At 37.5% G+C, this 72,089-nt stretch overlaps 3 protein-coding genes across 4 annotated transcripts; 2 read left to right on the forward strand and 1 right to left on the reverse strand.

The window, feature by feature from the left end:
• The first annotated feature begins 18,596 nt into the window (after positions 1–18,596).
• LOC110796208 (ribonuclease II, chloroplastic/mitochondrial) lies at positions 18,597–36,152 on the forward strand. Of its 2 annotated transcripts, XM_022001239.2 has the most exons (15): positions 18,597–19,124; positions 20,003–20,162; positions 20,323–20,436; positions 20,532–20,609; positions 20,685–20,816; positions 24,506–24,727; positions 25,421–25,603; positions 25,801–25,863; positions 28,730–28,836; positions 28,994–29,143; positions 31,062–31,221; positions 31,898–32,293; positions 34,983–35,207; positions 35,554–35,595; positions 35,667–36,152. In XM_022001239.2, the coding sequence occupies exons 1-15, from the start codon at positions 18,844–18,846 to the stop codon at positions 35,787–35,789; spliced, it is 2,436 nt and encodes an 811-aa protein (XP_021856931.1). In that variant the 5' UTR covers positions 18,597–18,843; the 3' UTR covers positions 35,790–36,152. The 2 variants fall into 2 exon arrangements, with proteins under 2 accessions (XP_021856931.1, XP_021856932.1); XM_022001240.2 differs by lacking the exon at positions 35,554–35,595 and having other exon boundaries at positions 18,602–19,124.
• A 4,671-nt stretch (positions 36,153–40,823) lies between these two features.
• On the forward strand, positions 40,824–43,784 carry LOC110796210 (expansin-A4). The gene is made up of 3 exons (XM_022001241.2): positions 40,824–41,085; positions 41,823–42,141; positions 43,243–43,784. The coding sequence occupies exons 1-3, from the start codon at positions 40,929–40,931 to the stop codon at positions 43,553–43,555; spliced, it is 789 nt and encodes a 262-aa protein (XP_021856933.1). The 5' UTR covers positions 40,824–40,928; the 3' UTR covers positions 43,556–43,784.
• A 7,436-nt stretch (positions 43,785–51,220) lies between these two features.
• LOC110796207 (mitochondrial import inner membrane translocase subunit Tim9) lies at positions 51,221–55,505 on the reverse strand. Its single transcript, XM_022001238.2, has 2 exons — positions 55,263–55,505; positions 51,221–51,732 (listed from the first exon to the last, which is right to left on the reverse strand). The coding sequence occupies exons 1-2, from the start codon at positions 55,355–55,357 to the stop codon at positions 51,546–51,548; spliced, it is 282 nt and encodes a 93-aa protein (XP_021856930.1). The 5' UTR covers positions 55,358–55,505; the 3' UTR covers positions 51,221–51,545.
• Between the last annotated feature and the right edge of the window lie 16,584 nt (positions 55,506–72,089).

Below are 72,089 nucleotides of genomic sequence, written 5' to 3' on the forward strand. Positions count from 1 at the left end.
TTGATAAATCTTGAATTTTTGATTGACCAACAGTATATGTTTAACAAGTTTGAATGCCTAGCCTTGTTAATTATACAACCTAATTTGTAATTTTGATTAATTTGTTGAAATTCGAATAATTTAGAATTGATTTGATTTTCATGATTAATTAATAATTTAATTAGGTATCCATGATTAAAATCCACCATAAAAATTGTTAATTTATGTTAAATTTTTAATTTTTATGACCTAGATTTGAATCCATGTTAATCGGAAATTAATTGATTAATAAATTTTCGATTTTTCGCCCTAAAATTATGAAATTAATATGTTTTATTAATTTGTCATTAATTTTGAATTAAAAATTAATTTTTTTTTTGAAAACGCTCATTAATGTTGCACGCACAAAGCAATGGAAGCTACGTGTTACCCTTAAGGGGTGTTGTATAGTGCGGGCACGCGACGACGAGCAAGGGAGCTCGTCGCCCGTGCGGTACGAATGCAGCGAGCAACGTAGCGCATGGCGCGCGCACGAGGCAAGGGAGCCTGTGCGTGTGTGCTGTGTGATATGGCGATGGGCGAAGGGCGAAGGCATGGAATGAGCAGGGGCGCGCGCGCGCGAGGGCGAGAGCTGGTCGCCCAGCGATCGCTGCTCCGCGCACCAACACGCGTGGCCTCGAGGGCTTGCTTGCGCGCGAGCGAGCGAGCACTCCCATCGTGGCTGCTGCGATGCATGCGAGCAGGCTGCGCACAAGCGTGGCTTGGCTTGCTGCGTTTGCGCGTGGCTGCTGCTGCGATGAGCCATGGGCCAGCGATAGGTCGTGCACTCGACGGGGCTTGGGCGCAAGCCCAAGTGCTCGTCATGTTACGATTATCGAGTTTTAAATTTAATTTGAGATTTTCAGTTCATATAATTTTAATTAATTTTAAAATTAATAATTTAAATTGTTTTCTTGGATTTTAATTTTGAATATTATAATTATTATAAATTTTAATTTATTCTAATTATTTTACTAAAATTAAAAACCTTGAATTAATTTAAATTCAACTGAAAAATAAATTAAATAAGTGGATTCAATTATAAATTTATATGAGCTTTAAATTTTAATTAAATTTGTATGTTTCCGGTTAGACTAGAAAGACATTTTTATGTTTAAAAATTAGTAAAGCATATGAATTTATTGGTTTAAGTGGGAGCAATTTTAGTCATAAACTCTTGATTAGGTCTACAAATCCTTTAAGGTTAAACAACTTGATTAGAATTAATAAGGACTGAATAATTGGTAGATTATTGGTGCCCTTATTTAATTGCTGCAAATATTTATGTGATGCATAACGTGTTTTACTAACCAGCTATGTGGGTCATTCATGATAATGAATGGGTGAATGGTATATATTGTATATGTACTGTTTTGCAGGTTATGAAGTGACTAGTATGGCCCAAATAGGATAGAAAATATGGTCTGCGTACCATTAATTTGAATGTAATTGGTCTAAAGTACCAAATTTGTTTTTCAATTCAAATATGGTTTGCGTACCATCAAATAGTTGTAATTATTTTAATTATAGCTTATCCTATTTGAAGAAAATGAAGCCTCCCACAGAGATTTTCAAGACGGACTTTGAAGTTGAAGCTTCAAGATGAAGTCGGGCCATACTAGATCACATCTATCTTATGCATGTTTTAAGTTATTTATTGCTTTTAAATATGTCTTAAATATGCATGAGATCAAAGCTTGATTATGTTGCATGATTAAGGATTTTAGTTCACTTAAAATCTAACCAACATAGTAAGAGCCTTAAGTTCCAAACTTAAAAATTGAGTTAAAAGGTGCCATGCCAAAATAACACTTACTTGGATACCCTTTTTTCATCGATCTTAGTAATAGTTTTCCGCCATAGCGAGGTGTTACTTATCGATACTAAAGGGGTAAGGTACACAAATAATTGTGAGTACATGTTAGTTTTGGTGAAAACTCAACGATATAAGTAAGGAGTCCTTTTATATCAACCAAGAGTAGTTTCTAGACTATTAGCAAAAGGCTTTTGCTTACCTAAAATATTTTAGAATTGAGTCAAAATACATAATGTGCTTAATTCTTCAATGGTTTTAGGGTCTTGGAATCATTTTATTCACACCTGCCGGAACAATAAATTCGAATAAAATGCCAATAACTTGTTTGAATTGCATGATTGCTTTAATTTTCAAGTTATTATTCATGATAAATGTTTAGACTTTGCATGCTTCAATGTATGTTTTAATTATTGTTTATAATTAAATATCTTGCACTGCAGTAAATCCTTTTAGAAAGGTAACAGTAAATTTCCTCGATTGGTAGTGAATCCAAGAACGATTCACGGAAATGAGAGAAAATGAGCAATTTAAAATGTACGTTTCTTTTAGCGACTTTTATGGTTGTTTTCGAATATCAAAGTCGAATGGCGAACCGATTGGTGCTTGTGAATTCAAAATACAATGTAGTTTTGAGATCATAAAGCATTGAGTTTAAACGCTCAGCTTTACCAATGGTTAACAACCTAAAATCTTTTTCCATTTAATTCTCGAATGAGTCTAGTCCCTAGACATTCGAATAGATCGATGCTTAGAGAACTTTAGAAGCTTCTGGTAAGATCATCTAGTTGAAACTTAATATTCAACATAAAATGGTAAGAACCTTGTTGGAGTGACATTGGACATGTTTAACAAAGTATAAAAGTCAACACTAGAGAATTCAATTCTTAAGGCTATTAGAAAGGGTACGAGAAATAGGAAAACAAAGGAACAAATGAAAGGAATTTACAATTCCGTTTCTACATATAAGTTTATGTTTAAAAGAGCAGTGACCTAGCAATCAAACTTCCTTGGTATCATATACCGCTTGAGGTTCTTACTTCGGTAATAACTCAAACAATGGAAGCTAGGATACACTAATGACCTACAAGTGGGAAATGAAGCATGGCAATGCTACATTAGTTGTAGGGTCAACTAAGTTTGTTTTAAGTCCTTTCAAAGGCTGGAACTTGATGGCTATTTTGTTCCATAATTAGCATACCTAAATTTCTGCTTCAAACACAGAAAGACTCATATTCAAGGAAAACAAAAACAATGTTTGTTTGTTTATTTGAAATGGTCATTTACGGGTTGAGTCAATATGCTTGATTAAAACAAACAACTCTTTAACAATAAAAACTTTACTAGGTTCAAATCAACCCCTTGATTTGAGTTCCACTAATCTTTGGCATTGTTCCTTAGACCATATCAACAAGTTAACGTTCTAAAGCTATATTTTGATGGACTTTTGAAAGTTGATTGATTTCTAGATTAATTTAAGACAAGCTAGTCTTACTTGTTGAAAGTAAGAAAAGATATGAACTATTGTTAGAACGCCTAGACAATAGAGTTCAAAGCTAAAGAAAGATTTTATGACTTTATTATTTCACATAGATTTGAGTGAATATAGGTTTATTTACTCAAAGTGATATAAGTTTGAATTTGTTTGGCTAGTTCAAGATTCAGAAGTATAAAATCCACTTGGAAAGGAATCATAAAGATCTAGGTTAGATCATGTTGATGATTACTTAAGTCAAGAATGATCATCAATGATTGTGTGTTGTAAATTCACGATCTAGCTCCATAAGATATGGCATATCTTAGTTGGAATAATCGAAGTCAATTAGTACTTGATTCGATTAATGATGAATCATAAAGACTTTTCCTATAATTTCTAAAACAAAATGCTCAACTACCACCAAACTAAACCAAATTCGTCAAAGCTATTGAAAAGTAATTTCAGAATATCTTTTCATAATATATCTAAAGAGTTGCTAAACTCAGTGGGAGCTTAGTGTTTGTTATTCAACAAACTAAGGCCCAAGTATAGATATATGTTTCATTGTGATTTATTCAAATGAGACACAAGGGTATTGTTTCTACCACGAATTTTTGAGAACATAATGTTTGTTTGCTCGAAATAATGTCCTTTTGGAGATTCGTTTCCAAAATGACAAGTAGGAGAAAATAGACCTCGAAAGTCTTCGAGGCGAACAACAAACATAAAACGGAGATTCCAGAGGCTCTTCGAAGTTCTTTAGAAAATCCGAACACTTATTCTTTGAGGACTTTAGAAGTGGCTTTAAAGAATAGACATCTCTTAGGAGACTTCACAAGTGCTTCAAGGAGAACAGAATATTCAAAGGACTTTCAAGTGGCTATTGATATTCTATTTGTTTGATGTTCTATACCCAAGTAGGCATAGAGTTCAAGTCACTGAAACTATGAGATTCTTCTATTAGATAGTGAAGAAACCTACAACTTGCAGTTAAACTATTATCATGTAGATTAATGAGTTTTTGACCTGTAAGAAAGCTATGACGAAACCCAGATTCCCTAAAATGGTTAGAGGCCATATATAGACTCAAATGTTTTAAATGGTTAGAGGCCATAAAACATACTCAATGTTTTGATGACAAAATTGAAATTTTGTTGATTTGCAAGAATAGTTTCACACCTATTGGTTGCAAGTTGGTTTTAAGGATAAAAACCATCAAACATTGAATTGTGTTAACACACAAAGCTAGATTAGTTGCTAAGGTTACAGCAAATTCATTGTGTTGAAACCTCATGCATAATCTTAATGCTCAAGTCTATAAATCAAGCAATGATTACATATTGGTACATATGAAAATTGGATGACAAAACGTATTCCTCAATCAAATGTTGGAAGAAAATATGTACATGGTATGTCATAGGATTTGTGGATCCAAAGAAATGATGGCTTATGAAATCTAAGTACAGATTTAAGCAAGCAATTGGGAATTGGAAATGTATCTTAGTGAAGCTAATAAGTATTTTAGTTTCATAAAATATACATAATTCTTATAGATATATAAGAAGTTTAGTGGGAGTACATAAAAACTTAATTGTTCCTATGTGTATCACACACATATCTCTCTATTGTGAAATAACATTCAAATGCTAATGACTTAGATTTGAAATTATTCATCAATGATGGACCAAGGCGAAACTTAGTACATACTGGGTATTAAGATCTATTTACAAAGATCTTATATTAATGTTTTGGATTAAGTAATGGCATTTACTAAATCAAACACGAAAGACTCCATTGGAGATATTCGACCCATGTGAATAAATCTAAGTAAAGAATGTTTGAACTATGTATAAGCATTTACTAAGTTAAACATCAAAGGATCTAAGTAGGATTCTTAACCTATATTATATGTCAAAGAATTTAGCTGGATTTAGTATCTACTGAAACTAGATGAGCTAAAGTTACATGAATAGAATTCAATTGGGAATTATTCTGCAAAAGAATTTATCATGTATGATATAATATGAGGATCGCCAAAAACGTATCGTATGACTTTAGGCATGACGAACATATACCAATCTCTATTGATCTAAGTGAAGATCAACTAGATTGAGATCAAGAATACTTATGGTACTTGAAAAGGTACATAGAAATAGTTCTTGGTTCAAGGAAATAAAGATATGCTAAATATTGATGCTACACGCATAAACACTGGCAAAGGATCAAGCAAGACCCTTTGGAGTTAACCATTGATAAGGACGAGCTATAGAGCATCGTGTTTTGAAATGGCAACATGGATTGGAAACCATGAGTTGTTGCGTGGAATATTAAAATATTAATTTCTATGTTCTAAGATACAGTTGGAAAGTATTCCACATATATGTGAACTGCTTGGATAAGTAATTCCAAACAAAGCATCACTAGCAACCTATAAATCATGAAGTAAAAGTACTTATTGCCTAAGAAGCAATAAAACAGGGTTGTTTGTGTTAAATAGTTCTTCACTGAACTTGGGTAGATCACATGTCTGCTGGCTTGATGGTTCTTCATTGAAAAATGCGTAGAACCACTCTTAGACTAGATCACAAAATAAACATACTCAAAAGATCTTATCATCTATCTCGAAGAACATTCGATGAAAAGGATATTAAGATTGGCAAAGCATGATAACTAAACCAATGCAACAAGTGAGAAACAACACTCACATTGTGGCACTGGAAATCAAGCATAGCTTTGAATTCCATGAACTGTTTTAAATATGGGTTAGAGGCCCATGGTTGTAAAACATTGGGGTTGAACATTTATCATATCTGAAATGTATTTTCATATTCCATTTAATCTTGGTTTAGTATTAAATGATGCGTCCCTTCAATTTGACAAAATATTCAAGATAGACTGTCAGGACCAATCCTGTGACTAAGAAATGTCTATCAAGTGAACTTGAATGTCAAAAGTTGAAAATGGTCCCTGGTCGGAGTTTTCTATAAAATTGGACGCATAGAAAACGTTAGACGACTAGAATGCAAGATGACTAGTAGTTCTGTTTCTTGAACTATGTGGGCATGGCAATGTCATAATCATTTGCATAGATACTTACTTTGGGAAGACTAGTATCGGACAGACCTATGAAACTTTACTGTAAGAGATGAAAATCTGTCATAAATAAATTTCATTAAAATTATTAGACACTAAATCCTCAATACCTGAGTGATTTGAGATTACTTGTTTGAGAACTGGTTGCTTTGACGTTGACCAACCGTCGCACCGTAAAAGGAGGCTATAAAGGCAACGCTCAGGTAATCACCTATCAAACGAAGTCTAATCTCAAGATCGCAAGATTGGGATTGTCCTCCCATAAATCGGGATAAGATGCTTAAAAGTTGTACAAGGCCACTCGGAGAGCTAGAAACTGTAAAATGCATGGCCGTGCTCGGATGAATCATAGGCTATGATTATCTTTTTATTTGATCAGTTGAACTCTGAAACCGAGAAACACCTCTGGACATAATAAGGATGACAACTCTTACCTTATGTTCAAGAGCAAGCATCGAGCGACAAATGAATTAGGTAATGCACACTTGTCCCTAAGGACAAGTGGGAGACTGAAGGAAATAGTACCCTTGGTCCAAGTATGCATATAATATTAAGTCTAATAAATGCGGTTCAGTATTAGTTAACAAGTTAATAATTCAGTGAGATCAAGTGAGCTGAATGCCTAGCTAGAGGCCGCTTCAGTTCAAGTGGAATTAATGATATTAATCCACAGCTTACTCTTGACTGAACCCGTAGGGTCACACAAATAGTACGTAAACGGATCAAGTATTTAATGGCATTAAATACTCCATCTATGGATATTCGGAATCGACGGATCATGGTTTCAGTGGGAGCTGAGATCGTCACAAGCAAGAAATGAATACTCCGGAAACGATGATATTACCGGAAACGGAAATATGGATCGTATCGGAAATATAAATATTATCCAAGTCATAAATGTTGCCGGAAACGGAAACATGGTACGTGTCGGAAAATATTATCGGAAATGGAAATATTACCGGAATCGGAAATATTGCTGGAAACGGAAATATTGTCAGAATCGGAAATATTATCGGAATCGGAAAATAATTCCGGAAACGGAAATATTAAATATTTGTTCGAAACGGAAATTAATTCCGGAATTTGAAATATTAAATATTGTTCGTATCGGAAATGAATTCCAGAATCGGGAATTTAATCGGAAGCGTATCGTACGAATTAGCATCGGACGAGGCTCGCTAGACGAAGGCCCAGCACGAAGCCAGGCCATCGCCCTGCAAGCCACACGCATCACCATCACACGCCAAGCCTCGACCAGGCCCAGCGCAAGGCCAGGCCCAGCCAGGGCCTTGGGCGCGCGCGCGGACACAGGCAACAAGCATGGGCCGAGCGTTGTGCGCTCAACGTGGGCCGCAAGGCCTGCGCGAGTGTGCGGTGCTCGTGCGATGCTCGTGTGCGTGCTATACGAATCCTAAAGCTATCAGGATTCGATATATGATTAAATCCTAATCCTAATAGATTAAGTTTATTATTTAGAGTTCAAGTTGGATTCTAATTAATAAATCCAAATCCTAGTAGGATTATAATTCCTTTTCCATACCTCTATAAATAGGAGCCTAAGGTCATAATTTATAGAAACAATTGAAGTATTCTAAAGGTAAGATTTTGAAGAAAAATCAGCCATACACTTGCACCTAAATAGCCGAAATTCCTAAGCAACCTTAAGGGCGATTCTAGTTGGTCAAGCTTAAGGCGGATTCGGACGTGCTGTGGACTATCTACGGAGGGACGACACTTGGAGTCCTAAAGACTTGTTCTTGTTCGGTTCGGGCGCAGCTAGGGAGGGCACGCAACAAAGTGTATGCATCTAAACTATGCTAAATGATTATGTGTAAATAATATGCTTTCCTGGCTTTATGGTTTTTCCGCATGATTTATGTTTTGTCATATGAATCATAACCTAACAGAAAATCCCAATAAAACTAATTTATTATCATAAAAATCAATTCTTTATTCAATAAAAAAATCTGAAAATTCATCCTTTAATAATTAAAACAAGCCTAATGAATCACAACACGCAAATCCTCAAACCACGGTATTCATAACCGGTTCCCAGCATTTTAATTACTCAAAATAATATTAATATTATAATTTAAAATACGGAATTTAAATAGAATAAGTAAGGAAGAAGAGAATTATACCAATCCGGCCTATAGCACGGAACGACCACGAATTAGAGTGATTGGGCGAAAAGATTGAACAAGAACGAACACACACACACAATGCACAACTCGTGTGCGTGTGTGCGCAACGACGAAAGGGGGACGCAGTAGGGCCGCGCGCGGGCTGGACGCAGCGTGTGCGCGCGAGAGAGAGCGAGGGATCGAGAGGGGTGCTGGGCGCTGGTGCGCGAGGGAGAGCGAGGGCACAGCGCGCGCTGGCGCGAGAGAGCGAGCGAGGGAAGGCGAGCGGGTGAGTGAGGGCGAGGGCGTGGGCGTGCGAGGGCAGCAGCACACCACACAACACACTCGATGCAACAAGGGAGCAAGGGGCGAGGGCTGTGCCGTGCGAGAGGCACGAGCAGCAGCGAGCAAAGGGGACGGCGAGCACGAGTGCTGTGCGAGCCGGCCGAGAGGAAGAGGGCAAGAGGAGTGGGGTGCAAGCAAGCCAAAAAGGGTTTTATGAATTTAAGGCTTCATTTAATGATGGGGGAGTCCTATTTATAGGCTCCCCATTTTCAATGGGCTAGGCTTAGGAAATTAGAATTGGGCTTAGGAAATAAATGATTGGGCTAGCTTAGGACTTGAATTAAACTCTTTTGATTGGGCTCGTTTAATAAAACGAATTGGACTTTTTATTTAAAACCCGAAGCCTTTAAAAATCATTTGCAACCCATTTAATTTTCCGACTCAAGAATTAAATTCGTTTCGTAATTAATTAAAATAATAAATATTCTAATTAATTAAAATTCATTTAAATAAAATACATTTAAATTAATCGTAAAATGCTTTATAAATATAATAAAATATACTTATAAATATTATAAAAATACGAGGTATTACAGCACCAACTATGGTCTAGGATAACTCCAGAATTAGGTTTTAACTTTTAAGGAAATTGTATCATTATTAACAAAAACCCATATAAGTGTGTTCTGATTAGTTACCAAGATACCTCAACATAATATAACAATATGATTCTGTGATGAACAACCCCGGGTTTTGAATTATTCAATTTGCTTATTTGACTACAGAGATTACAGTGTAAAGCATGAAAGATTTTGACTTATTGCGATTGGCAAGCCTACATCAGAAACCGTAATAAAATGTAAAGCATGAAAGGTTTGAGTAAGAACATCAAACCACAAAAAAACGCAAAACGTGAAGGTTTGAAAGTTTGTATGAAGATTTCAGAGTCACACGAACTTAAACTATAGAAAAATAGTTACAATTTTTCATATGATTTGTAAGAGCACGGGTTTATCTAAAACTTGAGTTTTTGGTTAGCATTCACTTGATTAGTTAGTTAGAAGTCATTATACCTAATGTTTTCTTGGAGCAACTCAGATAATTCATTCCTACCATCATCCATCGTTTCATCTACACTCAATGAAGCTCAATGTTTACTTATGTTAACATACTTGATATAATTTGATAATAATTCCACCAGGAGTGTATAAGTAGTTAGCACATGGTAACATCTCACCAATAGATGGCACCAAATAGGAAGTGAGGCTTGTTCCCTTTCCTTCAAACAATGGCCTCAAACACAGGAAGCTGGACAAAACACCAAGCGTATTTCACATTTCAAATCTCATACAGACATACAAACACTCAGACAACGAACTTAATAAGGGATGCAACACAGAATTTCTAGCATATTGGAATTTATGAAAAGCTAAGGGAATTAAGAAGGGGAGAGACTACTGCATTTAGAGTGTTTAGTTCTGAACAAAGAAATTTGGCATTTTGCACAAAAAATATTGGATTTTTAGTTTTAACCCAAACACATCATCATCAGTTCATCACAAATGCAGTGCTCAAAGAATCCATATTTCCCTATAAGAAATGCTTTGTTGGCCATATTTATGGAAGCAACAAAATCTACCTACATCTAATTTCCAAAGTTTATCAAAATACGAGAATACCTTTTAAGTATATGAAATTATAGATTAAGGTGTGCAAGATTACAATAGAGGATGTACATTCTCCACGTACAATTAAATTTCTATGCCCCTCTTCTCTCCATTATTTGTTCTAGCTCTCCCTCCACATAACACCCTCATGTAGTCATGTCCCTCCTCACTCTCTTAATCCTGTTAGGTTATGATTAGGGGTGTCAATTCTCAATCCGACTCAGTGAACCCGATGGGTTTGTCCGACCGTTTAGAATCCGAACCGTTTAGAACCCGCGAGTTAAAATCCGAAATCCGATCCGATCCGATTATATTCAACCCGAATCCGACCCAACCCGTTAGTATTGATCCGATTAAGATCCGAATCCGTTAACAGACCGATCCGTGACAATCCGGATCCATTTAATCCGATCCGAAGCGATCCGAAACCCGTTTATGATCCGATCCGTTTAAATCCGAATCCGTTCCAACCCGAGGAATATCCGTTTAATCCGATCCGTTTTTAATCTGTGACCCGTTTAATCCGACCCGTTTCAACCCATGACCCGTTTAATCCGATCCGTTTTTAATCCGTGACCTGTTTAATCCGAACTAATTCCAACTCATCGATATAATAATATATTCAATAACTTATATTACTAATCTTAAATTCTTATTACTTTTAAAAGTTAGTTATTATTTTCGTCCCCTAATTAAGTCATCGATATGAATATATAATTTGGAACCGAATTGACCCAAATTCCAACCCGCTACCAAATAACCCGATCCGATAATTACCCGAACCAATATAAAACTGAATCCAATGTAACCAGGCTAAATTAGTTTCAATCCAACCCGTTTTAGTCTATTACCGATTAATCCGATCCGATATGAATCCGATCCGAAATGAATCCGATCCCCGATATGAATCCGACCCGAAATGAATCCGATCCGATATGAATCCGACCGACATGAACCCGAACCCGTTATAGTCCGACTAAACCCGTTAACAATCCGTCGTATTCCAATCCGATCCGATCCGACCCAAATCGACTACAATCCGACCCGTTTACAACCCGATCCGATATGAATCCGTGAATAAAAAATTCGACCCGATCCGGTCCGTTAAGTTTTCAATCCGATCCGATCCGACCCGTTAGCCAAATTAATCCGTTCCAATCCGATCCGTTTCAACCCGAATCCGATGAGTCCGACCCAAACCCGATCCGTTGATCCGATTTGACACCCCTAGTTATGATACATATGAAAAACATAAATCATGCGAAAAAACCTTAATGCCAGGAAACATATTATTTACACATAATCATTTAGCATAATTTAGGTGCATACACTTTGTAGCGTGCCCTCCCTAGCTGCGCCCGAACCGAACAAGAACAATTCTTTAGGACTCCAAGTGTCGTCCCTCCGTAGATAGTCCACAGCACGTCCAGATCCACCTTAAGCTTGACCAACTAGAATCGCCATTAAGGTACTATAAATTTCGGCTAACAGGGCAAGAGTGTATGGCTGATTTTTGCGAAAATCTTACCTATGAATACTTGAATCTTACGTGTATAAATTTGTGACCCTAGGAACATATTTATAGAGTTATGGAAAAGAACTTAGAATCCTATTAGAATACCAATTTAGTTTAATTAGAATCCTATTAGGACTCTTATTAAATAAAATCTATCTACTAGGATTAGGATTTAATCATAGAATAAATTCTAATAGCTTTAGGATTTGTATTGCACACAACCGTACACGAGCACGAGCACGAGCACCACCCGCGCAAGCCTTGCGGCCAACGCGAGTCTGCACTCGCTCGCAGCCCAATGTCGCAGCCCACTTGAATGCTCCGCGCGCGCCAAGGCCTTGCTGGGCCTGGCGAGGCTTGGCTGTGTGTGATGCGTGTGGCTTTGCTGGGCGATGGCTCGACTTCGTGCTGGGCCTTCGTCTGGCAGGCCTCGTCCGATGCTAATTCGTACGATACGCTTCCGATTAACTTCTCGATTCCGGAATTCATTTCCGATACGAACAATATTTAATATTTCCGATTCCGGAATTAATTTCCGTTTCGAACAAATATTTAATATTTCCGTTTCCGGAATTATTTTCCGATTTCGATAAAATTTCCGATTCTGACAATATTTCCGTTTCCGGCAATATTTCCGATTCCGGCAATATTTCCATTTCCGATAATATTTTCCGATACGTACCATGTTTCCGTTTCCGGCAACATCTACGACTTGGATAATATTTATATTTCCGATACGATCCATATTTTCGTTTCCGGCAATATCATCATTTCCGGAGTATTCATTTACTTGCCTTTGACGATCTCAGCTCCCACTGAAACCAAGATCCGTCGATTCCGAATATCCATAGATGGAGTATTTAATGCCATTAAATACTTGATCCGTTTACGTACTATTTGTGTGACCCTACGGGTTCAGTCAAGAGTAAGCTGTGGATTAATATCATTAATTCCACTTGAACTGAGGCGGCCTCTAGCTAGGCATTCAGCTCACTTGATCTCACAGAATTATTAACTTGTTAATTAATACTGAACCGCATTTATTAGACTTATCATTAAATGCATACTTGGACCAAGGGCATTATTTCCTTCAAATCCCCCACCCCCACACGCACAAAATGGAAGCACCTCGGCAAGATTAAAATGACTCACACATACCAGATATAAGCAAGAGAAGCAGAAAGGACACGTGTAATAAGTAGAAGGCATCGTGTCAGCACATTATGATTTGAACCCTTCCTAAACGAATGACAGAGCGTCAAGCAGCTTAGATACCCTGCTTTTTTGTAGCAATCTTTTTATATATATCCTTGAGTAATTGACATTGCTTTAATTACTGTATTTAGCAATAAAAAAAGACCGGAAAATTGAAGTTATTGCTAGAATATATCATCAAATAGAAGAATAGAAGAAAAAGGTGTTGGTGTAAGAAGATCTAGTAATAATAATAAATGTTGAAGTGAATTAAGGGAAGAAAGATGGGAATGATGGGAAGGAACATCGCAGGACCATTGCTCCTTTTTGAACTTGATTATGTATATTGTTGTTATTATTTCCTAACCCCCCTCCCACAAAAGAAAATTCCAAATCTGTAGTTCCAACTTTCCCACACCAAATTAACATCTTTCACTACGACTTTCCCCATCCAAAAAACTCATTGCTCGTTTCTACATTTCACAAAGATTTCAACATTTTTTTTACTATGACAGAACACACATTTGACCAGCACTTCAATCATTATACAACATATACATTCTCCACTTCATTACCTACAGATTGCTCATCTTGATTCACCTAAAAAATTCAATCATTGATTCCCTTTTCAAAATTCGTGTTCTTACATTTTTCCAGACAATTCATAAACATGCATCAGCTATCTCTAAAAATACCATTATTATAAGGAAATCAAGCATACCCAATTACCCATCATTCAATTCAGCTGTATAACAATAACAATTATCAAACCAAAAACACTCGAATTATCAAACTTCAAACAATAATAAGGACCAACACCAATCAAACAGAAACCCAATTCCAAAACTCAAAATAGTTGGAAGTTAAACCAACATCCAGCTGTATGAAAATTCCGAATTAAAATTGGAAATTAAACAACTTGTTGCCAATATTTTGTAATCCCCCGTAAATTTATAAATTTTATTAATATATTTAAACGTATATTATTTATATTTAAATAGAATTTATGAACTTTAAGTAATAAATATATAATTAACGTATATTTATTTTATTTTAAGTACGTTTTAAATATTTAACGATTTATGAACTTTATTATATTTATATATTTAATGTATATTTAATTCATTTAAATATATTCTAAATATTTTAACGGTTTGTGCAATCAAGAATAATTTTAGAATTTTATGTTGAAAAGAATTTGAATTAGGAAAACTCGTTGAATTCGGAAAAACAATCCTAACTATTTTTGGATTCGATCAAACTCAAATCCTAATCCTAGCCCACATGGGAAAAGCCCAAAATAAAAACCCAAAACCCCTTCCATCCTCTTCCACTTCACGTAACAGAAAAAGAGAAAAGAAACTGCTCCTCCTTGCGCATCCACCGCCTCACCACTGTCGGACTCCTCCTCCGTCGCCCGGTATTTCTTCTCCTTCTCCTCTCATTCGTTTCCTTTTCGTTCATTGCTCAATCTCTGAACTTGGTTGTTTTGTTTTTGCTTGGCCGTCGAACCAGAACCACCTCATTGCTTCCTGCCCAGCCGTCGACCCTCGCGTCGCCGCCGCAACACCGCCTCCGTCGCTGGCAATCTCCTCTTCCCTTCTCGGTCGTTCCCTTTTCCTTTCGTCCCCAATGTCGTTCGCCCTCACTCACTCCCCTCCTTTTGTTTGGTTTTCGCACAGCAACACCACGACACAACCACCACCCAGCAAGCCACCAACCTTGTCGACCGACCGTCGACCACCCACACCTGCTGCCACGCCGCCATTGCCGCCGGCCAATAGCCCTTATCTCCTCCTTGATTTTGGTTATTTCATCCCCTTCAATCTATTTAAATTATTATTATTCATGTTTTAATAAATTAATTAATGTTTTCATGATTTAAATTATTAGTTTTAATGATGTATTTTTAGAATTCAGATTATATGTTGATTGAAATTAATTTAATTATTTTCAGATTTGTTAATTACGTTTAAGTTAGGGTTTTAATGAAGTTTTATTAATTTAATTTGTGTTTCTTGAATATAAATTATAAGTTTTTATGGTTAAGTTAGATTTTCAGATTATACATTATGCTTAATTAATAATTTAATTTTCAGATTACATAGTTGAATTGAAATAAGGAATTTAATTATTAAAGCATGGATTTTTAAGGTTTTAATATTCTAAAATCATGGTAGAATGATTATAAGTTATTAAAGTTATTATTTTTATGATTTTAAGAACGTTGATTATGTTTTATGGACGTTTGAAATTATTTTATATTGCTGGAAATTTTAAAAGGAATGTTTTATTGGAGTTTAGAACGTTTTGGGATCATTAGTTTAATAGTTATTATGCTTGGAGGTTATTTAGTTAAGTTTCGATGTTGGGGATGGTTCAAAATATGTTTAGGGTGTATTTAGAGTACTTTAGTATTGCTGTAAATTGTTGGATATTGATTGGGGAATTTTATTGGTTGTTTTTAGGCGGAGAATTCTTTGTAGGCGACTTTTGAATTCGTTAAAGTGGCCTATCAGTTTGTTTACACAAGGTACGTACATACCTGTGTGCTTGGAATGTGTGTTATCTGTTGAATCATGTTGAAAGTTGTTGATGAACTTGGTTACGTTGAAATTTACATGTTTAATGTTGTTGGATGAACGTGTTGAACATGGATTGTAGTATGAGAATTATAACATGTTAGTATGGATTATTGATGCAAGCATGTCAGTTGGGAACTTAATTTATTTTATATATATAATGATTCAGATCGATTGATCGTTGTTCCCTTTTAGCTTTTCACTACTTTATGAGGGCCGAAGACCTTGTTTAGTAAGTTGAAACCTTATACCCATATAGAGGGGTTGATCAGCATTAAAGGAAAGGTTGGATTTAATTGGAATGGGTCTTGATTGATACCTTTGTGATCACTTGCTTAATTCCAAGATAAAAATAGTTGTGCATAAATGTTGATTGTATGACTTATGTGATTGTTAAGTCATAACAGAGTTTAATTTGTAAATCATGTAAAGTGAAACTGAGTAGCAATAGCTTTAGACTGTGCACGTCTAAAGTGACGGACAATCAGGAGTTGGGGTCATGGGTAGCCTATGGCTTTTTATGGGGCCGGATTGATCACCGGTTCTATTTTATTCAAAAGTCCCTCGATATCGCAGGTCATTGGGGTTTACGGAGTCGCGCCCGTACCTCGTCTTCCTTAGTGAAGAAGAAGAAGTTTCTAGTAGCAACTCGGTCCATTGACTATTTCAATTAAAATAATGTTAATGATACAAAAGTCTAGTTCAGTCTAATATAGTCTTCAAGTCAATATGTTGTGGTTATCCTTGCTTATGTTTTATTAGTATCATGTTAGGATTGTTCGTTTAATAGAATCATGTTAGGATTATTATTGATTTAGTATGTAGTACTCAGCTTTGCTGATTACGTGCTTTTGCTTGTGCATGTTGATCATGGCTATGCCTTATTGATTCTGTGATGACCCAATCTTTGGTGAGCAGTCTCTAAGGATCAATAAGCATTGTCCATCTGCAAGTTTGAAGATGTTGCATCATTGGGATCGGGAATAGAGAGCTTGTATTTAGTTTTGATTTGCTAAGTTGACTTGGGTTTGTTTAATTGGACTTTAAACTTGTTAGTTGATCTTATTTTCGTTGATTGGTTTTGGGATTAACTATGTAATCGATTATTTATAAACCTGAAGTTAGTTTTATGTTTTCCGCTGCAAAATTCTGAATAAGCCGTTACGTTTTCACACGGGCGATAATGCCTTGATAATTCTCTACGTTTTATATTAAAAGGTTATTTTAGAAAAGAGAGAATTGTCGGGGTGTTACATATTTTGAACTCAAAATTGGAAATAAAACTCACTAATTCAAAGAACGGAAACATACCTCTATGTAGCTGTTGGTCGTATCTTTACTCATGGAAAACCTAACAGTGTTAAAATAGAGTTATGATTGGATTAAGAGATGACAAATGGAATGTCAATGACTGTTTGTGCAAACAACCCGTAACCGACATGATTTAAGAAATTTCTAATGCTTTGGGGAAATTAATTTGTAATTAAAGTTAGGGAGAAGATGGTGGGATCGAATTGAAGGTGATTTTGGAGTTTGATTTTGATTCGAGGTCGAATTGAAGCTTTGAAGATGGAATTCAAGCCGATAGATATTCAATGCTCGTAAATTGCAAGGTAGACCTCATCAATTTGGAATTGATGATGAATAATGGCAAGGAAGATGAAGCGGAGATTACAGTAATGGAGATTGAGGGAGATGGAATGGAAGGGCACGGTAAACGTAGCTCTAGGCTGGGTTTTGGCTGGGTTGTTTTTTATTATTTCCCTCCTACGTGTTTGGATGGATATGGTGAGCCACGTGGAGTAATTTTTCGTTTTTAGAAGGTGGCCACGTGGCTTTGCAAGGATATTGGTTGTGTTTTTTAAATACTAGGTATTGATTATGCATAATAATATTTTACTTTAAAATGTGTTATTTTAATGAACGAAATTGATAGTAGATCGTGAAATAAGATTATTTTTCATAGGATTAACTTCGCATAAAAGAAAAAACTTTACAAACTAAACAAAGCAAGGAGATCTTTATAGACCATCATAGAAATTACGGAGTATATAATAAACCAAATACATATGCTTAAACGCTAAAAGGGTAGTCGATTCTTTCATGGCACCCCTTGATTGTTGAGACCTTGTTTACACCACCAACAAGATGTTATCGTTCCAAAGTCACTCGTGGCTGTGATTTTTTTGTAGGAGATTGTCCAGTAGCTGAATTGGTTAACACAAAGAGGCTCCCTTAATAACATGTTGAACTTGGGACACAAAGAAAGAAGCGGAAGAGAAACAAAGCGATAGGTAATTTGGTCAAATCTTGTGAATAACACAGATAGGGGTGTCCATCGGTTCAAACCCGGACCGACCCGGACCGGACCGAAGACCGAAGTTTTGAAAATTCAAGACCCGAAGACCGGACCGATTATGCTTGGACGAAACCTGGACCGTACCGAAAAAATCGGTCTAAAATCCGGACCGGACCCGGTTTGGACCAGTTGTAGACCTATTTATATATATTTTTTCTAAAATTTAACAACTTACTCCCTTCCGGAAATATCGCATCATGATTGACTTTTACTCCTCTAACCACTACTTTGACTCTTAATATCTCAAATCGTGTGCAAGTAAAAATTATAAAAAATTAATATTTAGACAATATATATCGATACGAATCTAACATGATATGACTAAAATTTTCTTACGTACGAATCACAACAAATGGCCGAAGTCGTAGTGTGAATAATAAAAAAAAAAATAGTGCAATATTTCTGAAACGGTGGAAGGATTAGAATATCCCAAATTAGAATGCACACCCGGTCGGATACACCGTAAACAGGTCCCAAACAACTCATTTGCCTCCTGAGTTGCGCATCATTCCTCATTTCAGACTTGGTTTTATCTTACCCGCGTTTATCAACATCTGCAAACTCTGGCCCATAAACTACACTCCCCGTCACTCTACAACTTCCAAAACCTCCATTTTTTCCCAGCTTGTTCCCTTCTCCCTGTTGCAGTAGCTCCTGTCTTCTTCCTTACAATCCACATGAATTATTCAACTCTTTAAAATTGTTGCAGGAAGACGATGATGGCGGTTCGTGCTGTCAATGGCTGCAGCATTATTCGTCCATCCACATGTTCTTCCCCTTCTCTCTCCTCTTTGTTGTGTTGTTTCCATCAATTTCGACCTCTTTATTCAACAACTCGCTCTAAATCGGGGTGCCTTACCTCAAATTGCCGATTCCAGCTTCATTTCAATGGTTATAGCGGAAAATTCGGAGTTTTTGCGTTTCACAGTTTAGTCGACAGCGTCTTGGAGGAGCTTCAGGAGAGGCGTAGGACAAGGCGAGTTTGCGCTTCCAACAGGTAATCTATTCGCATTTCTCATCATCCGTTGTTGTAATTGTTGTTGTTGCTGTTGAATTTGGGTGTTGTTGTTAGAGTTTATCTTGTTTATAGTTTTAATGGATATTAGGAGATTGGACAGCAAATAGTAGTCTCGTGGTTAATTGAATTATCGACTGCTCAACTTGAATTAGGTTTATTACTGATGATGTTTGACTGGTTTAGTTAGTTTCTTTATTGATGAAGTCTTTTTATGGAACGAAAGGAGCATGACTTTGAATCGGTACGGGACAAGGAAAAGAGTCAAAAGATGCAGAAGTCATGAAGAACTAAGACTCTGCGATTGGTGGCTTTGTTTTAGTTCTAATTTGAGTGGTTGACAGCAACAGGATATAAAATTGTAAATGGTGAAACTTAGGGAATGATGGCTGAGTTCTATGTAGTTGCTCGGTTCAATTTGGTTTACTTGTGCTATGGTTGTAGTGGTGGTGTATAAGAAGTTCCAATGTAGCATAATTTTTTAGATAGGGGAAATGATGACCTACCGTACTGTCAATGCATACCATTATAAGTAGCGGATTTAGTGAATCTTGGGAGAGAGGTTTTTTTTTTTGGGTTTGGTTGAGAGTTGAGATGAAGTTTATTAGCATATGACCAATGGTTTATGTCCATTACCATCTGTAGATTGATTGGACCAGGGATGGCGTATACGCATATATTGGCGACCTTTATATTCAGTTGTGATGAAGTTAATAACCCTGCATATTCTGCAAGCAAGGAATATTGTCACACATGTATTTTTCATTTTGAATGATCACCTGGACATAATTTTTTTACTTGTTTAGCAATTATCAAATGAAGGGTCTTATTCCCAACTGAGTAGGTGTTTCATTTTACAGGTTGGTATTAACAAGCAGTGGAGAGCTTCTTAAAGACAAACTTGAAAAGCAAGGACTTCGAGTCGGCTTGCTGTTGGAGTTTAAAAAGGACTCCGAAAGGGTTTTGCTAGCAGTGTCTCAGAAACGTGATGGGAAGAAGAACTGGATGGTTTCTGATCAGGTTCATATTGAAATAGTGAAGCATAAGTGGAATTTTTGAACATGTATCTTTTTTGCTTCTAAAGCATGAAATATTTATTACATACTCGTTTTTCAGGGTGAATTTGTTTTGTCCTTCCTTTATTATTGACTCTTCGCCTTTTCCCCCTAATTTCAAGCAGAACGGTACAACATGCTCGATAAAACCACAGCAGATAACTTATGTTGTTCCTGGTGTTGAGGATTTCAATCATACCCAAATTCCAGAGTTTTTGCAGAAAGCTCAGGAAAACTTGGTTAGTCTGGTTCTGTAGCGACCCATGATGAGGACAGTGTCCCCTTTCTTGCGTTTTTGGACTTGAAAACTAACCAACTAAATAAAATTATGCAGGATTCATCTCTGCTTGAGCTTGCCTGGGCCGAGCTGCTTGAGAAGAATAAATCAGTGACTCCAGACGAGTTGGCAGAGGTACTACATTTTTCTGCTTCATAGTTCTGACTTATAGTGTCTCTTGAGTCTTGACTATGTGATCTTATTATACAGATGATATATGGTATTGCTGAACCTCTTGAGAGCTATTGTGCACATCACTTGCTGTCAAGGGATGAAATCTACTTCTCTGTGCTGGAGAGTAAAGGTTATTGTTCTGTTTACACTCCTCGATCTACTGATCAGGTACAACTATTTGATTCAGCCTTTTTAATCTTAAATTTTCTGTCCTTAGGTCCCTCTCCCTCCTGTTTTCTTCGCCCATTAGTCTGGCTTGGCACTATAATTTAGAATTTTTTATAATATTTTTAACATATAGACTGTGATGCTGCGACTGACGATCATAGCATCGAGTTATATATGAGCACTAGATGTTCTTACCATACACTCTTTGAAATGTAATTTACATCCTTGATGTGTTTGTTGCTCGTAGAATGTTATGGTGTGGGGAGTAGCTAGGGGCTTATACCTTTTTAAGTATTACTAGTAACATGTACGTGTGTTGCACGTGGCTAAGCATAATAGTATTATTGCACTCTATGAACTAATTTTTATGTACACCCAAAAAAGAAATCTTGTAATGTTGTTAAATTGCTGGCTATGTTTAGCTTGATCCCTCTATACTCCGGAGTAATAGGTATGAAGATCGGATGGAAGTATACAAAAATACACCATGAAAATAGGTACACTAGGCTTTAGATTCAACCATACATAGATTGAGAAATTTGATCTCCCTTTGTACGAGAGTAATAGATACTAAAAGTGGTCGTCTTGGACTTCTCAAGATTTTTGGTTTCCAGCAAAAAAAATAATGCCTGCAAAATTATAACAAATGCAAAATAAATTCAATATACGTCAACAAAGAGAAAAATAAATATGATAATTAGGACTATGGCGCTTGCTCATCTCTTCTTTTAGAGAAGCTCAACAAAAATAAATTCATTCTTTTAGAGAAGCTCTGCATAAATAAATTCAGTTTGGTCGTATTTACCAAAATTAAGTCAAGTATAGACAACCGGTATGTAAGTGTTACTCCGTGTCTCTGTATGAATATCGACCACTTGAAATAACATGAACCACTAGATTGTTTGTCCAAAGCTTGTCGACGAGTGTTGTTGTAGGTAAATCAACTAAGAAATTCCTTTAATTGTAATGCCACATACGTCATTCACAATGCTTTATCCTTGCAAAACAATGACATTAGAGTATTAGACCTAACATGCAAAATAATCCCAAATCAAATTTCACCTTAAAAACACCCCAAAAAGAAAAAAAAATCCAAATTATGTTGCATTCACAAGGGGGAAAAAATATCTTCCATCAACTTAAACTCATTATTGATAATCTACTAACAGTCCTTACTATCATCATATCATGACCAAGTGAAATCAATGATAATAGTGTAAGGCAAGCACAACCCCAACAGCTTGGCGAAAGCATTCTACTAAGAACAGTTTCATCATATCATGACCAAGTGAAATCAATTTCATCATATCATGGCCTAAATCCTGTAAACTTGTAAAGCAAATAGAACATATACTCCCTCTCTTTCAAAATGTAATAGCATCTATTTTATTATGCTTACAGTGTACTTCATATTATTTTAATCAACATTACGAACACTATTATCATTGATTTCACTATCGCTATAATATAGTTAGAGGAAACAAATCACCCCCCTCCATACTTGAAGGCCCTTCCATGGTACCAAGCGCAATCCCAACAGCTTGGCAAAAGCATTCTACTAAGAACATAAACCACAAGAGTCAGCAGGAATGAAGATTTCGAGACACCTTGACTTAGGCCCTGCAATGACCAAAACTAATTGATGCGGAGATGGGCGTTCTGTTGTTGGGGAAGAGTTTAGAGTAGTGGCTTGGGAGGTTGTCATGGAGAAGGTAGAAGGGAAGGTGTGGGCTGCGAAAGGGGATGAATTGTGATGGGGGGGAAGGCAGAAGCACATGCATACTTTGGTGGTGGAGGGAAGGCTAGAAGGTCGGAAATCTTGGGAGGAGTGATGGGTTTAGTGGCTTCATGATTAGAGAATCAAAGTTGCAATCCTTAGTTAGTGCCACGTAGAAAGATATTTGTCTTTCAAATCACAAATGAGTTGATTGTTGTTCGTAATTAGTTTCCAAGAGTTGGGGCAGTTTTGGAATCAAAAGTTACGCAAAAAAGGAGGTTTGTTCGGCTTTTTTAGATAGGAAGGATTGTTGTCGAATTTTGCACGTTCTGTGGTGTTCGACCGTAGTATCATTCAAACTTCAAGTTTCACAGGCCATGCGTTGCAGGTACTCTTAGAATGTGACTATGTGAAGGAACAGGAATCCTTGAAACGTTGAATGGTTACTCACCCTATTAAGTGCTCCGCGTCTAACAATACTAGCTAGTAGCTACTAGTTAAACCTTTTGCCTGTGTTTATCTTATCATTTTAGAAGATAATCTTTTACTTCATGTGCTTCCATTGTTCGGAGTTAAAGTAGGTTGTTGATTTAATTACTACGACAGAAAATAGCTTCTCTTCCTTAAGGCTAGGTTCATTTATCTCTCTCTACTATTGCACAGGCAGAAGTCATTAGTAGAACTAGCATAATGGTATTAAACAATTTCCACTTTATTTTATTTTGTTTGGAGGCAGCTAAGAAAAGGGCACTCTTTAGAAAATGGCCATCCAGGTGAATATGGGATGAAAAGTTGATTTATGAAGGGAAATCTCGACTTCATGGTTTAAGTATGGAAATCTATTAAGCAGGATTTAGGTTGTTAGTATGGAAATCTATGAAAATACAACTTTTTATGGTGTTAGTATGGAAATCTAGAATGGAAAACAACACTTTTCATGGTGATAGGTCTCTGGTTTTATTTAGGGTGTATAGTGGCTCTAGAGTTTTCTTGCTTGATGTGGGAAATTGGGATTGTCGTCTAAACTGCAATGTGTCCCTTTTCAACGGTGGATTTATTTTAAGCTATTGGTGTAGGTATTGTTCTTGTAGTTGCTACCAAATTCACCGAGAGTCCGAGACTTGTCCTTTTTTAAAGATTTCTCTAAGGATTGGAAAGAGGGAACAGTTTTAATTCGCTGAACATGATTGTATGGTTGTGTTCAGGAAATCCATTGCATACTTGAAGGGTTGGGGACTCTCTACTTGCTTCTTGAGGCTATTTGTGAAGTCTGAGGCTGGGCTTAAATCTGTTTGTTTCTCGGCACCTCTTATGTTTTTGAGGGTTTTATAAAATTTATTTAGAGGTAGGGGGGTGTGGTGTGTGGGGATGGGGGTGTTAGGTGGAATTTTGGAATGTGGATGCATTGCTAAGTGGCCCCGGGGTACAACAAGGTCGTGAAAACTTGGCATGGGCATTGGCTTAGCACCTTGACTACTATCTGCAAATATCAGCTAGCCTGTAGCCAAATGTTATTGTGAGTCTTAGTGGTCTGATTCTTGAGCCTAACAATACAATCTTAATGCATTAATTTCTTAGACATTATGAAATATGTCTTAATCAAGTTCAGACATTTGATGGTCTATTGTGCATTATATTATATATCTTGTGAAGAGTGATATGATATACATGGTTATGTAGAGGGATGGAGTAAGTTAAAGTCTGCTTGCTTCCAGCAGCAATATATACGAAGATGGAGCAAGATATGGATTGATTTTTTGGCTCTTTCCCTATTATATTATCATATATACTGGAGTGGATAGTATCTTTATCTTGGTGCCTAACAGTTTTGTTGTTCAAATGCCTTTGTAAAGACTCTGTATTTGCAGAAGTTTATTTCTTCATTATGATTTTCTTAATTTGCTTCTTTGTGTATCTGCCTGCCTGTCGGTCTAATTGGCTGTTACTAAATGGAATATTGTCGCGTATTAAGGTTGAGGAACTTCTAGGGAGGAAACTTGCCAAGGAGACTGCTGAAAAGGAACTTCAGGAGTTCATACAGTTATTATATTCTGCTAAGGCAAGACCTTTGGATGCAAAGCTTCCTAGATCCTCATGGATTTCGGAGGACCGGATTCGTGATCGTATTGATGCCCTGGCTGCTTATGCGGTTGATACTTTCTGCAGTGAAAGTCAAAAGAGAACAGCTCAGACGGTAATTTGTTTTACTTGAGCCGAGTTAAATTCCTCTATCCCTGGTACATGTTGCGTTCTCTCTGGCCTAACAAATTAGTCTCTTTCTCTATATTAGGTTGTCCTAATATACATGTGTCTTGCATAAAAGGAATAAATAAATCAACCGATCTGAAATATACAATTGCAGTAGATGTATTATAGAAGTGAAGTTCAAGTGTTTACTGAGAGTAATTATTTGTGACCTGGGACCAAGCTTTCATCTGGTACATCATCAATTGGTTGAAACTTTGTTTTCTCCCCTTTCACATATTCATGTGTTCTCGTCACTTTCTACCGCTTCTTTTTTTAGTAATACTTTTGACCAGGGTAGTTGTGTTGTCAACATGACCAGTTAGCTTTTTCATAGTATAAATATAACAAGCTTTTTGACTATGAAAATGGTTAGATATATTTATAACTCATAATTTACTAACATTAATTTGTCTCCTTCTTAAAGAGTTAAAGCTATTCTAGAGGACTGATGTTATCAACACAATCAGTAGTTAAATTTCCTTTTTAATATAGTGTTAGTCTAGTCAATGTTGGACAAGCTAGAATTGAAGGGACATCTTTGTTACAGCGGAGGGTTCACTCTTTTGGCATATATATGTACTGCGTACTCCATTAAAATAAAATGTTTACTCTCGTAATGCTTTCAGGCATTTCTTTTCAGATTCTTACAGCTGCGGGGATGGCAAAAACAGCATCATCAGCGTTAAATCTTCTAATAGATATTGGTTATTTTCCGGTACATGTTAATCTTGATCTGTTGAAGCTGAATATTCGTACCGATCACTCAGAGGATATTGTGTTGGCTGCTGAAGATTTGCTGTCAGAGTCTTATGATATAGATGAGGTAACGTCTAATGATTTTATCTCAAAGAGTTGAAATGATGTGTTTAGTTAATAATTCTATGTGAATATGTAAGGGTTTTTGTTTGGGAGTTGTTTCACATAACTTATTGCTTGCTTATTTGTGAAGGGTGTGATACTTTTTCATACGTTTCCAGAGTTCTCCAGCCTCCATGACTTATTCGAACATATTTCTTTCAGATTCGGAGGAATGACCTTACTCATTTGAAGGTCTACGCTATTGATGTTGATGAGGCTGATGAGGTAATTATAGTTAGTGTGATTTCAATGTTATGGAATCCTTTCCATCAATCCAATATTCTAATGTACTCTTATTACCACACACACACACATGTGTGTGTGTGTGTGTGTGTTTTGTGTGTATGTGTTCTCCGTGTGTGCGTGCTTGTGCGCGAGTGCCTGTATGTGAGAGTGTCTGGTTGTGTGTGCGCATGCATGTTGTGTTTCCATGTGTTTGTTGGTGTGCTTGAGTGTGCGTTTGTGGCATGCCTGTGTTTTATTGCGTGGTTCCTTTTCCCACCGTTGGAATGCATGGTTATCATGCTCCCCGTTTGGTTGTCATTAGTGGTACTTAATTAAATAACTGCAACTTCTTCATTTCAGCTCTTTCCCATAAAAAAAAGATCTTTGTAGTATTGTTTTAAATATTCCGTCTTCCCCAAATGCACCATTCTCTTTTCTCTCTTTCTCCTTTTTCACGGTCTCACCATGAACATAAAACTGAGAGGGGGGAGAGAGAGAGAGAGACTCCGCCTATGGCCCTATCTTATCTTGCAGCCTCATGATATAGTAAAGACCCTTGTCGACATAGTAGAGTTCACCTGGGACATTTTCTGATTTCCCATTCTAGCAACAACCATAAGCCTCCCTATTTTTTTTACTAACAAAACAATTTAACGGTAAAACAGAAAAGGAGAGTAAGAGAGAAACTAAGACAGATAAAGAGAAAAGGTAGATATAGAAAGGGAGAGATTGATGACCAAGGAGCCTAGTCCAGGCTCTCTATAAAGCCAGAGAAGAAAAAAGCAAAAAAAAACAAAAACAAAGGTCTTCGATTAACATTGTATCACGATAATAATAAAATTAGAACAAACTTATCTCGTTGATGGATGAACAGATTGAACAAATTGCTGCGTCGTGGAATACCACTGTCCTAAAAGACGATTCCGTGCTACCTCCCCGGTGCAGTAGAACAGAAGCAGCCGCCCTCCAGGATTAGCACGGCTCCAAATTTTGTGCACTCACAAACCCGAATGGAGTCAGAATATTTGCCAAACCCGAGGATTATTTTTGATTTTCTGGAACTATTGTGTGCGCGCGTGTATGTGTCCATCAAGTCCACTCTCCCACTTTCTCAAACAAGTAGTACACCAACCCCCCATTTTATAAACAATGAAAAAGGATGGTTGTCTACCAATGTGGGACAATTCCCACTATACACCTTTTCACTCTTTTTTTTGGCTTTTCTCAACTAGAATTTCCAACACATTGGACTGGAGTGTGTACAGGGAAGAGTTACAGGTACTAAGCGCAAGCTCTGAAATTCCTGCCTTTTGATGGTCAGAACTTGTTGTCGGCACCTCTGAACTCTGATAAAGATACAACTGGTTTTTTAAGGTTTTTAATTTACGAAATGATTTCCTTTTGGGGGCTGAAACATGCAAGTGAACGCCACTATATCAAAACATGTCATAAATCGCAGATATGTACATTTCAATATACGTATTGCCTTTTTATAGCGTCTCGACTCACAAACCTTGATATATAAAGTCAGCTATGTTTTTGTGCTTCATAGGTGAGAACAAAAAGGATCCTCAACAACCCTACCTTCAGCACACCCAAATTCTTATGGAAATGGGAATGTGGTCAAACTCACTGTGATTTTGATATTCAGCAGCATGTGACCATATTAATTTATGCCTTGTCCATTCCTTAAATCCCAATCAATTCTGCCATAATATCCCTATCTTGTTAGCTAGTCCTGGAGAAGGATCAATGCATAGATTTGATTTCTGAAAACACCATTACCATTTCAAAAGTTTTCGGGCTCTGGACTACCTCTTTAACAGGTACGGGGGTTCTGAAGCTTTTGTCAGCCACCCTTAGGACAATATTTTTTATCCCCACTTAGTAAGAAGCCATGGATTTTGAATAGAAGTGCAAAGTGCAAACTGTAGGCCTACTAAACTTTGAAGATCATATAAACCATTAACAATTGTGAAAGATGAATTATTTTGTGCTGGTATTATGAACACGAATCGAATATTCCGGTCAATCAATCATTTTGCAAATAACTGGTTACAAAACCAAGCCAGCAAGCCCTATCGTAATGCATTTCTTTCTTTTTGTAAGAATTCATGTTTGGAAAATTAATGCTAGTTTTAGCAGCCCTAAGGTAGCTATACCTTTTCTTCTCAAGTACCTCTACGATTCGTCGATTCCTTATGTTTACGAAGTTTATTGGAGTGCCGAGTGCTTAAGATTCCAAGAAAGAATGACCACCAGGTAAACAACGGATTTTTTTTTATCCATCACCTGCCTAGGGGATTGTGCACAACAGTATAGTCATGTTAAATAAGCTTCCCTTAGTTTTTGTTCCACAAGTAATATGGCTCCATCCTTCTTCCCAGTTACTTTTTTTTCCTTTTTTCCCCCTTTACAATTACTTTATTGGCTTGCCTTGGAGGACCTTTATCTTAGGTTGTGAGCCTATACCATAGTTTGATCAACCACAACAGAACAGTTATGACCAAGCATACCAACTTCCAAACAAGTATTGCAGCATGTAGGCTCTGAGAGGGATCCTCATTTTGAAGTGATTGAAGTTCCTTAGAGACTAATGACATTACACTATGAGCAAATGAAATTCTAAATTTTCATGGTAGCTAATTCATCTATGGACTCCAGATTGTTTGCATTTTAACTGAGAAATTTATCGCCTCAACAATACATAGGAAGGTTGCGAAATCACTTCAAAGACGAATATGGTAGTGGCTGAGTTGAATAATGGAGGCATTAGCCAATTCCTAAAGGCAAAACTCTCATGTGGTACCTTTGGGTGATCTATACAATTCCTTTTACCTTATTAATACTTCATTGGTATTTGCAGCTTGATGACGCACTTAGTGCGGCAAGGTTACAAGATGGCCGGATCAAGATCTGGATACATGTGGCAGATCCAACCTGCTTAGTTCGACCTGGAAGCAATCTGGACAAGTAAATTCATGCATCCATGTAACATGCCCATTGATACTGTTGTGCTGTCTTCCACTTTCTCTTGTCCTCCTTTATCTGTTAACTTTTTATCTATTTCTTGTCATTGTTGTTTATCTTGTCATTGTTGTGCTTTATTTAAGTTCATGTTGACCTGCAGAGAGGCCATGAGCAGAGGAACTACTATCTTTCTGCCTACAGCTACTTATCCTATGTTCCCAGAGAAGCTTGCAATGGAAGGAATGAGCTTAAAACAAGGGACAAACTGCAATGCTGTGACAGTATCTGTTGTGCTTCATTTTGATGGCAGGTAACCAATTGGTTGATGCATAGTTTTGTCTTTCTGGGTGCCAAGCTTTCTATCATGATTAGAAATATGTAAAAATGGTGGGGTTAATTAATTGAATCTTAACTGCAACCTGCTTTCATGTGATACTTCTTGAATAGCAACTGCTACCCTGCTTTCACTTCATTCCTATATTTCGGATGTTATTGGAGCATGTAGTATTTTTCTCTTTATTTATTTTGATGAGAAGAGGGTGGGGTTAATCAATTGCGGAACACGAATGTCTTTTGATTCTATGTCTATCAGAACATCAGAAATTTAAGGCATCCATCCACCCACCAGAGCACTAACATGTAATTTCACAGGGAGGTATATGAGCTATGAAGCGAGCAACTCTTATTTTATTCCTACAAACATGGTCCCAAAAACAAAAATAATTATGCTTCCCAGATTAATAGTTTCACTAACTACATTACCTTGATAAGAAATAGTAGAAAAACAAAACTCAACTCAAATAATTAGCTAAATCCAGACAATCACTTTCCAGGACAATATTCTCAACGCCACTTTGAAGAACCTTTTATCAACCAAAAAATACAGCCTTCGCTTCTGCCACTACTGGTTCCTAACCATCAATGACATATTTACAAGCTTCTATATCCACCTCACCAGAATCAGTTTGGATAATCAGCACCAACTCCCAAGCCACTGATCCTCGCCAACAGCTTCTGTGTCAATATTTAGTACCTGGTTGTGAGTGGAGGGGAGAGCTTCCACGAGTTAGAAGCAGCGTTGCAAGCTGCTTTCCGATCCCACAAAAGATCCTTCAACACGGAAAAGAAGCTGTTAGCTTCAAATGATTATCTCTTTTGTTGATTTATGCAAGCCACTATGTGCCTCTTTGGAGCAAATCAATTGTAATATGCCACTATTGTAACACGGTGTAGCACAGCTTCGTCTTGAGTCTTTGCACAAAGGACAAACTAGTACTACTTCTGTTTCATAATGATCTTTACGCTTTCCATTTTAGTCCGTTTCATAATGTTCTATACATTATGTTTTACAATATTTTTGAATATTATCCTATTTCACAAAATTTACATCTTTCTACTCACTTTCTCGTACTGCATTCATTTTTTCTCACACTCTCCCAGCTTTTACACTCTTTTACTTTATCCATATTTTATTATACTCACCCAACTTTTTCACACGCCCTCTCCTGTCTTAATTTTTGTGCAAATAGGAACCATAAAGATCATTATGAAACGGAGGTAGTAAATAGCAAAGTGCAAGCCACTTATTTCCTGGACCTTACTCAAAATCCTTTCTTCCTAACTTGTGAGGTAAAGGGGAAATCTCTAACTTCATAAAATCAGACTCAAAAGCACAGTGAAACCTGCCACAGCTAGTGTCAACACTGGAAATACGCTTTTTTATGTTACCTCTGGCGAAAAGCGCTCCTTTGCATAATTGGAAAACATTCACCTTCTATGGTATATTTTCTTTTTTATCAGCTGACATAATGTTATCAGGTTTTGACCGAACCGAGTAATGTACATCCTTCATAAAATGGCATGCCTAGCAATCATCAACAAAAAGTGAGCAACTCATACAACCTCTACGTAATTACTTTAGTACACTTGCAACTTATTTAACTGGGTACAAATGTGGTTTAGTTTGCCTGTTCAGAAAACCGCTTTTTTTTTGTTGGTTAATTGATATGGTTGGTAGGGGGCACATGGCTACTTACACAATGGTCGAAACAGAAGAATAATGCAGGGTTTTCTGCTTATGTTTACAGGATGAACTATAAGTTTCATTTAAAGTGGTGATAATCTTACCTTATGCATGCATGAGAATACTACCCTTTTTCCCCTATCTTATGATGAGCATATTACGATAGTTGGCTTTTTCTCTCTCAATTTCTCTCTTTCTGCTGCAGCATCAGTGAGTATTCTGTAGAGAATTCCATTATAAGACCAACATACATGCTCACCTATGAAAGTGCATCAGAGCTCCTTCATTTGAGTCTTGAAGAGGAAGCGGAGTTAAAGATTCTGTCTGAGGCTGCATCTCTACGTTTGCAATGGCGTAGACAGCAGGTTAGAATTAGCTTCCACAATCAGATAGGCATATCTTTTAGCAGTCCTAATGGCTGCTAGCAGTTGATTTCATCTGACCTTGTTGTATTCCACAAAATAAGTAGCTCTTTTTAGTTTCTGTGTTATCGAACAATTGTCCAATTTCCTTTTACAGTAATATTCCGTACCAGGATTTCTAGTCTCGTGTTAATAAGTACTTCTCTACTAGTCTCTCTTTAAAACGAACTTTTTCACTAGTTGACAAATATATACTTCGTATATATTATTGGTTTTAAGACTACAATTATGGGCCTGTAAAATTAGAGTGTAAGTGATAGTTCCTCCCCGTTTCGCTTGACCTGTAGTCCCTTGGCACACAGTTTAACGAAGAAATTAAAGAAGGTAATAGCCAATTTAACAAAAAAAACTTAAAATACCAATAAGAGGAGTGAATTGGGATATTATGGTATTAGTTTATATTTATTTAGTGTCCAATTACCTTCTCAAATATCTTCCTCCAACTGTGGCTTGACGTTTGGCGAACATTGTAATGTACTAATTTGTAATCTCAATTCTCTTTGGTTCAGATTTTAATTCTATTTGGCACACAAGCACCATCTCATTTTATTTGTATCATTTTCTGTTGCTTGTTTCCTTTCTAGCTCTCATAACGCTGGAGGATTACTTTCTTTTTCAGGGTGCCGTTGACACGTCAATGATAGAAACACGTGTCAAAGTGGCAAATCCTGATGAACCAGAACCACATATCAATCTATATGTAGAGAATCAAGCTGACCCTGCGATGCGCCTGGTTTCTGAGATGATGATTCTTTGTGGAGAGGTCGTTGCTACATTTGGATCTTTCAACAAAATTCCTTTACCTTATAGAGGACAGCCTCAATCAAATATAGATGTATCTGCATTTTCTCATCTTCCTGAAGGCCCAGTACGGAGTGTTGCTGTAGTTAAAACAATGCGTGCTGCCGAATATGATTTTAGGAAGCCAATACGACACGGAGTTCTAGGAGTTCCTGGCTATGTTCAGTTTACTTCTCCTATACGTAGATATATGGATCTTCTTGCCCATTATCAGGTCAGTTCTTCTGTGGATTTAGATCATACTGAAGAAGCTGATTTAACGGTCATACAGGTTCCTTTATGTTGTTTATTATTCATGTTAGCTAGTCTTAAGGATCAGTTGCTGGTTATTTTTCCCCACTTTAGTAATGAGTTATTCCTGTTGAATGAAAGGTCTCTCCAATTTTTTTTATTGTTGAAACTTGAAACTAGTCAGTGGTAATCTTATTATCAGCTGGTGGACTACCAGTATACTTTATGTCATTATGATAATTATATAAAAATTCTTAAAATAATTTCTCATTACGTGTGGCCTTTTTTTAGTTTTCCTATGACGTAGTGAGTCTTGTATGACAGATTGCCAGTAGAGTGTAGTTTTCTTCTTTGGCGATAGATAACCAAGAATCGATCCAAAGACACTGTAAAAGCATCAAATTATCTTACATAACCAGGGAATCTGATTGAATGAGCGTATTACTGTAAAGATATAGTGCATTTAAAGGGAAATGTAGAAAATCAAGAAACAAGCATGTATCCCTAACATCTTCTTCTTTGAAGCTAAAGATGTTGTGGTAAAGAGCTCTTGCAACAGGAGTCTCTAGTCTTTGGTCTCTAAGATTCGAGCTTTGTAGTCTGACTAATTTTCCTTGAGCGTTTATTTATCCATAAGTTGCATATGCTGTTTCGTAATAACATGTGCAAAAAACACCTAATGCTAATATTTTGTAACTCCCATGTTTCATTTGTAAGTCTAAGGCTTCAAAAAGATCAATGTCTAGTCTTAAAGTCATACTTCGTCTGTTTAGTTTTACTGTTACGCTATTCACATGCTAATTTTGACCACATATTTTTACAAATATAATTAAAAAAAATGTTATTATAATAAAATGTTGTTGGAATAGTCCATATGTATAATTTCAATAATATCAATTTTGTATAATTTTAACTAATAGAAATTAAAGATATTTATGGTTGAATTGTGCTTTGGCAAACATGATAGTCATACTATTGCAGTTTTAAGGACACGAAGAAAGTATTTGATGAACCCAACATTGATGACATATTGCAAACTCAATTTTCTAACCGAATAGAACTTTTTTTCCCAATGTGTGTGAGGTGTTATGATGCAATCCCAATGTTCTAGAGGGAAGGGTTAGGAGATCCATGGAGATGTTGTATTTTCTTGCTTGTCTCACGCTTAATTTTCGCTGACAGTGAATTGTGTTCCCAGAAAGTGGCTTTATTCATCATGGGGGTTATGGCAGGGGGATCCTATGTCCTCTTATTTTCTTCATAGTTGTTGATTTGCTTGGTAGCGTTATTGTGAGAGATGTGTGATGGTTTTATTGTGGATTCTTAGGTAAGGACAGAGGTCAATGTACCCCATATACAGTACGTAGATGCTGCTGCTTGTTTAAGTTGCAGAACCTGATAATTTCAAGAGGCTGCTTAAAGTTTTGCATATATTTTAGTTGATTTTAGAATTTAAGATTTAACCTTTCCCAATGTAGCCTTGTAGGGATTCATCTGTTTGGGATTCATCCTAACAGGATGCTTTTGGGTAGTCTGCTGCTACACTGGGGGTGTAGAAGAGTTGGCTTCTTAGTTACTCAGGGTGTCCCTTGTTAAGGCAATTGCTTAGATAATCATGTGAGTTCGAGAACTTCAAGGGGATTAGATTGAAGAAAGGTGTATCTCTGTGTTATTATCTTGCTGCAATCTCTGTGTTACTATCTCACTTTCTAGATTCCACTGTCAATGACAAATAAGATCAAGAAATATTTCATGAACTTTTTTGGTCTGGGGTTGGTGCAGTGGAAGTGAGACTGGTGTGTCGACCAAACCCGAAGAGATTTGGGGTTCAGGAGATAGATCTCTAAAAATATTGCATCGGTGGGAAAGCGATTGTAGCATTTTCTCTTGAACGTAGTCACTGTGGCACCGTGGTATCAACACAATATGTATTATTCCACAATGGTTGTGTTACAAGAGTGGCATATGCTTGCCATTGGAATATTTTGTCTGATTTGTATTCTGTCATATCCTCAATAGTCAAGTTTTAGATTGGGAATGGTCATTGCAGGGAGTTTTACCTGTTTTCCTAATCCCCTCGCGTATTACGATGCCACCCAAATATGCTTTACCCTTTACATTATTGAGACCTAGGAAACCTGATGTGGTCAGATGGGTCCTTTTGACTTTAGTGGGTTTCAAAGCACATGAAGCATTGTGTAAAGAAGGCATTCAGAGTTGCTCTATAGGACAGGCCTAGTACATGCTTGTATACATGAACGTATGGTTGTATGAGGGAGGCATTTGAAGTGGCTCTTTGTGTGAGAGATGAGAAACTAGTAGCATCTGTTAGATTTGATCTGAATCCTAACACTAGTGGGGTCCAAAACATAAGTTTACCGCTGCCTTTTCTTTACTGTAACTAGATAATGGGATCAGATTTTTTCCAATGGCCAAACTTATCACATGCTTGGAAAACGTGCTCTGTTCGTATATTTGATTTATATGTGTTTATTGTCGTGATGCCTAAGTTGAACTTTTTGATTGCTGCATATGAGGTCTCTCACTATTGAAGCTTCTTTACTGTCACATTTGAAATCAAATTACCCTTATGTTCCCTGAAGTTCTGAGAGGACTAAGATTCATGAAATGTCATTGTTTGCTAACATCATTACTGGGCTGAGTGCTTGCAGGTAAAATCTTTTATTCGGGGTGATGCCCCTCCATTTTCAGCAGGTCAGCTAGAAGGCATAGCAGCGATAGTTAATATGCAGCATAGAGTTGCAAGAAAGTTGTTCAGTAGTAGTCTTCGGTATTGGGTATTGGAGTATTTAAGAAGGCAGCCAAAGGAAAGAAAATACCGTGCTCTGATTCTCAGGTTCATTAAGGACCGCATTGCAGCCTTGATTTTGGTTGAGGTATGCATTTGTTCGTGGAACGACACTTTCACTCTTATATCTATATACAAGTTAAAAATATCTTATAATCTATTTCTTAGTCGAAGTATAATTTTAGTTGATATATGTCTTGTTAATTGGTTATGAACCAAGTTATTCTTTATTTTCTCTTTTCGTTTTTGATGGAGGCAGGGTGTGTAAGGTTGGGAAGAGCCCTGCCAACAGAACCTTAATCCTTCCATAGAGGTGGGGGGAATGAAAAGAAACTCTTACAAAATTATTCATGTGTGTGTGTGTGTGTTTCGGTGCTTGTTGATGGCATAATTGATGTTCTTGTTGAGTGACTGGGTTGCTTATGTGTCCATAGATCAAAAGTCATCACTCCGTACATTACTTTCCTAAAAAGGAGGTAAAGAAGAAAAACTATGCTAAAATTTAGAAGGGGATAATAATAATGGCACTAATAGGTTTGGTTTACAGGTTGGGCTGCAAGCTTCTGCATGGGTCTTAGTGGGATCCCAGGTTGGGGATGAAATTGAAGTTCAGGTAGAAGAAGCTCAACCAAGAGATGATATTTTGTCCCTCAAGCAGGTTGCTGAATAGTATGATGTCTTAGAAAGGTGATAATTATTAACATCCATAAATCCATACATAAGCATGTGAAAGAGAAGACACACCGACTTGTCAAATTGTGATGAGGTTACTCGAGTTGATCGTCATGAAACCTAGCTACACCAGGAGTCTCTGCTAGCTGATGATGGTATGTGGTTCAGTGCTCAAAATGACTCAGCTACATCATTGCCAAAGTAAAATTGACTCTCTGTATTAACCAATTTTGTTACCAAAAGGTGAGCACTGGTAAAGGAATTGGGTGATTAACTACACAGCCACAGTTCCAAATAATATCTCATGATATCTGAGTTCTAGCAGCTGGAATTGATTATTTAGTCATTTTTCTGCTCTCTGCATATGTATTTGTTATCCTTATAATGGCCCCTGTTTTGCGTAGTTTACTTGGCTCGGAATAGATCATTCACATCAACACTGATTTCCAAAACCCCTCCTCCCCGGATGGGAGGGAAATGGGATGTAAAATAGTCGAAAGCAGTATGTTAGCCTCTCTATGCTTTCAGTTTTGGAACGAGCATTTTCAAAACTCAGAGAACCAGATCGGGCCACCTTATAGGTAGTCATATTTATTTGGGAGGCATAAGGGGCCATGAAAAAGACAGAGATATATCTCTTATACATTTTTCTGTAGGGATGATTGGTGAGAAAGAAATTGATTGATGCTCTTAGATTCGGGAGAAGAAGACAGGACTGAAGAAAACAAGATACATATACACGAAAATTATGGCCCTCTATTAGATGTAATAGATTGTATTAGCAGTCTTGAATAGCTTAGGGTGCGTTTGGTTTGGTAAAGGGAATGGAATTAAGAAAGGGATTAGGTGTTTGTACCAGGGGATTCGATTAATGACTTGTTTCAAAATGGTTTTGTAAAATTAGATGATAACAACAATAATATTGCTACTTGGCTTACTGAGTAAAAAATACGTAAGCTTTTAATTTTGTACTTCGTACAATTTGGGGGTAAACTTGTATTTTACTCTATTCCGCACACTCTTTTGTATTTTGAAACAGCAAAGGTAGTAATCAATCAAGTTCGTCATTTATAAAAGTTATAAAATTTTATTTTGGTCAAAGGTTTGTGTTAATTCAACCCATGTTCTCTTTTATGTGCCTCCCGCGAAAAGCTCAAACGAATAACTAATACTCCGTACAACATTAGTGTTTCTCTCTTGAAATACTTAATTAATAGCTTAGTCCTTGCAAGTCAACTAGCTTAATTATGTTAAAAGTAAGGCACTTACCGTAATATTATGTATAAGTACGGTGGAATATAACTGTACGTTTATTTTTCAAGTGGATCATAATAAACTGTTGCGTTTTCTTTCTATATCGAATTAATTGTCAAGAAAATTTATCAATTGCTACCAATAATAGTTGGTACTTTGTCATTTACTAGTTGTTATTGTGGTGAAAAAAAGTTGATAATTACTACTTGAAATATTTTCCCATTGTTGTTTTTGCTGCCAAATTTATCGGAATATGACGAATAAAATTATTTCAGTTGCTTCTACATTATTAAAAATAATAATAACTCATGGATTTATAACTTATGTGGTTGATAATTCTCTTAAATCAACAAATTTAGAGCAAATTATCACTAATTTATGCGATTATATCCCCGTATTCCGGGCAATTTCACCGAAATGTTGACTTAGGTGGCAATAATAATCATAGTAAAGTTTTCTAGGTTGTAATTTGACAACATATTATTTCCTAGTAGATTGTGATGACAACGTGACTTATAAAGTAGGTAGTGTTTGCATTTTTTTTCTAATGGTCACATTTAGGTTGGATAGGTAATATGATCTCATCTTTAATAACCCTTTATTGATAGAGGTTTAAACCTCAAACCTCTACAATATAAGGTAAGAATCTTCCTAAGTGAGTTGATTGAATTTCATCACTTAATTTGTTAGCAATCTATTAGGACATTCAATCAGCAATCATGACTAATTTGAAATGTGACAACATTTTTCATATACTTTCTTTTTCCGCTGTCTGAATATAGTAGCCGATAGAGCGATAGAAAAGTTTATTCGTTTTTTTTCTTCTGGGCAACAACTTTATTCTTTTATACTCCGTATTGTTTAGAGTATCTAGATAAAGTTAACCTTTTGAAAAACGAATGATAATGAATTAATGATTAGTTTAACTACAATTTTTTTTGGCGGTTTTACGTATAAGATTAACCTTTATCAAATAGTTGTAGATTTTAATCAAATAGTTACATATTGTGATGAAATAGTTATATTCCGCGGATTATAATTAATAACATAGTTAACTTTCTAATTATATAATTAAACTTTGTCATCATATAGTTATATTTTTTTAATGTAGTTATGTTCAATTAGCGTTATAATTAATAACATAGTTAACTTTCTAATTATATAATTACACTTTGTCATCATATAGTTATATTTTTTTATGTAGTTATGTTCAATAGACGTTATAATTAATAACATAGTTAACTTTCCAATCAAATAGTTAAACTTTGTCATCATAGAGTTATATTTTTTTTTTATTGCTGATATTAGCGGTCTTATGTGTATGACAGTCTTATAGTAAACTTACCCTTAACATATACGGAGTAAGATGGGGGTTATTGCACCTATCACCAATTGATTTTAGGATGAACTCCGATTATATGGTCAGACTCTTCCCGACATTGGCTCAACTTGGCCTAGTGATATTTATCATCATGAATTATATTTGTGACCCGTCTCCGGTGCACTTGGTTGATGCAATCGATCAATATATGATGATAACTAATCTGAAACCCTAATAAATATTTACGCGGTGAACTCAACATTTGACTTAATTAAGCCACATTGATTAAATGATTAAACCTAAATTAATTAATTTATAAAGGCAAAAAGTATGGGAATTAAATTCTGTAGTTAATAAATAGAACCATTTGGGTTGTCTGCATGTGTACACGTTCACTAAGCTTGAAAATAGCTGATGATAATCTAATTACTCAATTAATTAGACCCCATGTGAGAGGCACATGCCAGGTTGCCTTGTTCTTAATTACTTGGGAGGTAATCATAAACTTAGCCCATGTTTTCCCATTTATTATAACAGATTCAGTTTTATACATATTCGTCATATTCCTCATATCAATCATACAAATATACAATTGCTGGTTCGACTTATCATAAGTTATATTATATCCACTAAAATTCTGATATTAACAAATACGTAGTACTCTTTTGGTCTTTCCATTGAACAAAAATGGTTAAATTAATAAGGCGAGCACGTACCACGGATTATTCTTGCGTGGACCTGGTCCACAGTAATATTAATGTGGACCTAAAATCAATAGTTTTTTCTAGCACCATTTTTACACTCATAGTGATCTTTATTGTTCATATAGTAACTATAATAAATTAAACACCAAAATTCTTAAACATAGTAACTATTTTTTGAAACATAGTAACCCTATGTTTTTAAAAGTGAATTGTGACTTAAAATCACATTATTCAAGCAGAAGATGTATCAACGACACTAATTTGATATATTTTTTATAATAATGCTAATAAAATGCCAAAATAAAATTTGAAACAAATTGGTGACTTTATTTTAAGGCATGGTCCACAATAAGTTTAGTGTGGACCAAGTCCATTTAAGAATTGGTAACGTACCACAGGGTTTAAACCGGAAATTCATATTACAAATATATAATGCAATAAAATAGTAAATAACAAGGACAGAGAAAGTAAGCATAGTATGTATGTGGTATATATCAGCGTATCACAAATTCACAATGAGCCCTCTGATCTTCTAATTAAATTTTGCTTATGGCTAAGTTTATAATTGTAGATTTGTAGTCATGTCAAAAGTACAAGGTGAATTGGAATATTGTTGTTCGGCTAAACAAAGAAAAGACAAGCTATATTTTTAGTATACATAAATAAGAAATTAAGAGGGTTGTTAAACAAGAAAATATGGAATACGTAGTATAATTTTATGAATTTTTATATACGGATATGCTAAGGTGTAGTAAAATTTGAGGAAATTGGTCCAAACATTGACCAAAATGCATGGATACAAGTAGAGGAAAAATACTTATAATTAGACCAAGTTGGATCAAATTGCATCGTTAAATTAAGTTGTAGGAGGGAACCGGGTTGGGTGAAGAGGGTTACGATAATACGCGGCGAACCAACTTACGTTAATCCAAGAGATGAATTTCTAAATTTGACCTATTAACCCTATCTTTCATTCCTTATTCCTTTGTCATTCACCGTCTAAACATCCACGCATCTCCATCTTAGTGCTTGTTTAATTTGTTGACACTTGACAGAGTGACCCAAACAAGTCAACCTCGGTTCATATGTTCCCTTATGGAGTGGGCAACTTTTTGGCAAGACCGCCTTACCGGATCGGAAAGACCACTTTGTTTGGTTAACTAATTGGTTCCACTGCTTAACCAATTTGTTCCATCGCTTAACTAACTATTCTAGTGTTTAACTAATTAGTTAAATTGCTTAACTAATCAGTTTCAGTGATTAACTTATATGACACCAATGTGGTCTTTTGTGTAAGACCGCCTTATATAAAAATTTGTATTATGGAGTAGAGATTTTCATGTACTTGGTATCAAAAAAATAATTACTTTTCTCCTTAAAAAAGATTCACTTTTCACTAACTCTTATATTTCCTTGAATCTGTTGCTAGCCAACAAGAGCGACTGTGAGAAAATCTTTTAGGAACAGAGATAATATATATATAACTCCATATTAGTATCTTACAAATAAAAGTAATTAGGAAGCTAGCTAGATATAGGGTTCCATCCTTGAGAATTAAGGTACTAAACCCATTTATGCAATTAAAATAATAACCCATTTGCCAATCCAACATCACCCCTCTCCTCATCTTTCTCCCAAAAAAAAAGAAGAAATAAAATAATAATAATAATAATATAAATTAATGCAAGTACGTAAGTTCCTATGAGTTGTGAGCATTCCTCATAATATATAGACACCATAAATAGGCACATATTGATCACTTGATTTCATTACTTCTCCCCATTCCTTGTTGTTACATCTCTTTTTTCTCTCTCTCTCTCTCTCTCTCTGTCTCTGTCTCGAGAGGCTAGTAGTATTAATGAGCAATATGGGTGTTGTGCTAAATGTGTTGTGGTTGGGTGTTATTGGCTTACTATCAATTGTGAATGCAAGAATTCCAGGTACTTACCAAGGTGGGCCATGGACTACTGCTCATGCTACTTTCTACGGCGGCGACGATGCTTCCGGGACCATGGGTATGTACTCTACTACTTCTTATACGCATTTAATTATCATTGTTTTATTCTTAATTCCTTTAATTTTATTAGTTTTTATTAATTTATAGTGGTGTTTTGTTTATTTTACAAAAAAAATAACAATCCTTAAATGTCCGATACTACTACGGAGTACTAGCTAGGACAAGGTATCATTTATTCGATTTCAGAGTATGTACTCCATATATAGTATTGTCGTACGTTTAGATGTATTATTAAAGGAAATGTATGGAGTGTTCATAGGAAAGAAAAGATTTCCTAAAAACAATAAATCAATTGACCTATAAGGAGGATACATATAGGGATTAGGGAATGGAGATTTAAACTAGTGAGTTACCAATCTACCATACACGAACCTTAAAATTTTACAATTAAGGTTTTGTTCTCTTCACCTGGTTTTGTCGGATTTTTCTAGTTTCTGGTTTTGTCTATTCTAAACGTTTTTTGCGAGTGTTTCTTTTTCTTTTCTGGTCAGGTATGACTTTGTTGGTGTGATATAATAAGCATTAAGAATAAAATGGAGATTAGAACATAGCCTAAGTCAATTAGACTTTATTAGCACTTGTCGGTTTATATATGTCTAAGATCTTACATTGACCAATTAATTGATTTGGTGGTTAGTAACATATATAAGGGAAAGATAAGCTTATAATTCTATATATAGAAATAAAAATGTTGATTGATAAATGGCCGGTATGTTTCCCAAAAAAAAAATGCAGGAGGAGCATGTGGGTATGGAAATTTATACAGCGCAGGGTACGGAACAAGTACCGCAGCATTAAGCACAGCATTATTCAACAAAGGTTCAACATGTGGTGCATGCTTTGAGCTTAAGTGTGTTAATGACCCACAATGGTGTAATCCTGGCAACCCTTCTATTCTTATTACCGCCACCAATTTCTGCCCTCCTAATTACGCTCAATCTAGCGATGATGGTGGCTGGTGCAACCCTCCTCGCGAACATTTTGACCTTGCCATGCCTATTTTTAACAAGCTCGCCCAATTCAAGGCCGGAATCATCCCCGTTAATTACCGCCGGTTAGTTAATTAGTTCACTCTCTCTCTCTCTCTACTTCATCATCTTGTTTACTACACGTATATACTAGACCTAATAAAGTTGATAAATGATTTTTACGTACTTATAGATAGTATCAGTAACGAAACCCACACATTGAATCATGGATTGTTCACCGACATATTCACTAATATAAATAAAAACTTGTTGTTCAACAATACCACGTACGTACCGGCATAACCGTGTATCAAACATGTCATGCATTAACTATATATATAAGTATTAAGATCTACTAGTAGTTTGTTAATATTTAGGGAAAATGGGAGTGGACCTTCTCTTGTTAAATTCTGACCTCGTTATTATATTAATTTGGATAAAATATTAAATTAAAATAACTTGATAACAACAAACTTGATCACATTCGATTGCATGCGTTGGTAAATGGTCCAACCTCAATGTAAATCTCAACTCGATCAATTCCCTTGTCTTTTACTCGAATTACTTAAATTTAATCATAGACCTTCAATTCGGTGGATAAATGATCAATATTTTACATAAAATTTTACTAGATATTGTATATATTTTAATACGTAAGTGTGATTTAAAAATTGGGACTCTATTGTAGTCGGTACACAAATAAATTATTTCAAGAAAAGAAAATAAGAAACAAAAAAGAGTGCATGAAAGGCGGAAGACGCACGAGGAAAGACGCAAGTGCAAAATGAAGTGAGCACTGAGCATGTAATGTAATTGCGAAGAATCCGAGTGAGCCACATGCACCAAATGCTATCACGGATTTTTCCTCCTATATGGGGATTTCATGCTCTACTTTTATTATGCATATTTTATATTTATATTTTCTAAATATATTACTTCATCAGTTCTTGAATGTTAGTTCATTTTGAAATTTAATACAATTTAATAAAATAACAATTGTTACATGAATTTCAATGGAATGTCACATATGTGGCTGGGTAGAAAAGAAAAATAATAGATACGAATTATCAAATTTTGTGGTAAACATTAGTGGTCAAATTTTTATGAATTATGAAAAACGGGTGTTGGTTTCTAACAATTGTTTAAATTAACAATAATATTATATATGTTTGTGTATGTGTGATTAGGGTGCCATGCAAGAAGTCGGGTGGAATAAGATTCACAATGAATGGTTCACAATACTTTAATTTGGTATTGATCACAAATGTAGCCGGAGCTGGTGATGCAATTCGTGTAAGAGTGAAAGGTACAAAAACAGATTGGTTAAGCATGAGTCGTAATTGGGGTCAAAACTGGCAATCCAATGTCGTTTTGGTTGGTCAAGCCATCTCCTTCCGAGTCACAACTAGTGACCATCGTACATCTACAACATTGAACGTGGCACCTGCCAGCTGGCAGTTTGGTCAAACTTATGTTGGCAAGAACTTCAAAGTACGCTAATTATTACTATAATTAGTGTTCCTTGATTATTATTCAATATGCATACAATTATATTATAATTGTTAGTTTTATTTCTCACCATCTCCAATTTGATCTCTCTTATTTTCATGAGAAAATTAGAATGGTGGAGCTAAATAGGTCATTTATACATAGCATATATTCACTCATCTTGAGTGAGGAAGGGTTACTATTATTATTATTATTATTATTATTATTATTATTATTATTATTATTATTATGTGTCGAAATAGTAACTTGAAATGCTTGTCTTGTAGTAATAGCTGAAGTGGTTGCAAATGACAAATTCGAGATGCAACCCGCAGTTAACTATTTTTATTATTTTAATTTTACTTCCATATATAATTACATATAAATGTATTTGTGTTGAATTGTATGTGTGTCAATGTTACTAGTGATTGATTTTAATATCAATGAAGATCTTGTCATCTTTTATTATAGCGTCTCTGGAATCATTACATATGTTTAAAAAAAAAAGGTCTTATGGCACTTATAGACCCATTATATATTATGCAGTGGAAGTAGGAATTGATTTCATTCAAAATGGAATTAGTTTTGAAGTTGTATGAAAATTAAACCAAAAAGAAGTAAATTTCTTAAAAATAATATATCGATAGGACTAGTTTCCTTACGCTAATCAAATTCCCTTAAAGGATCACCCCTACAAAACAAACGGACGCAGTAGCATACCATTAACATCCTAGTTCTGATACTAACAAACAGATGAATAAATGGAGGGATAATATTCCTCAAATATTAGTGTTATATTCTGGTTTTTGGCTCTTTGAGCTAGACTGATAAGGGTTCAAACAAAGAAAACCCCACAAATTACTGTTAACATTATGAAGGAATTCTATTTATAACAGAAACAAGCAACTCAGCATAATTAGTTTAAGGCATTGCAAACACACTGCTTGTATGCATTTTCAGCATACAGTCAGCACCTTGTGTGCACTTTCTGTTACAAGCTTGCTGACATCATGATCAGTTAGTTATAACAACCTATAGAAGAATCTAAAATTCTAGCTTGTATATATATGCTCACTACAGCAGAATTGTAATTCATTTAATAATAATCATAGAATTCCCAAACTCTATTCTGTTGCTTTGCTCTAGACCTGATCAAGATGAGCCCGCCCCGCCCGAAGCTTGGAATACTCCTCACAAAAACTGAAAGAAGATCAACTGCTAGAGACAGTAAAGTAGCAGCAGTTTCTTTTGGTGATCAGTCTAATGATAATGTGTCAGTATTGCCACAAACTGAAGCAAGTCCAGCTATCATTGTGGAACAATATCAGCAGCTTATGGATATGTTGTCCAAGCAACAGCAGCAGAATGCTAATACCAATTCCAATCTAGCTATGATGGCATGTAATATCTTCTTACTATCACATACTAAGTCTAAATGGCTTCTAGATAGTGGAGCTTCAGACCACTATTGTCATGACCTATCCCAATTTTCCAGCTATAAACCTGTTGATAACCAAAATACCTATATTACTATTCCTGATGGGAGTAACATTGCAGTAAGACACATAGGTTCAGTAACACTGAATGATGATATAACCTTGAACAATGTGTTACATGTTCCAGATTTTAAGTATAATCTGATATATGTGCATAAATTGTGTCAAGACTTGCAATGAGAGATTCATTTTACTCATGACAAGTGTTTTGTTTGCTGCCAGCAAGGGAGGTTGATTCCTCTTGGTGATATGAAGTCAGGTCTATACAAATTGGGAGAACAAGAGTCTGGAAAAGTCAATCCTGTTCAGTCACACATCTGTAATGTAGCTTGCTCATCCACAATAGATAATGCTAAACTCTGGCATCTAAGACTTGGACACTTACCTTTTAATAGATTGAAGTTAATAAATCCTAGTTGTGATGTGACTACCTGCTTACAAGACACTATTTGTCAAGTGTGTCCTGCAGCAAAGCAAACTAGGCTTAGTTTTCCTCACAGTAGTATTAAGCCAGCTAATCCATTTGATCTTGTACACATAGATGTTTGGGGTCCACATGCTGTAAAGACACCTACTGGTTGTACTCAGTTCTTGACTATTGTTGATGACTATACCAGATTTACCTGGATTCATTTTCTGAAAAACAAAAGTGATTGTGTTGCTATTATGAATGATTTCTTGAACATGGTTGAGACACAATTTGGAGTCAAAGTCAAGTGTATTAGATCAGACAATGCAAAAGAACTTTGTGAAGGTGATATGAAGAAACTATACCTAAAGTTAGGCATTCTAACCCAAACCAGTTGTAGTCATACACCTCAGCAAAATGGAGTTGTGGAAAGGAAGCATAAACACTTGTTAGAAACAGCAAGGGCTTTGTACATACAGTCCAAAGTACCAGACAGATTTTGGGGAGAGTGTGTACTTTGTGCTGCCTATTTGATCAACAGAATGCCTTTGCAATCCTTGAACCTTGAATCTCCTTACTATAGGCTGTTTAAACAAATTCCAAACCTCTCACACTTGAGGACTTTTGGTTGTCTTTGTTGTGTATCCACAACCAAAGTTGGGAGAACAAAATTGAACCCCAGGGCCACTCCCTGTGTGTTCATGGGTTACTCAACAACACAGAAGGGTTACAAGGTTCTGGAAATAGATACAAACAGGTTCTTTGTATCAAGAGACATTCATTTTCATGAAAAACACTTTCCATTCCACCTTCATCACAAACACAATTCCATAAACACTTCTCCTTACACCAATGCCATCTATCTTCCTGCTTTCTTATCCCCTACAATTTTTGATCCTCCAGATTTCTCTTCTCCCACCACAATCTTTCCATCTCATTCCATAACACCAAAATATCACATGTCACCTGAACCTTTTATTTCTTCTCCATCTACATCTGCTTCTCCTTCCATTTCTTTACATCCCACAGATGAAGGAAATAATGCCCTTGGTCCAAGTATGCATTCAATGTTAAGTCTAATAAATGCGGTTCAGTATTAATTAACAAGTTAATAATTCAGTGAGATCAAGTGAGCTGAATGCCTAGCTAGAGGCCGCTTCAGTTCAAGTGGAATTAATGATATTAATCCACAGCTTACTCTTGACTGAACCCGTAGGGTCACACAAATAGTACGTAAACGGATCAAGTATTTAATGGCATTAAATACTCCATCTATGGATATTCGGAATCGACGGATCTTGGTTTCAGTGGGAGCTGAGATCGTCACAGGCAAGAAATGAATACTCCGGAAACGATGATATTGCCGGAAACGGAAATATGGATCGTATCGGAAATATAAATATTATCCAAGTCGTAGATGTTGCCGGAAACGGAAACATGGTATGTATCGGAAAATATTATCGGAAATGGAAATATTGCCGGAATCGGAAATATTGCCGGAAACGGAAATATTGTCAGAATCGGAAATATTATCGGAATCGGAAAATAATTCCGGAAACGGAAATATTAAATATTTGTTCAAACGGAAATTGATTCCGGAATCGGAAATATTGAATATTGTTCGTATCGGAAATGAATTCCGGAATCGGAAAATTAATCGGAAGCGTATCGTACGAATTAGCATCGGACGTGGCCTGCCAGACGAAGGCCCGGCACGAAGTCGGGCCATCGCCCAGCAAGCCAGCGCGCCACAAACGCACCAGCCAAGGCTGCGCCAGGCCCACCGCAAGGCAGGCCCAGCGCGCGCCAAGGCTACGGCAGCATGTGGGCTTGCGGCAGTGGGCTGCGAGCTCGCGGGCTGCGCGCGCGCATGGCGCCCCTCGTGGGCTGCTGTGCGTGCGTGTGTGTTTGTGTGCTACTCGAATCCTAAAGCTACCGGGATTTGTCATATGATTAAATCTAATCCTAAAAGATTTAGTTTATTTAATTAGAGTCCTAGTAGGATTATAATTAAATAAATTAGTATCCTAATAGGATTCCAAATCATTTTCCATAACTCTATAAATAGGTGCCTAGGGTCACATATTTACATCGAGTATTCAAGTATTCAAAGTGAGTTTTTGAGAGCAAAATTCAGTCATACAATTGCCTATAAAGTGCCGAAAATTCTAAGTACCTTAAGGGCGATTCTAGTTGGTCAATCTTAAGGCGGATCCGGACGTGCTATGGACTATCTACGGAGGGACGACACTTGGAGTCCTAAAGACTTGTTCTTGTTCGGTTCGGGCGCAGCTAGGGAGGGCACGCAACAAAGAGTATGCATCTAAACTATGCTAAATGATTATGTGTAACTAATATGTTTTCCTGGCTTTATGGTTTTTCCGCATGATTTATGAATTGTCATATGTATCATAACCTAACAACAGATTCATCTACTCACTCTTCTCAATCTACTTCTGCATCTAGTATAGAAGCATCTTAATCTGTTGAGTATACCTCTAGTTCCAATTCTGAACCTCTTCCTTACCCTACTACAAGGCAGTCTACCAGATCACACAAACCTCCAGCCTATCTAGATGCTTATGAATGCTTTACTGCTTCAACCTCAGGCTCAGTTCTAGTTACCCAACACTGGTGCAATCTAGTCTCCTATGTTACATTTCCAGAAGAGTTTCAATCTTTCATATCTCATGTTTGTGACATTAAGGAACCAACATCTTATACTGAAGCTGCTAAACATCCTTTATGGGTTGAGACAATGACAATAGAATTAGATGTATTGGATAAGAATTACACCTGGGAACTAGTGGAACTACCCAAAGGAAAAAGAGCAATTGGCTGTAAATGGGTGTTCAAGGTGAAATTGAAATCCACAGGAGCATTGGAGAGATGCAAAGCCAGACTAGTGGCCAAGGGTTATAATAAAAAATATGGCATTGATTATGAAGAAACCTTCAGTCCAGTTGTTAAAATGAGCACCATCAGATGTCTTCTTGCAGTTGCAGCAAGTAGAAACTGGCCTCTCTTTCAATTGGATGTAAACAATGCCTTCTTGCATGGGGATTTGAAGGAAGAAGTATACATGCAAGTTCCAGAAGGCATTGATAATCCAACCAACAAGGTCTGTAGATTGATCAAGTCCATATATGGTTTGAAACAAGTTTCAAGACAGTTGCATGAGAAGCTATTAACTGCACTAGAAAAGCAAGGATTCATGCAGTCTAAACATTATTACAGTTTGTTTATTAACAAACAAGATGGGCATATTAATATTGCAGCTGTCTATGTTGATGACATAATATTAACAGGCACTGATTCAGACAAGCTACAATCTCTAAAGGCCTATTTACACCAAGAATTCAGCATCAAGGATTTGGGATCTCTCAACTATTTTCTTGGCATGGAGGTGGGCTATACCCCTGATGGAATTATTCTTAGCCAAAAGAAGTTTACCAGAGAACTCATTGAGTTGTGTGGTTTTGATGTAACCAAAAGAGCAGTTACACCTTTACCGGTAAATGTCAAGTTGAGTAACACAGATGGAGAAACCTATCCTGACACAGAAAAGTACAGATCACTAGTTGGAAAGTTGAATTTCTTGACACATACAAGACCTGATCTTTCATATGCAGTACAAACATTAAGTCAGTTTCTGTAATGTCCTGGAGAACCACATGTAGCAGCTTTACATCACACCCTGAGATACCTAGCACATACAGAAGGTCAAGGGATTCTGTTACAAGCTTCAAACAACATCAGTTTACAAGCATTCTCATATTCTGATTGACTTCTTGTCCAGACACTAGGAGGTCTGTCACTGGATACATTCTCTTACTTGGTGGTTCACCAGTCTCATGGAAATCTAAGAAACAAGGGACAATTTCTAAATCTTCAGCAGAAGCAAAGTATAGGGCAATGGCAGCTGCTGCTTCAGAAGTTACTTGGATAGTAAACTTATTAGAGGATTAGGGTGTTCATGATCTAAAGCCAATCACCTTGCATTGTGACAATCAATCATCCCTACACATTGCCAGGAATCCAGTGTTCCATGAAAGAACAAAACACATAGAAATCGGCTGTCATTTTACAAGAGACAAAGTTCTAGAAGGCTTGTTGCATCTCACCTATTTGCCTACACAGCAACAACTGGCTGACATCTTTACTAAGCCTCTCTCTTCTATGCAGTTTCAGACTCTTTTGTCCAAGATTGGAGCCTGTGAGTCTCCATCTTGAGGGGGGATGTTAACATTATGAAGGAATTCTATTTAAAACAGAAACAAGCAACTCAGCATAATTAGTTTAAGGCATTGCAAACACACTGCTTGTATGCATTGTCAGCATACAGTCAGCACCTTGTGTACACTTTCTGTTACAAGCTTGCTGACATCATGATCAGTTAGTTATAACAACCTATAGAAGAATCTAGAATTCTAGCTTGTATATATATGCTCACTACAGCAGAATTGTAATTCATTTAATAATAATCATAGAATTCCCAAACTCTATTCTGTTGCTTTGCTCTCAACTACTGAAGTAGTTGATCTTCTTTCAGTTTTTGTCAATTACCCTTGGTCTTGGGATCTGGTTAGTAAACAGAAACACAAAGGAAACCCATAGACAATTCGTTTTTCGAAAGATAAATTCACTTCTTAGGAAATCACCTTTTAGAAATTAATGATTTCTTAGAAAATAAATTCAATTCTTAGGAAATCACGTTTTAGAATAATAATACTTATTTCAAGGAAACCATTATGTTCTAAATGGCGATTTCCTTGAAATAAGTATTATTATTCTTTGGAAAAATCACCTCCCGAACGCACCGTATTCAATCAATTGCCCCATCCCCCCACGTCAGATTTCTTCCATAACACATTCACTCCTAAATGCAGACCGATTACCAATGAGGTTTTAGCTTAAAGTTAAAACTAAAGACTAAGGCCTTGTTCTCTTCAACTCATATGTATAAGTTTAGATAAGTTTATATAAGTTCTTGTTAGATATTGTGAAACTCTGTGTGTTGGAGTGTATTTCATTAATCTATAATGTTACAAACATACATTAGTCCTAATTGTATTAGGAAACCTAATGAGACTAGAATTGTACAATTTATATCCTAAGAAAATTATATTCTTTATTACATCCCTGCAGTCGTAGTGGGTGTGAAATGTCTGCAAACTGATACCGAGTAGAATCACGAAGAACCGTCACGGCAGAATAGTCGATACCTAGGTTGTCCCTGCAGGAATCGTCCTAGCCAACGTCACCCCACTTAAGTCCTCCAATAAAACAACACGAATATCCCTCGGGTTCGCCCAAGTAAGACCATATTTGGAGATAACCCAACACCATATTTTGCTAGCCAATCTGCAACTGGATTAGCTTGCCTACGGCAAAGGTTAATTGTAATCGGTTGCTAGCTTGAACTGAGCGGTGGGTTGTTGCTAGCAGACAGTTAGGTAGGCAGTTGGGCACGTGGTGTGAGCAAGGATGGAAGATGGAAATGAGGAAAGTCCGAAGTAAGATAAATGACTTGGTGTAGAGGGAATATGGAGAATTCCAAAAAGGAAAGTGGGAAATTGAACAGCAAGCCAAACAGACACAAAGCGATTTGGGAATATGAATTTCCTTTTCCTTTTCCTTTTCCTTTATTGATTCTGCTCTATGTTTACATTAAGCTACTAATTACGCCTATATCAGAGGAGAATAAGCAGAAAATGCGGTTGTAGACTCATAGGGGCAAAAACAGACTAGGGGCAACAATAACAACCACTGTAAGATCAAATTCAGGACCTACATTTTCTTAAAAACAATTTGAGGAAATCCCAGGGAATTACCATTGAATACAGAAGGAGATATAAAGAAGTTTGGGCACATATTTTCAGCCCTACAAAGCTTAAAAATTCAGCTGTAACCACAGTTTCCAAATCAAGTCAGCCTATCATCAGTATGGAAATACCCCAAAATTGTATTAGAGGACTAACCCAGCTTATCAGAGGTCCAACAAAGGCTAAATTCCCCACTGATAATACTGAAAGATACTAAAAGATTTAAATGGCTTTGGACTTAGCATTCGGTTATGCAAAACGATCGATCATGCTCAATCCTGGGTAGGAGCGCCCTGGTTAAGCTCTGCAAATCTCAGACCCACACGCATTGAGTGCTTCAGGAATTTCTCAGCACACCGTCGCACACATGTCTCCTCCTGCTTGTCAAGAGTTTTCCGTCTGAAGGAGTCAACACAGTCGGTGAAACATCTCTCCACCAGAGAATTGTACATCCTTAGACTGAAATTCAATTTCACAATATTGGTCAATTTATCATTTAACCATCAAAAGCAAAAACAAAAAAAAAAACTTAGGCACAGTGCAAATATTCTGAGAGAATTTCGGTGAAAACAAATAAAAATTCAAAGAAATTAAATCACACTTTTGTAAACCAGTTCAACAGTACAGGGATCACCAACTTGTTTTGTAATCCTAAAATTCTAACAACGTAGGGGATGTGAAATAGGTACAGCACATCAAAAGGCATTTTGTCATGCATACTTCCAATTGAAAAATACATTCTAGTCATTTATGCGCAAAATCATACACATGTCGTTAAAAACATAAATAACTCAATCACATACTTCATATTACAATTTCTTTAAATGAAAAGAGGAGATAAATAAACAACCAATATAAGGCTCAAAAAACCTCTAGCAGATAAAAACCTCAATAATGAATATAGCTTTGGAGCCTTGGTATTTAAAGGACCTCGAATGACAGATTGGAGACCTCTCATCTTATGCTGATACTTTTAACGTCATATTTTCTAGCTATATCAATCATCTGCTGTCTCCAGTAACTTTTTTGTTAATTTACTGGAAATAGAAGGAAAAATAATCCTACAAGCCTACAAATTTATCTTAACTAATTAAATTGCTTCAAACTTCCTCAGTACCCACTTTTGCAGAAATTGTACTACCTCGATTCCAAATTATTAGAGACATTAACTTTTTCAAAATGAAAGTATCATCAACCTTGGCCGTGTTTTTTGCTAATGTAAAAGAAAAGAACATTATCATGTGGACTAACTTTTAACAGTTTCCATCAATACTCCCTCGGTATCACAAATAGCATGTTTTTTTGGCAGCGAAATTTAGAACTGTTGTTATATTTGATATAGAGATTAGGAGAGAAAGTGTTGGAATGTACTGAGTGATAGACCGATAGTGGATAGAGAGAGAGAAGTAATAAAATTCAGTTCACTGAAAGGAAATGCAAATTATTGTGGGATAAAGGAGTATTTAGTTAACAATATTTCCCAAAGGTGTCTTGCACATGAAAAATAAAATATTGCACTTTTTAAACAGAGGACTTTCTAAGTTTCTCATCCTGTGGCGTCCATAGAGATTCTCAAAATCTATGGAACATTCCATTAAAAAATTATAAAAAAGATCCTTCGATGCATTTCAGGATACACAGAAATCTCATTGATTCTTAGTTTTTTACCACTCAAAATACTTGATTGTAACTACTTTATTAAGACATTTCATGCAGTGACCAGCTTGAGAATAAAACCTACAACATTTGTCTACACAACCCAAAAAAAAGCCAAAACAAAACAACTTTGTATTCTTGGGGCAAGTGAGGTACTCATGCTTAGGTCATTTTTGACATCTGGAGTTAAATGAAAACAGTTTACTTAGGTTAGGAGCATTTTGCATTCAAAAGGTGACCTGACGACAGATTTATGTATGTTCTACTAGTTGTGATCAATATCATTTTAAAATGTTATATACTTCCTCCGTTCCTTAAATATTGCACCATGGTTGACTTATACTCCTCCAACGCACTAATTTGACTCTTAATATCTCAAACTACGTATGAGTAAAAATTATAAACATTGATATTTAGAAAAAATGTATCGGTACGATTCTAACGTGATCTTCCATGATTACAAATTTTCTTACGTATGAATCACAAAAGGCGGCCAAAGTCGTAGTTTGTATAGTGTAAAAATCAAAATGGTGCGATATTTAAGGAACTGAGGAAGTAGTAAATTTTGTATAAAATCTTAATGCTTTAATTAACTTTCAATATTTATCTTGCATTAGCAAAGAGAAGCTGTTTTTGTTTTAACAAAATGGAATAGAATGGTTTCAAAATCAGAAAGTTGGAGTATGGATTGGAATTCCATTACTTAATTATACTTCATACTTGTTTGGTGGAGAACCTTATAACTAAGTGTACTGGACTGGAAGCCATTATATGATTATATGTGTTGTTTGGCTGCCATGTATTCCAAAGTAGGCCTTCCTACGCTGTAAAGCAATTCCCTCTTTAACCCCCCCCCCCCCCCCCCACCCCCACCCCCAAAAAAAGAAGGATAATCTTCAAAATCCTTTGGCAAAGAAACGGAAGCAAATGAAGGGATGGAGGTGATCCGTGGAGAAGGCGAGATGCAGCAGCATAGGGTTGTGGATACATAGAACCACAGAGACAGAGAGACGAGGGTGAGTTATCTGATACCGCAAGTCCTGGGTATGAGGTTCAAGGAGTTGGTAGGAAAGGGGCTTGAATCACTTGATACCTGAGTGAATGAGGTTCACACCAAATGACCTCAACCAAACAGTTGAATCAAACTTTTAGGTATCAAGTTTATTTCATCAACTCCATAGACTGACTAAAAATATTTAACTGACCGTCAACTGAAAACATTCCAACTTGACCCTCAAATTCACCAATCTAAAATGAACCCAATATCACTTAGCCTACCATTTCCCAGCCCCTTCCCCTATCCCCCTACAAATTATATTTCAGAACATGCAAACCAGAAATACATTCCAGGGTGATGTTGGTTTGGATAAAAAGAAAAATGACAACTCAGAATCATAGGGAAGGGATAGATCATAGAGGGATATCTAATCAAAGGGCTCCGGTAACTCCTGTGCAGAGTGCAAGTCCACAAATCTTTTGGGGTAGAGAGAATCATTAACCAATAGTCGAAGCATTAGGATTGAAAAAAACTATATGTTTACCATCTTTAATTCATGTTTCGATCGTAGTTTTAAAAAGCGCACTTAAGCGCGCTTAAAGCCCCAGAAGCTCAAAAGCTCACAGAAGAACGCTTCTGCCAGCCGAAGCCTAGCGACATACAGCGCTTCTGTGCTTTTGCGCTTCCTAGCGCTTCTGTGCTTTTGCGCTTCCTGTAATATGGGCACAACAGACCCTTATTTTTAATTAAAAAATAAAGCCACGTCACCGGAGTCATTTCCTTCTACCTACTAGTATCAACCTCACACGAAGAACAGCTCATGTAACCATGTTAATAATGTATAGACTACCACAAGTCAGCAAACTTCTGGTTACAACTTATATTCAAAGGTGATAAGCTCCAATGGTTTCAAATCATTAGTAATCAGATATGTGATCATAGGAATCCTCGACTTCATCATCAGTCAATTCGACACCAAATTTACTATTTATTGTCCAGCTTAATTCTGCATCCCAAAGCTGAGAAACCATTATTCCAAAATACAAGATTCACAACAATTCACATCCTCAAAATCTTCAAACTAAAAGCATGACTACCTCAAAAACAAACTTCCCAATAAAATATCTACCATTTATGAAGAACACAGACCGCAAATAAAAATCAGATTTACCGGATACTAAAAATTCAATTTCCAAACTACATTAAAAATCTACAAGCAAGCAAAAACAATTGCAAACAAAAATGCAACAACACATCATACATGCTTCGATGCAACAGATGACTTGTTTCGAGGTCATGAAATATCCAGTGAAGTAAGGAAGAGAAGGAAGAGAACCTGTCGCGAATCTGGAGCTGGTCGATCATGGCGGCCATTTTCATCTTATCTTCTTCAGGAAGATTGTCGAGGTCTCCGAGCATGTTCTTGTCCATTTTTTCAGTATCGCCCACAAGTAAATAAATCTCAAAAACCTCTCTTTCTCTGCCTTTCGCCGAAAACCTCTGTTGTGTTGTTCGCTTTGTTTCGGTGTTTGTTTCACCACCTTAAACCCTAAAAAGTAATCAGCCGTTTGATTATCTGCACGAAATTTTTAACCGGTTGACGTTAGAATTTATTTTTCGGAATTTTCAAGGTTTAGGTTTAGGTTTATTCACCAGGTATCTTCGTTGTCTCAGTAATTCACCATGTACCCCTTAGGTTTCATTTTCTCGCATTAGATACCCTTAATGACACTAACGGACTAACGGCGTTATGTAGACGTTACTGTGCTTTGACTCTTTTGCCCTTATTCTGGCGCAATTCTAAGTAACTGACGTAGACACCCAGGTCTCCAAAAATTCAAAACCCCAACCTTTCTTCTTCCTTCTTCCTCTGTTCTTCTCTCGATAAACCACGCAAACCCTAAAAATAATTTCACGATTCTGGAGGAGATTTTGGGGGAAATTATCTGCAATCGATAAATTGGGGTCTCCATACTTCAATCCACTCTCTCGGAAGCCGAAAAGTCAAAGAATTTCGGGTTTTTCAAGTTCATCAGCAAAAAGGTCGGGTCGAAGTAATCAATCAAAGTAAGGGTGATCTAAGTGTTTCTCTTCTTCAAAAGGTACTCTCTTTAGTTCGTTTTGTTTATTTGCATTTTTTGGTTGATTTATCTGCGAAAATTTTAGGGTTAGGGTTTATTTTTTGTGATTGGGTTTATATTGATAAATTTGATGTTGTTCAGTTGATTATGGTTTGATAAATTTGATGTTGTTCAGTTGATTAATGGGTTGATAACTGGTTTGATTTATGGGTTATTTAATTGGGTTTTATTTGTGCTTTAATTCTTGTGTTAATATTCTGTAATTGTTCGATTGTTTATTTAGGATTTTTTGTGTTAATATCTCGTGTATTTAAACTTGAGTCTTATATTAGTAGTAACTAGTCTTATATGCACGCGATGCGTGCGAGATAATATAAGAACTTTAAATTGTGTAATTGCAACTAATCACCAAAAATAATATGCCACAAAATTTGTTCACAAAGTTCATCTAAAGAAAAATTATACATCATCCTTGTATTTTTGGGTAAAACAGCGAACTTTATTACCAAAACGTAGAAAATAATCAAAATCCAACCGTAGAAGCAACAAACACCAGTTAAGGGAGCACAACCGCACCCTCAACAAAACAAAATACAAAGCAGCAAATTAGCATCCAACCTGCACAGAGGCAAGCGGCATAACCAAACCAGCCTAACGGAAACTCAAAGCAAAAGCACAACAAACAGGAAGCACGCAGAGCGAGCCTGCACACCGGAAACACGGAGAAGGTGCCTGCAAACCACACTGCAAGAGCAATAGAACCATCCTGCATAAGTAACAGGATCCATAGCAGCAGCCTGTAGAGAAAGCAACAACTACAATTACAACCAGAAGCAGAGGTGTCTAAACCCCCTGCATACACCAGAAAAAACAAACAGCAACACCCTAGTCCAGAAAAGACCAAAAGAAAAGCTTTACGCAATCTGAAAACAGCAAGACAGATGCAGAAGCTACCAACATGTACTCAATTAATTGTGCCTTTAGAGAAGTGAAATCTAAACTATAATGTCAAAATAAAGAAATTAAGCAAATAAAATGGTGTATTATAATTAAATTTGAGGGTGGATATCAAGGTGAGCAACCAACTATAACATCTGCATAAACAGACACAATTTAATCTTTTGATTTTATTTAAGAATGCACTCATATATGTTCAAAATTTTAAGTGAATCAGTTCAGTTTACTGATTTGATTGGATTTATGGAGGTACTTCATGAATTGACTAAGTTGTTGAATAAGCATCAGAAATTGAGTCCTTTAACTTCATATGTATCAACATCTAAGATAGATGTTTTGGCTCTATATCATGTTAGGTTATGATACATATGACAAAACATAAATCATGCGGAAAAAACCATAAAGCCAGGAAACATATTATTTACACATAATCATTTAGCATAATTTAGATGCATACACTTTGTAGCGTGCCCTCCCTAGCTGCGCCCGAACCGAATAAGAACAAGTCTTTAGGACTCCAAGTGTCGTCCCTCCGTAGATAGTCCACAGCACGTCCGAATCCGCCTTAAGCTTGACCAACTAGAATCGCCCTTAAGGTTACTAGGATTTTCGGCTAATAGGTTGCAAGTGTTTGGCTGATTTTTGCTTCAAAATCTTACCTTTAGAATACTTTAATTGTCTGTTAAATATGTGACTCTAGGCCTATATTTATAGAGTTTATGGAAAGGAATTATAATCCTACTAGGATATGGATTTATTAATTAGAATCCTATTAGAACTCTAAATAATAAATTTAATCTTTTAGGATTAGGATTTAATCAATGCACGAATTCCAATAGGATTAGGATTCGTTACGAACACGAGTGTTGCACGACTACGAGGGAAGCACACACCGCGCAGGCCTTGCGGCCCACACGCGTGAGCGCTGCCTCGCAGCCCACGAGCATACAGCCCGCGCGCGCCTGCAGCCTTGCTGGGCCTGGCCTTGCGCTGGGCCTGGCGAGGCTGTGGCCTTCGTGTTGGGCGCTTGGCTTGCTGGGCGCGGGCCTGGCTTCGTGCTGGGCCTTCGTCTAGCAAGCCTCGTCCGATGCTAATTCGTACGATGCGCTTCCGATTAAATTCCCGGTTCCGGAATTCATTTCCGATGCGAACAATATTTAATATTTCCGATTCCGGAATTAATTTCCGTTTCGAACAAATATTTAATATTTCTGTTTCCGGAATTATTTTCCGATTCCGATAATATTTCCGATTCTGACAATATTTCCGTTTCCGGCAATATTTCCGATTCCGGTAATATTTCCATTTCCAATAATATTTTCCGATACGTACCATGTTTCCGTTTCCGGCAACATCTACGACTTGGATAATATTTATATTTCCGATACAATCCATATTTCCGTTTCCAGCAACATCATCGTTTCTGGAGTATTCATTTCTTGCTTGTGACGATCTCAGCTCCCACTGAAACCAAGATCCGTCGATTCCGAATATCCATAGATGGAGTATTTAATGCCATTAAATACTTGATCCGTTTACGTACTATTTGTGTGACCCTACGGGTTCAGTCAAGAGTAAGCTGTGGATTAATATCATTAATTCCACTTGAACTGAAGCGGCCTCTAGCTAGGCATTCAGCTCACTTGATCTCACTGAATTATTAACTTGTTAATTAATACTGAACCGCATTTATTAGACTTAACATTAAATGCATACTTGGACCAAGGGCATTATTTCCTTCAGTCTCCCACTTGTCCTTAGGGACAAGTGTGCATTTCCTAATTCCTTCGTCGCTCGATGCTTGCTCTTGAACATAAGGTAAGAGTTGTCATCCTTATTATGTCCAGAGGTGTTTCTCGGTTTCAGAGTTCAACTGATCAAATAAAACAGATAATCATAGCCTATGATTCATCTGAGCACGGCCATGTATTTTACAATTTCTAGCTCTCCAAGTGGCCTTGTACAACTTTCAGCATCTCATCCCGATTTATGGGAGGACAATCCCAATCTTGTGATCTTGAGACTAGACTTCGTTTGATAGGTGATTACCTGAGCGTTGCCTTTATAGCCTCCTTTTACGGTGCGACGGTTGGTCAACGTCAAAGCAACCAGTTCTCAAACAAGTAATCTCAAATCACTCAGGTATTGAGGATTTAGTGTCTAATAATTTTAATGAAATTTACTTATGACAGATTTTCATCTCTTACAGTAAAGTTTCATAGGTCTGTCCGATACTAGTTTTCCCAAAGTAAGTATCTATGAAATGATTACGACATTCCCATGTCCACATAGTTCAAGAAACAAAACTACTAGTCATCTTGCATTCCAGTCGTCTAACATTTTCTATGCGTCCAATTTTATAGAAAACTCCGACCAGGGACTATTTTCAACTTTTGACATTCAAGTTCACTTGATAGACATTTCTTAGTCACAGGACTGGTCCTGACAGTCTATCTTAAATATATCGTCAAATTGAAGGGACTCATCATTTAATAAACCACAAATTAAATGGAAAAATGAATTCTATTCATTTATTGTGAATGATTAACCAATAATGTTTTACAAAGAATTAAACTCTAAAACTTTAAAACATTAAACAAGGACATCAAAGCCATTCTCCAATATGCTTGATTCCCATAGCTGCAGTGTGCGAGTTGTGCTTCGCCTGCGGCAGAGGTTTCGGTAATGGATCTGAGATGTTGTCATCAGTTCCAATCTTGCTTATCTCGACTTCTTTTCTTTCAACGAACTCTCGTAGAAGGTGAAATCTACGAAGTACATGCTTGACTCTTTGGTGGTGTCTAGGCTCCTTTGCCTGTGCAATAGCTCCGTTATTATCACAATATAGGGCTATTGGTCCTTTAATGGAGGGGACTACACCAAGTTCACCTATGAACTTCCTTAGCCATATAGCTTCCTTTGCTGCTTCATGTGCAGCAATGTACTCCGCTTCAGTTGTAGAATCCGCAATGGTGATTTGCTTAGCACTTTTCCAGCTTACTGCACCTCCGTTGAGGCAGAAGACAAACCCAGACTGTGATCTGAAATTATCTTTGTCGGTTTGGAAACTTGCGTCCGTATAGCCTTTAACAATTAATTCATCATCTCTACCATAGACCAGGAAGTCATCTTTGTGCCTTTTCAGGTACTTCAGAATATTCTTGGCAGCAGTCCAATGTGCCTCTCCTGGGTCTGACTGATATCTCCTCGTAGCACTGAGTGCGTACGCAACATCCGGGCGTGTACATATCATAGCATACATTATTGAACCAATCAATGATGCATACGGAATCCCATTCATTCGTCTACGCTCATCAAGTGTTTTTGGCCACTGAGTCTTGCTTAGAGTCATTCCATGAGACATGGGTAGGTAGCCTCGCTTGGAGTCTGCCATCTTGAACCTATCAAGTACTTTATTGATATAAGTGCTTTGACTAAGTCCAATCATCCTTTTAGATCTATCTCTGTAAATCTTGATGCCCAATATGTACTGTGCTTCTCCTAGATCCTTCATCGAAAAACATTTCCCAAGCCAAATCTTGACAGAGTTCAACATAGGAATGTCATTTCCGATAAGTAATATGTCGTCGACATATAGTACTAGAAAAGAAATTTTTCTCCCACTGACCTTCTTGTATACACAATATTCGTCTGCGTTCTTGATGAAACCAAAGTCACTGACTGCTTCATCAAAAAGTATATACCAGCTCCTGGATGCCTGCTTCAATCCGTAGATTGATTTCTTTAGCTTGCATACCTTTTTAGCATTCTTTGGATCCTCAAAACCTTCAGGATGTGTCATAAACACAGTTTCTGTTAAAACACCGTTTAAGAAAGCAGTTTTGACATCCATCTGCCATATTTCATAATCGTAATATGCAGCGATTGCTAACATTATCCGAATATACTTTAGCATTGCAACTGGTGAAAAGGTTTCATCGTAATCCACACCGTGTACTTGCCTGTAACCTTTTGCAACCAATCTAGCTTTGAAAACTTCTAGTTTCCCATCCTTGTCCTTTTTCAGTTTGAAAACCCATTTGCTTCCAATGGCTTGGTAGCCATCTGGCAAATCGACCAAATCTCATACTTGGTTTTCAGACATGGAGTCTAATTCAGATTGCATGGCTTCTTGCCATTGCTTGGAGCTAGGGCTCGTCATAGCTTGCTTATAAGTCGCAGGTTCATCACTTTCAAGTAATAGAACATCATAGCTCTCGTTCGTCAAAATACCTAAGTACCTTTCCGGTTGAGATCTATATCTCTGCGATCTACGCGGGGTTACATCTCTAGATTGACCATGATTCTCACCAGATACTTCTAAAGATCTCTGAGTTTCATCTTGAATGTCATCTTGAGCATTCTCTAGAGTTTGTTGTTCGACTAGAATTTCTTCGAGGTGTACTTTTCTCCCACTTGTCATTTTGGAAATGTGATCCTTTTCCAAAAAGATACCATCTCGAGCAACAAACACCTTGTTCTCAGATGTATTGTAGAAGTAATACCCCTTTGTTTCCTTTGGATAGCCCACAAGGATATATTTGTCAGATTTTGGATGAAGTTTGTCTGAAATTAATCGCTTGACGTATACTTCACATCCCCAAATCTTAAGAAAAGACACATTTGGAGGCTTTCCAAACCATAACTCATATGGGGTCTTTTCAACAGCTTTAGACGGAGCTCTATTTATAGTGAGTGCAGCTGTATTTAGTGCATGTCCCCAAAATTCTATTGGAAGTTCGGCCTGACCCATCATTGACCTAACCATGTCTAGCAAGGTTCTGTTCCTCCGTTCCGACACACCGTTCCATTGTGGTGTTCCAGGAGGAGTCAATTCTGATAGAATTCCACATTCTTTCAGATGGTCATCAAATTCATAGCTCAGATATTCACCGCCTTTATCAGACCGCAGTGCTTTAATCTTCTTGCCTAATTGATTCTCTACTTCACTCTGAAATTCCTTGAATTTGTCAAAGGATTCAGACTTATGCTTCATTAGGTAGACATAACCATATCTACTGAAGTCATCAGTGAAAGTGATAAAGTAGCTGAAACCACCTCTAGCATTTGTACTCACTGGTCCACATACATCTGTATGGATTAAACCCAATAGTTCATTTGCTCTTTCTCCAACTTTAGAGAAAGGTTGCTTTGTCATTTTGCCAAGAAAACATGATTCGCACTTACCATAATCCTCTAAGTCAAATGGTTCTAGAATTCCTTCCTTTTGAAGTCTTTCTATGCGTTTCAGGTTAATATGGCCTAATCGACAATGCCACAGATAGGTGAGATCTGAATCATCCTTTTTGGCCTTCTTGGTATTTATGTTATAAACTTGTTTGTCGTGATCTAATAAATAAAGTCCATTGACTAATCTAGCATATCCATAAAACATCTCTTTAAAATAAAACGAGCAACTATTGTCTTTTATTAAAAAGGAAAATCCCTTAGCAGCTAAGCAAGAAACAGAAATGATGTTTTTAGTAAGACTTGGAACATGGAAACACTCTTCCAGTTCCAAAACTAGCCCAGAGGGCAACGACAAATAATAAGTTCCTACAGCTAATGCAGCAATTCGTGCTCCATTTCCCACTCGTAGGTTGACTTCACCCTTGCTTAACTTTCTACTTCTTCTTAGTCCCTGTGGATTGGAACATAAGTGTGAGCCACAAACTGTATCTAATACCCAAGAAGTTGAATTAGCAAGTATACAGTCTATAACGAAATACCTGAAGATGGAACGATTGTCCCGTTCTTCTGATCTTAAACCAATAAATTCATATGCTTTACTAATTTTAAACATAAAAATGTATTTCTAGTCTAACCGGAAACATACAAATTTAATTAAAATTTAAAGCTCATATAAAATTTATAATCGAATCCATTAATTTAATTTATTTCAGTTGAATTAAACGAATTTAAATTAATTCAAGGTTTAATTTTAGTAAAATAATTAGTATAAATAAAATTTATAATAATTATAATATTCAAAATTAAAATCCGAGAAAACAATTTAAATTATTAATTTTAAAATTAATTAAAATTATTTCCGAACTGAAAATTCAAAATTAAATTTGAAACGACTCAATCGAGACACGACGAGGCACTTGGGCTTGCGCCCCAAGCCCCATCGAGTGCACGAGGCTTAGCGCCCCTTGATTGTTCGTACAGCAACACGCAAGCAACCACACGCAACGCAGCACTGCAGGCCACGCTGCGCGCGCTTGCTCGCTCGTCGCGCCTGCAGGCCACACGCAACGCAGCACTGCAGGCCACGCTGCGCGCGCCCGCTTGCTCGTCGCCTTGCGTCTGCTTGCTTGCTGCGTGTGGCAGCGCGCGCTGTGGCGCAACACGCTTGCTGCCCACATGCGTCTGCCACTGGCTTGCGCCTTGCCCTTCGCCCTTGCCCACTCGCCCACATGCGCACAACACTCGACACATGGCAGCGTGCTGCCTTGTGCTCGTGTGCCATGGCCCTTGCTCGTTGCATCGTACCACATGGGCGACGAGCTCCCTTGCTCGTCGTCGCATGCCCGCACTATACAACACCCCTTAAGGGTAACACGTAGCATCCATTGCTTTGTGCGTGCAAGTTTTATGAGCGAATTGCATAAAAATTAAAACTTTTATTTCCAAAATTAATGACAAATTAATAAATCATATTAATTTCATAATTTTAGGGCGAAAAATAGAAAATTTATTAATCAATTAATTTCCGACTAACATGGATTCAAATCTAGGTCATAAAAATTTAAAATTTAACACAAATTAACAATTTTGATGGTAGTTTTTATTTTTAATCATTGGTACCTAATTAAATTATTAATTAATTATGAAAATCAAATTAATTCTAAATTATTCGAATTTCAACAAATTAATCATAATTACAAATTAGGTTGTATAATTAACAAGGCTAGGCATTCAAACTTGTTAAACATATACAGTAGGTCAATCAAAGATTCAAGATTTATCAACAAGAATCGCAAATATTCAATTTAACATCTTAAATTTACAAACTTTTGCGTTCGAAAAACTAAAACCTCCGAAAAGTCATAGGTAGGCTTCGAATTTGGGAATTCTGGGTTTCGGCGAAAAATACTTTAGAATGCCTTTTACCTACGGAATTGACACAAAAATCACTCGATTTGGTTGAGTAACGAACATTCTGCCGAAAAACTGCGTACATATAATTAAACAAACGCAATTTGCAATTAATTAACAATTACGAAAATTAATCACCCCTTTTAATTCCTTGCAAATTTGTAATATTTAACCATGTTTATGCAATTTAGATTATGAAAATAATAAGAGGCTCGTGATACCACTGTTAGGTTATGATACATATGACAAAACATAAATCATGCGGAAAAAACCATAAAGTCAGGAAACATATTATTTACACATAATCATTTAGCATAATTTAGATGCATACACTTTGTAGCGTGCCCTCCCTAGCTGCGCCCGAACCGAACAAGAACAAATCTTTAGGACTCCAAGTGTCGTCCCTCCGTAGATAGTCCACAGCACGTCCGGATCCGCCTTAAGCTTGACCAACTAGAATCGCCCTTAAGGTTACTAGGATTTTCGGCTAATAGGTTGCAAGTGTTTGGCTGATTTTTGCTTCAAAATCTTACCTTTAGAATACTTCAATTGTCTGTTAAATATGTGACCCTAGGCCTATATTTATAGAGTTTATGGAAAAGAATTATAATCCTACTAGGATATTGATTTATTAATTAGAATCCTATTAGAACTCTAAATAATAAATTTAATCTTTTAGGATTAGGATTTAATCAATGCACCAATTCCAATAGGATTAGGATTCGTTACGAACACGAGTGTTGCACGACTACGAGGGAAGCACGCACCGCGCAGGCCTTGCGGCCCACACGCGTGAGCACTGCCTCGCAGCCCACGAGCATGCAGCCCGCGCTGCCTCGCAGCCCACGAGCATACAGCCCGCGCACGCCTGCAGCCTTGTTGGGCCTGGCCTTGCGCTGGGCCTGGCGAGGTTGTGGCCTTCGTGTTGGGCGCTTGGCTTGCTGGGTGCGGGCCTGGCTTCGTGCTGGGCCTTCGTCTAGCAAGCCTCGTCCGATGCTAATTCGTACGATGCGCTTCCGATTAAATTCCCGGTTCCGGAATTCATTTCCGATGCGAACAATATTTAATATTTTCGATTCCGGAATTAATTTCCGTTTCGAACAAATATTTGATATTTCTGTTTCCGGAATTATTTTCCGATTCCGATAATATTTCCGATTCTGACAATATTTCCGTTTCCGGCAATATTTCCGATTCCGGTAATATTTCCATTTCCAATAATATTTTCCGATACGTACCATGTTTCCGTTTTCGGCAACATCTACGACTTGGATAATATTTATATTTCCGATACGATCCATATTTCCGTTTCCAGCAACATCATCGTTTCCGGAGTATTCATTTCTTGCTTGTGACGATCTCAGCTCCCACTGAAACCAAGATCCGTCGATTCCGAATATCCATAGATGGAGTATTTAATGCCATTAAATACTTGATCCGTTTACGTACTATTTGTGTGACCCTACGGGTTCAGTCAAGAGTAAGCTGTGGATTAATATCATTAATTCCACTTGAACTGAAGCGGCCTCTAGCTAGGCATTCAGCTCACTTGATCTCACTGAATTATTAACTTGTTAATTAATACTGAACCGCATTTATTAGACTTAACATTAAATGCATACTTGGACCAAGGGCATTATTTCTTTCATATCATTGTATGAGTAGAAAAGGAGATAGTCATCAATTGTACAACCTTTTGGATATATTTCAAATTTTTCATTGTAGGAAGGGAGTGTTTCATCTCTGCAAGTCCGTTTACATTTCAGACTTATTGGAAAGATATATGTACTAAGTTATACTTCAAGCATATCTTTCCCTCTGTTTATCTGTAGACACCTACTTTTGTCCCCATTCCCGAAAGGGAAGGTTCGATGATGAGAACATAAATCTCCACTTGGCAACGCATCTCCTATAAAATAAGAATCTCAATCCCCCTTTTTATTTCACCCGAAACCTGCTATTTATAGAAACCTGCTATTTATGGAAACCTGCTAAAAATAGTAACTGCCGTAATGGGTAGTTGTTAAAAGTGGAAAGTCATAAAAGATAGAAACCTGTCAGAATTAGGTATTGCATTCCAACATAAATCCTAAATGAGATAGAAATTACAAGAGGAATCCTATTCCTAATATGATTCGAAAATAAGAGTTACGTATTAATTAAAATCCTAACGAGCTTAGAGTTCGTAACGGGCCCAGACGCATTCCGTCGTAAAGTTAATACGCGCTAAAAGACTCGAATAAGTCTCAAACACTCCGGATTCTAAGAGTCCAAATCTGACAAAGAAAACGGCCCAGACCCTATTTTCAACGCCTGGCTCTGGCAGCCCTGGGCGCTGAAATTACCTGGGACGTGTTCTTTCCTAATTCTTCGTGGATTAGAGCTCAAAAATTCTATCTTTCCACAAACTCTTTTCTATAAATATAGCCCCAAATTCGACGTGAAACACACAATTCATATTCTGAGTATTGACTCCAACCCCTAAGCCTAAGCCTCACGCTGCGATATTGATCCCGCGTTCTGTCACAATCGATCGAAAAACCGAACAGAACGTATCCTGTCCAGTAACTTGAGATTCGTTAAATAAAAGGAGAAATAGCAAAGTCAAAGTGGTTAGTTTTCTGAGAACCGTGACGCACCTCTCAAGGGTGCGTCGTAATGTGTCCCTTTCCATGATTTAATTGCTTTCCTCGCCCTTTTATGAACTAATCTGATTGTTCTATCACTCCTAATAAAGATAATATGTTGGGAAATTGGATTATCATGCTAGGTCCCTTAAAACAATCTAAATCAGATAATCGCGATCGATCTAGTATTATATGTTGCATATTGTTAAAATCAACTCAGATTAGTTTTATAGTTAACGCATGTCCCTTCAATTATTTATGCTGAGCTAGTAAGGATATCCTGCCTCTGGAGTTATCGATGAGCGAGTACTCCTCTCGGTAGTTACAGTCCCCCGAACCCTCAATCTCTACCTTGCGGGTGTATGTTGAGAGATCCCCACACCAGGGATCACAAGGGAACCTACGGCCGTCGTGGTCAAACATAATTGCACTCCCTTTATTTATGTCACGATAACCGGGTTTTGTCAGTTTTTCTCATTGTCGTTAAAAACTGAATGGCGACTCCTATATTACTATTCAATTGGGTGTAAACTCACAGGAAATCCAATTACACTTGATTTGACAAAAAGAAACGTCACACCCACGAGGGACGAGGTCACGCATTAGCCTCGTGCTTTTTCGACCCCCTCACAGTGGCGACTCCACTGGGGATAGTGAAGGAAATACTCGTGCTCGTAGGTAATCAAAATAGCCGAAGGGTGAAATGATCCTACCCCGCGTTTATTTCCCCATCAAGTTGGGACGACCTGAAAATCAGCATATTAATGTGAACGGACAGAACCGCATAACGAATCTTGGCTCCCTTGGATGTTTCATCTCGGGAGTGGGGACTAAGGATACCCATCGCCAACCGGGGGGTGCATACTCTTCGAATGTTGTCCACTCGGCACTTTCGCTAGTAGTACACCCGTCCCAAACCCAATCGCTCGCCCATTAGGTCCCTCTCATTGGTGCATGCCCCCTTGGCTTACATCGTGATTGGCCTCTTGGGCGAAATTCGTCTGTTGAAGGCACTACCTCAACCGGGGCATGTGTTGGATCTGCGATAGAAGCGGTACCAGGCCAGGCGCAAATACTACCCATAGAAGCCTATCATAAACTACATGACATATTATTATTGCCTCATGATGTAATGTTAGTTATGTGTAGCGAAATATGTGATTGTGTGTGACAAACAACGTTAGAAAACCAACGACCTTAAAAATTGCCCAAACATTCATAAACCGATTGGCCAAAGAGTTATACCAAAATACGTGTTCCGCAAACCCGAACGATCGCCACAAAAATAAGCGACACTCGGGATGGCCCGTAACGAATCCCACAAACGCCGCACAACGCGTAAAGGACGTTATTAGGAAAGCACACAAAATCAAAGTCGCATAAACAAAAAGTATACGCAAACAAAAGACGAGAACCAGCCAGGGACGCATTTTCAACGCCCCTGGCTGGGGGCCAAAATTTCTCACGCCCTACGCTGGGCGCTGAAGTTGCTGCCTGGCCTTTGGGTCAGGCGCAACAGCCTCGGTGCCCGCGCAAAAATTACGTAGCAAAAAAAACTATTCGTAAAAATTGCTGCAAGGGCGTGTGAAAAGCACTCGATTCTTAAAGCGACTAAAAAAAATATGAATAAAAATAAATAACTCTTTGTGTCGTTGATTAGGTCTTCTACGACGACAATGCTCGGCACCAAAACCGAGCATGCTAATAACTACGAATGTCACACGGGCAAGTGTTTCGAAAATCCAAAGAATGACCAAAAGAAAAACCAAAAGTGTACCAACAAAAGAAAGAGCGAAAAACCAATAGAGAAAGTCAAAAGTCTAGACTAAGTAATGCTTGAAACTTTGGGGCCTAAACTTTAGCTTATCTTATGCATAGGGCTGGTCCTGCCACTTGGTGTTGATCTGAAAATCAAAGGTTAGTGCGTCTCGAAGATACATCACCAACACCAGGTTTAGTGACTCCAAGCTCCGTCCGTCATCCCTCATTTCAAGGATCTCCGTTTCCCCAACCTCGATTCGCACCCTCAAACATGTCCATCGAAGAATTGCGAGACCAGATGGTCCAAATGGCCCAACTTATGAGCCAACTGAAAATGGAAAATGAAGCCTTGGCGGCTGCGCAAGCCAAAAATGACCTCGATAACGAGAAGAGGATTGAAAAAATGGTCCTACAGCAAACCATGGGGAGCAAGTACTTCTCCCTCGATCCTGAACCTTTTCCTGGAAAACTACCAGAAAAGTTCAGTTCATCTGACTTACCAAAGTTTAAAGCCACGGACAATCCCCGTGATCATCTATTGAGCTTTGTGAATGCCATGAACTTGAAAGGCGTGGACAAGTCCATGTATTTACCTGCCTTTCCTTTGTCCTTGGAACCTGTGCTGCTCAAATGGTACTACCACCGGGACCCTAAGCTCTTCCCCACTTGTCAATGTCTTCATCAAGCAATACTCGTCGAACATGGATTTTCAAGTCACCATGCGCGAGCTGGAAGTTCTCTTCCAAAAGAAAAATGAAGGTTTCACAACCTACTTTGCTAGATGGAGGGACCGGGCGGCCCAACTAATCAATAGGCCTCCCGAAACAGAATTGGTCCAAAAATTAATTGACAACCTGGACCCGGCTTACAAACAACACCTTAGGTACCTGGGACTTGACACTTTCGAAAGAGTTTATGATGTGGGAATAAAGATCGAGGATGACCTCGCAAAAACAATACAAAGTAAGCCCGCATACAAAAGCAACGCCTACAACAGGGGCAATACATCCCAAGCCCAAGAAGTCCATGCCGTAGAAGAGACTCCCGCCCGAAGAAGCCCTGGAAGATGGGTCCGAGATCGAAAGTTTGCCCCACTCGGGTCAACTTTAGTACAAGCCCTTGAAAGACTAACCAGTCAAGGAAAGTTGAGGCCTATAGGCCCCACCCGTGACCCTCCTGTCAAGAGCAAATATTGGGTCGAAGGTACTTACTGCAAATTCCATCAAGGAAATGGGCATGACACTGAAAACTGCTGGAATCTAAAAAACACGATGCAGGACATGATAGAGGATGAAGTGATACCTCTCCCTAACGTTGGCAAACCCAACAACAACAAGAGCCCACTCGGCTCTTGTCACATCTCTCTCGACCAACCAAAAAATGAGAACTTCGACCCTACGGTGTACATTACACCCCAAGGAGCACCACTCGTTGTGGTCCCTATGGATCGAATCGAGAGTGAAGTGTGCGGTGTGTGGAATGATGATGCTGAAGATATCTACCTATCTCAAGTCTCGGGCCAGGACCTCTTTACTGAAACTTGGCCCGGGTATGCTCTCATTGACACCACCCCTCAGGGACCCGAAGTCGACAATCTCACCCGATCCGGAAAGATATATCAATCGGATATTCGCCCACCTCCTATGGACGATATCCCAGTCAGACAAACTCCTGAGAATGGACGGCACACCACCATCGCGGAAGTCATTGAAAATCCTCTCTTGAAGTAGATAAAAAGAACCAAGGCCGAGATTACCATCTGGGATCTCATGTGTACTTCAAAGGAACATCGCGAAAAGCTTATCCGCTCACTTGACCTCATCTCGGTACCTACAGATATCACACCTGACTCATTGGTTAGCCACGTCACGAGAGATGCTGGAGAAAAGGCCATAGTTTTCACTGACAAAGACTTGCCCAAGGAGGGGGGTGCTCATAATAAAGCCCTCTATCTAGTGGTCGGATGCAAAGTACAAAACATCCCCCTAGCGCTCGTAGACAACGGTTCAGCGGTTAACGTTTGCCCCTTGCGAACCGCCCATTGCTTGGGGCTAGGAAACGACGACTTCCAAACCTCCACGCAAGGGGTACGAGCCTATGATAACTCTCGAAGGCCTGTGTTGGGAAAAATCAACCTTACCATACAAACTGGGCCTGTGGCACGCACCACAGAGTTTCAAATAATCGACATCAAGCCCACTTTCAACCTCCTCTTGGGGCGACCTTGGCTCCATGACTTGGGAGGTGTGGCTTCTACCTTGCACCAAATGGTTAAACTTAACCATAACGGGGCAATACTGGAAATCCGCGCCCCTCCCCTCGACGTCAATTGTACTATGGTTGGAACGGCCGAAACTGCAGACGACCTTTATGGGTTTCAAATGGATGAAGCAATCCAGTTCGTCGAAGATTACGATCCAGCATTCCTAGACCCACACGCATCCCGAGTCGTCCCTAGAATGCTGTTAGCTCAAGGTTATTTCCCAGGAACCCCATTGGGCATAAGGAAGAAGGAATGCACATTCCACCCTTTACCCAACAAATCTACTCCCTTTGGCTTAGGCTATGAACCAACGGAGGAAGATATTGCTGACCGCCTGTCTAGGCTACGCCTCAACAAGGCCAAACAAACCACCCTCCTTCCCCCATATCAAAGGACCCTTAACGGGATGTTCATTCGGGAAGGAGAAGAACACCCATGCTGTGATTTCCCTAAACCCTTCGTTCAGGATGGCTTGCTAAAACCCGGATTTGAAATTTTCCATGACTGCCACGCCTTGGATGAGACACCCCACCTCACCAAGACCAAAACAGCTGAAATATTGGACAACCAGGCTCTATGGACATTGTTTAACGAATCGAGGCCTATGGAGGACGAGACTGTGATGACTACCCTAGCTTTACAAGATGAAAGTTTCGATCCAACCCGGTTAATCTCTCCTGCATCAACACTAGAAGGGATCGAGAACGGATGGGTGAAGACATATCAGTGGGTCAACGCAAAAGGAATATAATTCAAGATGAGTACCGGTAAAGGACCAAAGTTTTACGAGACTAAACCCAAGGCTTGAGCCATATAGAGCACCATAGTAAAAAAGCGCCTAGTAGTTCTTTAGATTGGTAGAAAAAAATAAAGGCTTTAGATGGTCCTAAGACCCCTTAGAATATAGGTTAATTTTATTTCAGTGTGTTTTCCTTACTTTCCAAATTAATAAAGGCGTAATATTCCTCCTAAAGAAAAAAAAACTTTATTTCTAACACTAAAAGAGCACCAAACGTACTTGCAAAGAAGCGGCCCACTCTAGGCCCAATAAACAAGGCCCACTCGGTCTTGAATCGTGACATCGAAATTCATCAAACCCCAAAATGAACCACATTATCATATTACCAAAACATAAGGGTCTAACCCATGCAACCCAAAGAAAGCAAAAGAAACCATGCAAATGTTTCTCAAGAAAAAAAACTCATAAGGATAAACACCGCCCCCGGCATCAACACGCACCTCAGCCCACTCAAAAGCCTACACAAAGATCTTCATATCTTCCACACACTAACCCCATTCTCAAAACTGTTTTGAGTCACAAATAGAAAAAATTAATCCGGACAAAAATGCGTCTCACGCTAACAGTCAAAAAA

This window comes from Spinacia oleracea, chromosome 5 (assembly GCF_020520425.1).
Source record: "Spinacia oleracea cultivar Varoflay chromosome 5, BTI_SOV_V1, whole genome shotgun sequence".
NCBI classification, from domain to species: Eukaryota; Viridiplantae; Streptophyta; class Magnoliopsida; order Caryophyllales; family Amaranthaceae; genus Spinacia; species Spinacia oleracea.

Bases quoted from the DNA above. Each gene is read 5' to 3' on its own strand.
- LOC110796208 (XM_022001239.2), top strand. From the start codon at position 18,844: ATGATGGCGGTTCGTGCTGTCAATGGCTGCAGCATTATTCGTCCATCC. The intron at 20,817-24,505 runs GTACAACTATTT...TCGCGTATTAAG, and splicing joins CTCCTCGATCTACTGATCAG to GTTGAGGAACTTCTAGGGAG. The intron at 35,596-35,666 runs GTAAAGAAGAAA...TTTGGTTTACAG, and splicing joins ATTACTTTCCTAAAAAGGAG to GTTGGGCTGCAAGCTTCTGC.
- LOC110796207 (XM_022001238.2), bottom strand. From the start codon at position 55,357: ATGGACAAGAACATGCTCGGAGACCTCGACAATCTTCCTGAAGAAGAT. The intron at 51,733-55,262 runs GTTCTCTTCCTT...ATTGAATTTCAG, and splicing joins CAGCTCCAGATTCGCGACAG to TCTAAGGATGTACAATTCTC.
- LOC110796210 (XM_022001241.2), top strand. From the start codon at position 40,929: ATGAGCAATATGGGTGTTGTGCTAAATGTGTTGTGGTTGGGTGTTATT. The intron at 41,086-41,822 runs GTATGTACTCTA...AAAAAAATGCAG, and splicing joins CGATGCTTCCGGGACCATGG to GAGGAGCATGTGGGTATGGA. The intron at 42,142-43,242 runs GTTAGTTAATTA...ATGTGTGATTAG, and splicing joins ATCCCCGTTAATTACCGCCG to GGTGCCATGCAAGAAGTCGG.